This window comes from Jaculus jaculus, chromosome 3 (genome assembly GCF_020740685.1).
Source record: "Jaculus jaculus isolate mJacJac1 chromosome 3, mJacJac1.mat.Y.cur, whole genome shotgun sequence".
NCBI lineage: Eukaryota > Metazoa > Chordata > Mammalia > Rodentia > Dipodidae > Jaculus > Jaculus jaculus.
Window position 1 is genome coordinate 86,425,673 of NC_059104.1, and position 71,589 is coordinate 86,497,261.

General features: G+C 41.7%; 3 protein-coding genes and 1 pseudogene across 4 annotated transcripts; 1 reads left to right on the top strand and 3 right to left on the bottom strand.

The window, feature by feature from the left end:
- Positions 1-17,957: 17,957 nt before the first annotated feature.
- Positions 17,958-36,297, bottom strand: Ddx25 (DEAD-box helicase 25). Its single transcript, XM_004665463.2, has 12 exons — positions 36,191-36,297; positions 35,590-35,656; positions 35,280-35,318; positions 34,687-34,822; positions 32,073-32,165; positions 31,850-31,952; positions 30,215-30,329; positions 28,398-28,575; positions 23,091-23,328; positions 21,854-22,016; positions 19,249-19,437; positions 17,958-18,158 (listed from the first exon to the last, which is right to left on the bottom strand). Exons 1-12 carry the CDS (start codon positions 36,251-36,253, stop codon positions 18,097-18,099), a joined length of 1,446 nt encoding a protein of 481 aa, XP_004665520.1. The 5' UTR covers positions 36,254-36,297; the 3' UTR covers positions 17,958-18,096.
- LOC123459597 lies at positions 30,468-30,664 on the bottom strand (annotated as a pseudogene).
- Positions 36,298-37,487: 1,190 nt separating the features above from the next.
- Positions 37,488-45,138, top strand: Pus3 (pseudouridine synthase 3). Its single transcript, XM_004665461.2, has 4 exons — positions 37,488-37,611; positions 42,504-42,917; positions 43,036-43,601; positions 44,225-45,138. Exons 2-4 carry the CDS (start codon positions 42,543-42,545, stop codon positions 44,712-44,714), a joined length of 1,431 nt encoding a protein of 476 aa, XP_004665518.1. The 5' UTR covers positions 37,488-37,611; positions 42,504-42,542; the 3' UTR covers positions 44,715-45,138.
- Positions 39,349-51,529, bottom strand: Hyls1 (HYLS1 centriolar and ciliogenesis associated). 2 transcript variants are annotated; one of them, XM_045145477.1, is made up of 3 exons: positions 51,434-51,529; positions 47,694-47,751; positions 39,349-40,578 (listed from the first exon to the last, which is right to left on the bottom strand). In XM_045145477.1, the coding sequence occupies exon 3, from the start codon at positions 40,551-40,553 to the stop codon at positions 39,666-39,668; it is 888 nt and encodes a 295-aa protein (XP_045001412.1). In that variant the 5' UTR covers positions 40,554-40,578; positions 47,694-47,751; positions 51,434-51,529; the 3' UTR covers positions 39,349-39,665. The 2 variants fall into 2 exon arrangements, with proteins under 2 accessions (XP_045001412.1, XP_004665519.2); XM_004665462.2 differs by lacking the exon at positions 51,434-51,529 and adding an exon at positions 41,315-41,438.
- Between the last annotated feature and the right edge of the window lie 20,060 nt (positions 51,530-71,589).

Genomic DNA, 71,589 nt, shown 5'->3' on the forward strand with positions numbered 1-71,589 from the left:
GGCTGGGGTTCAGGAAGGAGTAGGGAGTTCCCAGAATGTCTCCATAGAGCTCCAGGGGGAGGCTTGGCAACTGGAAATTGTCAGCCATCTCCTTGGCAACAGCAGCCAAATAATTCTGGGAATGGAGGAGGGAGGGGAGCTCTGTGCAGGGCAGCCAAGAGAAGCAGCAGTCAGCCCCAGAAAGTTTCAATTCCCCATTACCTGTGCCAGTTGGGTCCTTTGGAAGACAGAAACCACGCATTAGCTGCATTAGCTGAAAAAGAGCATTGAAAACAAGGAATTGATAACGAGGCCTAAGTTTAATTAGGCAAGGGGAGAGGAGCATGAAAAGGGTAAGGTTGAGGAAGCAATACCTGCAGGAGCAGCTCCCACTTCCAGTGCAGAGAAACCAAGGAGTTCCCCCAAAAGGAGCCTCTGAAGAGGGGGCTCCACGTACCTGGTAATGGGGTCTTCGGGTGAGAAGGAAAGACGTGTGCAAAGACCTTTGAGTGAAGAGCACCTTCCACCTGGTGTTGGGGTCTCTGAGGCAGGGGTGCAGGAGTGGTGTGGAAGATGGGACTGATGATGAAGTTGAAAAGGTTAGCATACTGGATTCACCTGTTGCTCCAGGATGGGCCTGCTGCTGCTGGGGCCGTGGTGGGGGTGAAGCACCACCACTGGGGTGCCACTTACAGGGAAGAAGCATGCCCAGCCTTCCTCTCCAGCCGCAGCCTCCCTCTAGTGGCTGAGACAAGCAAGGACGAGAGCCCAAGTTCCGCATTGCAAACTGAATGAATATACAGGGTATTAGTCTGGGACTGAGAAACAAGAAACATGAGGCTGGAAGTTCTAGTCTTCCAACCTTGTTGTTAGTAGAAAGATCAATAGGGCTAGAGAGATGGCTCAGAAGTTAAAGATGCTTGTTTACAAAGTCTGATTGGCCTAGGTTCAATCCCCCAGTACCTACATAAGGCCAGGTACACAAAGTGGTGCATGCATCTGGAATTCATTTGCAGTGGCAAGAGGCCCTGGTGAGCTCACTTGAGCCTTCTCTCTCTCTTTGTAAAATATATATATATATATATTAATATAAATATAAATATATAAATATATATATATACATATATGTGTGTTTATATATATATATATATATATATATATTTAAATGAAAGAAACCAGGAAGGTCATGAGCCCTAGGGGAGTAACATGGGCTGTTGTCTGGCTAAGTTCATATATTATGCCCATCAAATTGTCCTGTAAGCATTTTTATGTTTATGCCCATATATTAATGCTGATCTCACTTTTGGTTAGAGAAACTTCTCTTTTCAGATGGTGGTGACCACTAGGGTGACTCAAAAAAAGAAGTAACAGAGGAGTGCTCAGCACTGAGACATCTCTATCATACCCTCCAAGGCTCAGGGTTCATTGCGAAAGAGATGGCAGAAAGAATGTAAGAGCCAAAGGATGGGTAGGACAGCTTACAATGCATCTTCCAGACACAAAATGACCTTGATATTCATGACCTTGCAGTGCCTGACACTACCTACACTGATAGTACCTACACTAGACCTTCTAATAGAAGGAAAAAATGTGATAACAAAAATAGAAGAGAGTTTGAGTAGTGGTGTACACCTTTAATCCCAGCACTCAGGAGGCAGAGGTCGGAAGATTGCTGTGAGTTCAAGGCCAGCCTTGAAAATGGGAGACTACATAGTGAGTTCCAGGTCAGTCTGAGCTAGAGTGAGACCCCAGTTCAAAAAAAGGTGGTGCTGGAGAGATGGCTTAGTGGTTATATCACTTGCCTGCGAAGCCAAAGGACCCAGGTTCAATTCCCCAGGACCTACATAAGCCAGATGCACAAGGGACATTGGGAGTTCATTTGCAGTGGCTAGAGGCCCTGGTGTGCCCATTCTCACTCTGTCTGTCTCTCTTCTTTCTCTGCTTGCAAACAAATAAATAAAATTTTTAAAAAATAGAAGAGAGACTAGTTGAAAGAAGAAGGGATTCAATGGAGGTTGGGTTTAGGAGAGGAAAATGGGAGTGGTAGATGAGAATTATCGTGGTTTATTGTCTATACTTATGGAAGTTGTCAATAAAAAGTTAAAGAAAAATGAAAGAAATAGCAATGTTGAGTGATTCTGAGAGAGACGCACAGGCAGGTATGGGACAGGCCTCCTCTTGATCTTACTGTAGCTTGTTTTGAGGGGTTATTGGCATTAGTAGGCTCTGATGGCTGGACAGAATTTTTATAATGTCAATCATGAAAATGATAGCAGCAAGGAGAAATGATAAAAGCACTTTCCTGAGGCAAGAGTGCCCTTAGGAAAATGTCAAATCACTATGGTTAAGTCATAATCACACATTAAAGGAAAAAAAGGATGGCTGGAGAGATGACTTAGAGGTTAAGGCACTTATCTGCAAAGCCAAAGGACCCAGGTTCAGCTCTCCAGGACCCACATAAGCCAGATGTGCAAGGTGATGAAAGCGTCTAGGAGTTCATCTGCAGTGGCTAGAGGCCCTGGTATGCCCCCTCTCTCTGTCTGCCTTTCTGTCTCTCATTACCTCTCAAATAAATAAATAATAAATCTTTTAAAAAGAACAAAGGAAAATGAAAAGATAGACCCACGGGACAGAAACAGAATTAAGTCCAGAAATATGTTCCAATACACATGGATTATAGGCTATAATAAAGATGGTATTTCAATCAGTGGGACCAAGCTATAATTTACTTAAAAATTATGCAGGCACAAGTGGCTCTGTCTCAATTAAAAATAGGTTAAGTCTTCTACCTCATGTTATTTCAAAGAGGTGGAAGATTTAAACATAACATTTAAAATAGTTTCATGTAAAAATATTAGTAGAATATACAATCTAGAGTTTGAAGAGATTTTTCTTAAAAAATAGAAAATCAGGAATCTATTCAGAAAAAGGAAAATATAAAATGCTTAAATTTTAGACACAGTAAAAGATTCCAAATATAAATGGACTGGAGAAAATATTTCAGTATATGCCATGAATAGAGTTAACATCTGTAGTATACAAAGTGGTCCTTACCCTTGAGTGACATCTATAAGGGAAATGATCATAAGATACAAATAAGTGATTTACAGAAGAGAAGATCCAATGGCCAATATATTTATGAAAAGATGCTCAACCTTATGTTCAGTCAAGAAAATGCAAATTTAAAAAAATGTGATAGCTCTTTTCATTGTTAGAGTAATGAAACAGACGGACCATCCTTACTGTTGGAGAAGTGGATGGAAAAATAGCACTGTTGGGGGATATACTGCAGTCATTTGAGAAATGTACCTAGTAAATGAAATGAAATATATGAACTAAAAATATGCATCAGGGCCAGGCATGGTAGTGCAAGCCTTTTTTCATATTTTAGAGAGAGAGAATAGGTGCACCGGGGCCTCAGCCACTGCAATGGAATGCCAAATGCTTGCACCACCTAGTGGGTATATGTGACTTTGAGCTTTCCTTATCTTTGTGCATCTGTCTTATGTGGAGAATTGAACAGGGGTCTTAGGCTTTGCAGGCAAGTGCTTTCTTTAATGGCTAAGCCGTCTCTCCAGCCCTGTGCATGCCTTTAATCCCAGCTCTTGGGAAGTAGAGGTAGGTGGATCACTGAGTTCGAGGCCACTCTGAGACATAGTGAATTCCAGGTCAGCCTGGGCTAGAGCAAGATCCTACCTTGGAGCGGGGGCTGGGGGGAAGCATCTCCTTGGATAACCTATATATAGGCTTGGAATTACACTAGAGAAAAAAAAGTAAAATCCAGTATTTGAGAATCTGCATAAAATGTATAATGTAGAACATTTTTCAGTGACAGAAAAGCTATTAATGATATTCATATAATGTACTATTGTATAACTACTAAAAACAGTAAGTTACAGACAGACAAATGCTGCATGGTTTCATTGATAAGAGATTCGCTACAGTAGTCACAATTACAGAAGCAGGACACATAAAGGTGGTTTCCGGGGGTGGCAAAAGAGGGCAATGTGGAATTGTTTAACTGATGTAGAATTTGTGCCCCCCCACCCGGGTTTTCAAGGTAGGATCTCCCTCTAGCCCAGGCTGATCCGAAATTCATTCTGTGGTCTCAGGTGGCCTTGAACTCTCAGTGATCCTTCTACCTCTGCTTCCCAAGTGCTGGGATTAAAGGCATGCACCACCATGCCTGGCCTGTTGTAGAATTTCAGTTTTGAAATAGGAAAACATTTTGGAGATGAGTTCTACAACAGTGTGAAGATTCTTAACACTTCTGAGCTATACACTTAATTTTACATTATGTGCATGTGAGCATGATTAAAAAAATAAATTGAAAGAGTTTTCATGACATTTTGTTAAGTAATAAAAAGAAATTGTAAAGAAAGCTACATGGTATTTATAAAATAATTGATAATAGATGTAAATGCCTGTTGTGAGACCTGCTAGGCCTTGACTGGCCTCCTCTGATTCCAGAATGCATTCCACACTTAAGATAGCCTAGGGCTCCAGGCAGGAGTGGGTGCTGACCACTTGCTAGCTCTGTCAGACTTAGATGGCTAAGCACCCTCTAGACTCCTGCCCTGATGTTCCCCCATCTCAAGCCTCTCCCACACCCCACGAGAGGCCCCCACAGATTCCAGCAAGGCCAGCTGAGGCCCACAGCTGTTTTTAATATTCTGCACAAACTTTATTGAAATGAGAAGCCCCGTTTATCATCCCTCAGGCCCAGCGCCTCCTGATTAGGTGCAGATGACCCGGCAGGCAGCGGGCGAGCCAGCAATCAAAGAGAAGATTGTTCTGAGCCAGGAGGAGAGAGGGGCAGAGGTCTGGGGAGCTGAGGAGAGCTCAAAGGGGACTTCAGTCAACCTGAGGTGGATAGGGGGCATTCTCAAGCTGAGGCAAGAAGGAGGGTCAGGACTAAGGAAATTCTTCAAGGCCACTGCTTGGTTCCTCTTTGCTGGCCATATCTTCCCTCTCTGGCCTCCACGCCACTTTCAAAAGGCATTTCCTATGCCAGAGACATTTCCCATCTTTAAATTCAGCTCTGACTTTTTCTGCTTTCAGCTATTTCTCTACCAGAAACCCTCTCTGGGTATAAGAAAGGGCATTTTTCTACCCTTGGCCCCTCTACAATTCCATTCTTCCAAGAGCTACAAAGTTATCCAAGCTCAAACACTGGAAAAAAAAAAAAAAATCTCATCTACCTATGTTGCAGCTTCTGGGTCAGCTGCAAAAGCCCTCATGGTGGTAATCAGTGACCAGAACATCAACTTTTTCTTGCATTGATTCCCCTGCTCCAGATCCCCCAGGACCATGTGAACACAGCAAGTGTTGCCTGTACATGAGGGGCGTTTCCACACAAGAATGGAACGCTGACTTAGGAACAGGTGTTATTTAAAAAATATTTATTTGTTTATTTGGGAGAGAGAAAGAGGCAGATAGTGAAAGAGAGAAATGGGCACTGCAGGGCTCCAGCCACTGCAAACGAACTCCAGACGCATATGCCACCTTGTGCATCTGGCTTTTTGTGGGTCCTGGGGAATCAAACTCAGGTCCTTAGGCTTTGCAGGCAAATGCTCTCTGAGCCATCTTTCTAGCCCAGTACATAGGTCTTTTGCAATGGGCAGTAAAAATTCTGCCCTTTGCTCTGGAGGAAGATGCCATAAAGAGCCTCCTTTGAGTGTTCAAAACACAGTGTTTCTGCTTGAAAAGTGTATAGATGTCTAAGAGGCCCAAGGATAGCTTTCCCAACACAGTGCAGATGTTGAACATTTCACTGTTGTAGAATGTTTTTGATGGTGCTAATGCAGGGAGTGGTGAAATGACTTATTTAGTATGGTCTCCTATCGCTTCTGAATTCTGACTCAAGGAATTATAGAAAAATAAGCCAGCATCTTGCCCCCTGATATGTCCATTCTAAGGCACTTCCCTAGATGAGGGTGCTCATTCATGTCATGCTTTCTTTCCAAACAAAACTAAAAGGAGTTCATCTGTTCTGTCTTCATCATGACTCCGTGATAAGAGGAGAACAGAGTCATCCAGCAAGGGCCAACAGTTTTAGCAAAGCCCAGGAGGAAGTTAAGCAGAGAATCACTTGAGGTGCCAGAGCACACAGACTAAGCAGTTAGGGCACTCTAAAGTGGCTGATACTAACTATGTGGCTCTCGGTTGACATAAGACTTACCTGGAGGATTTGAGAGAAAAGATGGGTGGGCCCATGCTCAGAGTTTCTGGCTTATATGGTCTGTGCTAAGGCTGAAGAACTTTCATTTCTAATGAGTTCCCAGGTGCAGCAGCGGCTGCTCTGGAGACCATACTGTGAGAACTACTGGAGTCTGACATGTGCCCCACGGGCTGCATGATAAATCATTCTCAGAGGAACAATTTTATCGCATATCTGTTTTAGGCATGTTGGAAAGATAGGCAGCACATCAAAGTTGATTTACCTGGGTATGTAGTCTGGAGAGCAACAAGCATGTGAGAGGTGAAGAAGGATTGAGGTTAGGCCCTACTGATGAGGAGAGGGCTGGCAGGCTGGAGGCTGCCTGAGGGCAGCCCATTGCCTCTCACCCTTCTTCTTTGTGAGATGGCACAAAGTGTCACACAGCGTTTCCCGGGATCCACTCATTCCTGTCCTCCCTCTCTCCCTTCTTTTTTCCTTCCTCCCTTCAACAGGAAGTCAACACCATCCCTGCCCTTGGACTTCTCACAGTAGAAGGCATGTGTTCTATTAACCAAATACTAGGAACTTGTTAGGGATGTTATAGCCCCAAGCTCCAAGACTTTTGTCAGAGAGAACTCTAGAAGAGGGGACCAGGCCCAGAATGGGGGAAAGTGGAGGGTCATGCAGCTATGCCCTGTGCTAGGTGGGTACAGACCCTACCTAGCTAGGCCAGCTTACCTGCTTCCCTTTATCCTTGTGGGCTGATGTTCCTTTTCTAGTCCTGCCCATTTAGGATTATAACAAAACTGCATCATATCTTGAGCCTACACCCATGTGGGAAGACTGGGCCTTGAGCTTGCCCAGAAAAACCCAACCAGAGGGAACCTGTGTTCCTTTTTCTGCAGCAACATGCCTTCCCCAGGGCTTGGTGCTATGATGGTAACAGGTTGGCAAAGAGAAAGATGTGATGCTAATTACCAAGAAAGGAAAGTTCAAATATTTTAGGGATCATAAACATGGGGTGACTTTTAGCTGGAGAGACCTTTCTGTAAAGCCCTTCTCAAAGCTCAGACTCAGAGCAAGCAGGCTTGCTCTTGTCCTGGGGACTGCTGACTAGGAGGTAAAAGGTGGTGAGAATCAGCCTTCTAAGTGAACCCCTATATTCATGCTCTTGGAGAGCTCTCTCTACTCCAACTGGCATTTCCATCACACCATTCATTCCACAGGTCTCTTTGCCCCATACCTCCTCTATTTAATGATCTCAGACAGGCATAAAAACGGTTGAGCTCAGCGTAAGTGACTGAGACATGAACATTGCCTCAGGTCCCCACGGACCCCAGCTGGGTACCAAGCCGCCCTAGGTTCCACTTTGACAGGATAAAGTGAACTCATTTATTCAGTTGTTTTAAGTGAGCTAACGTGAGGCAGTGCCAGAGGACCAAGGCATAAATCTTTCCCAGAACTTAGAGTCGCTGCCAAACACCTTGGATAAAACTTTCTGCCTGCTCAAGATTGTTTTCCCTCCCTTCTAAAAATGAGGAGGGGAAAAGTACTAAAAGTCTACAGAGGTGGGGGTGGGTAGCAGATTCTGGGAATGACAAAATTGTCAACACTTTCGCCTCATAAAAATTCTTCCAGTAAGAAAGGAAAGCTTTTCTCTTCTTCTTCTTCTTCTTTTTTTTTTTTTTTTTCTTATGGTGCTGGGAATTGAACCCTGGGTTTTATGCATAGAGTTCAAACACTGAACCCCAGCTCCCAGAGTTTTTTTCTTTTTCTTCTTCTCACTTCTATTTGTTGCAGTTTTTGACAGCAACAAAATGGTAGAAAATCACCCACAACTTTACTCCTAGAATGTGTCAAATGGTTTTGTTGGTAAGTTTCTTGTTTAGACCAATTATGTGTAGGCTTTAAGCAAAATTGTAAGAGTTCTGCAGCCTCTCTCCTGCTTTTTACAGTCAAGAACTCATACCTAGTTCAGCATTCTGAAACTCAAGTGTTGCCTGAAGTCACCATCAGCCACATCCCAGACCTATAGGTTCATATGATCCTCAGAAGAACTGGGTTTACAATGAGGTCCGAGATCCAGTGCTCCCAAATACTGAACCCAAAGCCAGGTGTGGTGGTGCAGCCTTTAGTCCCAGCACTTGGGAGGCAGAGTTTGGACGATTGCCATGAGTTCCAGGCCATCCTGAGACTATATAGTGAATTCCAGGGCAGCCTGGGCTTGAGCGAGACCCTACTTCAAAAACAAAAACAAAAACAAAAACAAAAACAAAAACAAAACCCCACCATATGAAGACTCACACACCCCTCTTCTGCACCTGGAGACTACACCCTTTCTTCTTACCCTTTCTCCTTCCATATCTGGGGAACATGTGTAGTGTACTCAGCATATGTAAGTGGCGCGCGCGTGCGGGGGGGGGGGGGGGAGAGAGAGAGAGAGAGAGAGAGAGAGAGATCCACTAGACATGCTCTCTATTCTCTATTTCTAAGCCAACAATGCCATTAGAGGCTGAAGTCTCGTGGCACTGAGGTTCAGAGAGAAAAAAGATTATAGAACTGCAAAGAATTTGGGGGAAGAGGCCATGGCAATGCATAACCAGAGTGTACACTTGGGACCTCCTGCTGGACACCCCATCGAGACCACCTCAGCCCCTCCACCCCTTTCAGAAGTAATCACAGCTTCTTATCTGGCACATGATTGAGTCAAGACAGGTATTATGACACATCATATGCCTATAATCTCAGCAATTCAGGAGACTGAGGCAGGAGGACTACTGGATTGAGAACTACTTGTGCTACTCTCAAAAAAAAATAGGAGTGATATATCAGTTCTCTGCAAAGTAATATATGGACTGATGTGCTGAATAAATTCCTATAGCCACATGGATACAGTCATAAAAATTCAGAGTGTTTTAAAAAATATTATTTATTTACTTAAGAGAGAGAAGGTAGCAGGTGGAGACAGAGACAGGGAGAGCAAAAGAGAGAGAGAGAGAGAGAGAGAGAGAGAGAGAGAGAGAGAGAGAGAGAGAGAACATGTGCCACTAGCCACTGCAAACGAACTCCAGATGCAGGCTCCACCTTGTGCATCTGGCTTATGTGGGTACTGGGGAATTAAACCTGGGTCTAAGGGCTTCACAGGCAAGTGCCTTAAGTGCTAAGTCATCTCCCCAGCTCCAAAGTGTTTTTTGATAAAATGGTTCTAAAATAAATCGTGAAGAATGAATGTGAGGACATGAATTTTTTTAAAAAATCATGAGACAAAGTAACCCAGGGAAGGAACAAGTATTTAAATTAAAACGCACTGTATAACATTAATGCTTAAAACTGTGAAGTGATTCATGTGTTTAATCCTAGCACTCAGGAGGCTGAGATTGGAGGATTGCTGTGAGTTTGAAGTTCCAGGTTAGCCTAAACTAGAGTGAAATCCTGCCTCAAAAGAACCCAGAACAGCTGGGTGTGTTGGCACACTTGGAAGGCAGAGGTAGGAGGATCACTGTGAGTTCAAGGCCACTACATAGTGAATCCCAGGTTAGCCTGGAGTAGAATGAGACCCTGCCTCAAAAAACCAAAAACAAACAAAAAAACCAATAAACTGTGATACTGGCACAGATCTGCAGAATCCTATCAATTGTATTTAGGGGAGCAGAATTTTAATATGATAATAAAATTAGAAAAAAATAGATTTCTCAATATAAACTGTTATAATTATTAGTTTTTTTTTTTTTTCCTGAAGTGTTAGGGACTGAACCCAGGGACATACTAGGCAAGCACTCAATCCTGAGCTATAGCCATAATCCCATTATTAACATTTTCAAGAAGTGAAAATGTGATCAATTTGGTATATCTCACACTGGAATATACTTTATGTGGATCATAGTCAAATATCTTTTTATAGATGAAAATCACAATAATAACCTATAATAGACCTGAATGTGTTTCCACAGTAATGTTAATATTTTAGAATCAATAGACTAAAAAAAAAATCACAAGATTATCAACAGAATTCACTAAAACATTAAATAATTTGGGCTGGAGAGATGGCTTGGCAGTTAAGCACTTGCTTATGAAGCCTAAGGACCCTGGTTCAAGGCTTGATTCCCCAGGACCCATGTAAGCCAGATGCACAAAGTGGCACATGCATCTGGAGTTCATTTGCAGTGGCTGGAGGCCCTGGTGTGCCCATTCTCTCTCTCTCTCTCTCTCTCTCTCTCTCTCTCTCTCTCTCTTCTCTGTCTGCAGCTCTCAAATAATAAGTAAAAATTTAAAAATGATTAAAAAAATGAAGTAATTTTATGTGAGACTAACAAATTTAAAAAAGCAGATGTACTGGAAGATGTTTTCAGTAAAAGGTTACTATCTTTATTGTATCTGGAAAACCAATTCACAAATATTTTGACACACTGATAAGGGAGACATTAAGATCTTATAAGAAAATTGGGTAAAGGACACTGTAGATGCTTTTAAATAATGAACCACACACGAAGAAACCTCATTTGAATGAAAAGAAATGTGGAGCAAAACAAATGAGCATGCAACCTGAGAATGAAAATACCCCTTGCTGGTCAGATGAAGAGAACCTGGGGAGGAACATCTCTACCTGCACTGCTCAAGTGAGGAGAATTATTTCTGTATACAGCTTCAGCCATTGGAGGCAGCTTGCTATTATTGCTATTTGTTGACCTGATTCCTAAACTTAACATCTTCATTCTTAAGAAATAATTCAAAGCTGGGCGTGGTGGCACACGCCTTTAATCCCAGCACTCAGGAGACAGAGGTAGGAGGATTACCATGAGTTCAAAGCCACCCTGAGACTACATAGTGAATTCCAGGTCAGCCTGGACTAGAGTGGAACCCTACCTTGAAAAAAAAAGCAAAAATAAATAAAATAATTCAATATATCTAGCAAGATATTTTAGGGTTTATGGTTTCTAATATAATACTAGAAAGCTCATGATGGTAAGCAAAGGTAGTTATATGCCTATTCCTAGGCAGGATAATCTAGCCAATTATTGCTATTAAAAAATATTCCTGGGCTGGAGGGGTGGCTTAGCAGTTAAGGCATTTGCCTGTAAAGCCAAAGGACCCAGGTTCGATTCCCCAGGACCCACATTAGTCAGAAGGGGGTGCAAGCATCTGGAGTTTGTTTGCAGTGGCTGGAGGCCCTGGCAGAGCCTCTCTCTCTCTTCCTATTTCTCTGTTAAATAAATAAATAATAAAAGTAAAAATTATATATATATATATAGTTATATATATGTGTGTGTGTGTGTGTGTGTGTGTGTGTGTGTGTGTTATTCCCAAGGGCTAAGGAACAATCATAAAACACACTTGAATATCTTAAGGACTGAGGGGCACTATGAACTACCATCCTATTGAGGGGAAGAGGACTGGATCAAGACAGCAATCTCTGAGGAGAACTTTGATAAATTCTGCTTTAAAATTTTTATTTAGAATTTCTCTTTAAGTATTTTATTATTATTATATATTGAGAGAGAGAGAGAGAGAGAGAGAGAGAGAGAGAGAGAGAGAAAGAGGAGGCAAATGAATTCCAGGTGCATGCATGCACCACCATGTGCATCTGGTTTATGTGGGTTCTGGGGAATAGAACCTGGGTCTTTTAGGCTTTGCAGGCAACCACTTTAACCACTAAGCCATCTCTCCAGTCCAACTACTGCTTTTATTTACTGTGTTTTTGCTTTATTATACAACTATTAAACTAAAAGTAATCTACATTTTGCACATGCTGATGGAGTGTGGTATAAGGACAGAGTCACTTGGGGAAAGGCCAGTGGATCTGGAAGTGAAGACAATGCAATTAGAAGCTAATTACCCCACTTACCTTCGTATCAGATGCAATCTGTGTAAAGCGCCAGTGAATCACATCCTTCTTTGTGGGGTCATGGAAACGGAGCATCTTAAGATGGCAGAGCCTCACTTATCACTTTATGCCAAATTCTTACTAATTTAACAATCAGAAGTACATATCCATTACAAGTAATCATCTTCTGACTGAATAATCCCATGGGTGGGGGCCTGCCACTTCACAAAGCAATATTCAGTCTGATTAGGAAAATTTATGGGCAAAGTTCCCCAAGGTAAGTTTTTATAGGCAGTTGCCACATCTCTCCCTAAAACTATAGATTATTATTAAATAACCTTTTCAGTTCTCCAAATATAATATGGGTAAGATAATAGAGTCTCTCTCCTTATGATACTTGAGCTTCTAGTTGTTTCTAACTTCAGAAGAAGTAGAGGCTGAAGAAACTGGTGAAGAAGGGTAAAGCAGTCCCAGTTATGGCTCCTGGGGCCGTGTGTGTGTGTGTGTGTGTGTTTATGTGTGTGTGTAATCTGAGGGAGAGTGGAAAGTCCATGTTAAAAATAGAGAATGAGGACCAGGCATGCTGGCACATGCCATTAATCCCAGCACGTGGAAAGCCAAGGTAGGAGGATCTCTGTGAGTTCAAGACCACCTTGAGACTACATAATGAATTCCAGGTAAGCCTGGACTAGGGTGGTACCCTACCTCGACCCCCCCCAAAAAAAATATAGAGAATGAGGGGGCTGGAGAGATGGTTTAGCAATTAAGGCACTTGCCTACAAAGCCAAAGGACCCAGGGTTGCTTTCCTAGGACCCACATAAGCCAGATGCACAAGGCAGTGCATGTGTCTGGAGTTTGTTTGCAGTGGCTAGAAACACTGGTGCACCCATTCTCTCTTTCTGCCTCTTTCTCTCTCTCAAATTAAAAAAAATTTTTTTTTAAATGGAGAATGAGCCTGGTGTGGTGACATACTCCATTAGTCTTAGCACTTGGGAGGCAGAGGTAGGAGAATTGCAGTGAGTTCAAGGGTACCCTGAGACTACATAATGAATTCCATGTCAGCCTGGGCTACAGTGAGATCCTACCTCGAAAAACCAAAAAACAACAACAACAAAAAAAATGGGAGAATGGTGCTTCAGTCCCATCTACATTGTAAAACAGCAGTTTGCAAAGCAACAGAGGAAACCAGAATAGTGTCTAAAAATAAGTGCCAGGCTATAAGATGAGGGAAAGAGAGTGACTGTGGTGAAAAAGTTAGAATACCGATGAATACATCAGCTCATTAAGTGGTAGGCCGAAGTGAAGAGGGAGGAAGCTAGCAGATGCGAGTGAGAGGGTGGGATGTTATCTAATTCTTCTCTCAACCATGGGCTTAAAAATGTATAAAAACACTGCAGTATTTCTCAAAGCATGTGGCACGACTGTGGTATCTGTTTGTGGTGTAAAGTACTATGCAGGTCTTAGATGTATGTGAGGGCTGGAGTGGCTGGAAGACAATCTGTTCCTTCTACACTTCCCTTGAGAACACTAGTAGGTGCTCAGTGCTGGCTTGGAAGGCCCCCCATGAGCATCCACATGCATGGATGTCTGTACAGCAGTGGGCAGGGCAAAGGAAGGCACTTGGCCCAAAGGTCAAAGAAGTACAGCCCCAGCCTGAGGCCTTAGGTCTGGACTCATATCTCTGATTCTTTCTAAAGAGCCCGGGCTGTCTCTGCTTGGGTCTTTTTCCATTATAAGTCCCAACAAGAACTGAGAGGCCTAAGTTCAAAACCCAGGCTTGGTACAAGCAGCTTCTCGACCCTGTGTCTGAAAAAGGAACTGCTCATCATCCCACCCCCGTCTCAACAATCTTCTAAGACTTTCCACTGCAGGTTGTACATGCAGACTGCCAGTGGCTTTCATGGTGACTGGGCCTCACTGAAGAGGATCCACATGTTCTCCAAATACAATGATGTCTCTTGAGAAGCTGTCAGACATCTTACCAGACTTATGAGCAACTCACTTGCCTTGCTTATTATGAATAGCTTAGACCTAGCACCTGACATCACAGCAGCAGACCCAGGCTAGGTGATCACTCATAGCTCCCACTGCAAATCACAGCTCTGCCCCATGCAATCACCAAATTCAGTATGCTAACAGTACTGAGCTGGCCAAGATAAATCTTCTGAATTTAGTTTGGTCTTTGATGCCAAGTAATACACAGCTGATTAAGCCAGCTCAAAGACCAGACCCACTGAAATCATATGGTTATACCTTTGCCTCGGCATTTACTTCTTTCTAACCCAGGCAGGCACTGAGAAGGATGACTTTGGCCAGGCCATGTGTAGAAACATGAACATTGCTTACAGTTCTGAGCAAACAGCTTCACCCTACAAAATAGTTTCTGTCTTGTTGACTCACCAAACTGGACAGCTCATGTTAATACAGCTGTGACCCATGCAGAAAACAGCATGGCTATGCTGCCTCCTAGGTGGTGAGACAAAGGGATATGAGGCGAGGGGCAAAGGGGCAGGCAGAAAAATGCCCAGTGTTTACAGACACTGTGGGAACAGTTGCCAAGTGAGATTACTGAAGGCCCTTCTGAGGGTCAGTAGTAAAGGTCTTACTAGAGATCTGCACTGGAAAGGGGATAATTTTAGGATTCACCAAGCTTCAACTGAGTAGGATGGAAGCCCAGTTACATGCTCAAGTAGAAAGATATTGATGTGCCTCTCATACTTGCGCATCCTGTTGTTAGAGTTTGGAATCAAAACCAGAATGTCAAGCATGGGGACATAGTTCAGTGAGTAAAGTGCTTGCCACACAAGCATGAAAACGTGAATTCAGATTCCTGGTACCTATGTAAAATATCAGGCATGACAGCATGCAGCTGTAATCCCAGCAGTAGGGGCAGTAACAGGAGGCTCCTTAAAGCTTGTGAACTACTTTGTCTAGCACAGAGTTCTGAATTCAGTGACAGATTCTTTCTTGAAAAAAGCAAGAAAGAGCTGGGGCGATGGCTTAGTGGTTAAAGGTACTTGCTTGCAAAGCTTGCTGGCCCAGGTTTGATTCCCCAGTATTCACATGAAGCCAGATGCACAGAGTGGTGCATGCAATGGCAGGAGGCTTTGGCACATATTTTTTCCTCCTTCCTTGCAAATATATATATATATATATATATTTCCGAGGTAGGAGCTCAGGCTGACCTGGAATTCACTATGTAGTCTCAGCATGGCCTTGAATTCATGGTGATCTTCCTACCTCTGCCTCCCACTAAATAAAAATATTTTTAAAAAACGTTTTAAAAATTTATTTATTTGAGAAGGAGGGAGAGAGACAGAGAGAGAGGGGAGGGGGGAATGAATTGGTGTGCCAGGGCCTCTAGCCACTGCAAACAAACTCCAGATGCATGTGCTACCTTGTGCATCTGGTTTACATGAGTCCTGCAGTGTTGATCCAGGATTCCTTAGGCTCACAGGCAAATGCCTTAACCAGTAAGCCATCTCTCTAGCCCAATAAAAATATTAAAAAAAAATTTAAAGAGTGAATGAGTCAGAACTTAACATTGGCCTCTGTCCTCCACATGCATACCCACACATGTACATGTGCAGCCACACACATGCACATGAACACACATATGAACATGCATAAGCACACACTTCACACTTCTATGTGCAAAAAAACCAGGACACAGCATCAAGGAAAATGACAATGGATGAAGAAGAGAATCCTCACTGAGAACAAATATTGTTTGGTGCCATGATGGACTGGGTATTGAATGGACAAGACTGACCATGAGCTTCCAGTCAGAGATACAGGAGAGCTGCTTCTGACAAACCCTGCTTTGAGAATTCTCTGCCGCCAGGGTCTCCTTGCTTGACAGTGGTATTCTCTACCCACTGCTCTGATGATGCTCTCCACGTTAAGTATCAACCTTCAGAGAAGCTGGCCTTGTCTGCCTGCAACAAAGAACCAGTTTCTTCCACAGTCTCCAAGTTGATTCCCATAGTGAGCAGGGTCTAGAGCACTGCCTGGAGGATCTAGGTGCTGTAGGAGATGTGTCTTCTCTGCAGCTGCCCTGCTGAGACATGGATGGCATGTATGCCTCTTACTTTTGCACAGCTTTTTTGATGCTGGCTTATTCTGGGTCTCTGCCAATTGACTCTGGCTGCCCAAGTATCTGCTGAATCTCACTCGTCTCTTTTTTCTGGTGCTTAGCACAAGGGTGTGTGGTATCTGGTATTGCATGATTTTCCAGTATTTTTGAGCCCTGTACCTGGGGCTAAACATGGTGAGAGCCAGGTTGAATATCACAATAGATAAGACACCAACCACATCACAGGAGGGTAACAAAGGCATTCACTGGAGCCACTGCTGGCAGCCTGGGCTGTGTCAGAGTTGTTGCCTGGCTTCTAGCTATAGGCTGATGCTCTATTCTAGCTTTGTGGAAGACTAGCAACTCACCCCATTACCCCATTTTCTCAAACTTACAGTTTAATTTTTGAGTGGCAAATAAAAAGCATGTGTGTGCCCATGTTCATGTGTATATGAGTGTGATAGCCAGAGGATGAACTTTTGTGTCATTTGTAAGGAACACCATATGCATTTTTTATTTTTTAAGATAAGGTCTCTCTTGGCCTGGAGCCCAACAATGAGGGTAGATTGGCTAGCCAGTAAGCCCCAGAGATTCACCTGTCTCCATCTCCTTGGCACTGGAACTGCAAGAATGTACTATCATACTTAACTTTTACGTGGGTTCTAGAGATTAAACTCAGGTCTGAGTGTCTGCATAGGAAATGCTTTACCAACTGAGCTATTTCCCCAGTCCCACCATATTTTTGTTTGCAGAAGAATGTTCAGAATTCTCAGACATACTTTGAATTTCTTTAGGCTTTTTTTTTAATTTTTAATTTTTTTAAAAATTTTATTTGAGAGAGACAGACACAGAGAGAAAGACAGATAAAGGGAGAGAGAGAATGGGCGCGCCAGGGCTTCCAGCCTCTGCAAACGAACTCCAGATGCGTGCGCCCCCTTGTGCATCTGGCTAACGTGGGACCTGGGGAACCGAGCCTTGAACCGGGGTCCTTAGGCTTCACAGGCAAGCGCTTAACCGCTAAGCCATCTCTCCAGCCCTAGGCTTTTTTTTTTTAAATAGGGTCTTGCTACCCTAGCCCTACTGACCTGCAACTTAGTACGTAGACCAGGTTGGACTTTCAAATTTGTAATCATCCTGCTCTCTCTTTCAAGTGCTGGGATTGTTGATTATGTGCCACAACACTCAGCCATCATGAAGTCATACAAGCACAGCCTTTCCACTTCTTGACACAGCACTATTTTTTTAAAAAATTGAAAAATATTTTTATACATTTGAGAAAGAAAGACAGGGAAATAGGCAGACACACACTCAAAGAGAATCAATATGGGCGCTTGCTTGCAAAGACTGCCATTTGGGTTCAATTCCCCACTACCCATGTAGAGCCAGACACACAAAGTAGCACACACATCTGGAGTTTGTTTGCTGCAGCAGCAAGAGGCTCTGAAATGCCCACTCAAATTCTGTCTCTCAAATAAATATATAAAATATTTCAAATAAAGAAATATTTGAAAATTTGGATCACTTTAAATGTTAAAAAGGCAAAATGCTACCCCCAAACATGTTTAACTTTTAAAAGCATTTTCTTTGTAATTTCACTTAAGAACATGTACACCCACATGGGAGTAAATTTGTATGTGAACTACAACACATTAATGGCTGTTAAAGTCTGTGAATGAGGCCTGAAAATCTGAGGCTTTTCTGTTTTTCTTGCCAGCTCCCATTCTAAAACCAGCTAAGTTGTACTGCCACCGTGTGGTTCACAAGAGGAATGATCTGCACAGCTTATGTAAGCTAACTATCAGTATCCCACAAAGATTTTTTACCTGTAAAAAGGTTAGAATAAGAAAGAATATTGCTTTCTTATTTAAAAGGATCACATGCTTCACTCAATTTGTTTCTGAAGAGACTTAAGACATTAGAATGGAGAGTACTATGACATTTATTTTGTCAACTGCCAGAGTTTCACGTTGAAAGAGCCTCAACATAGAAAATTATCTTCAAAATCTGCTGGAACATTCTCACATAAACTAGGATATTTCACAAACAATAAAGTTCTTTCTTCAATATTCAATCTTTTCAATCTCATCCATGTCTTCTGGGTCCAGTTGCTTAATATTGCTGTCTAAAAGAACAAAAGAGAAAGTGAATTTTACCCAGGACCAAGCAGTTCACTCCAGCCAGCTCTAAATTTCTGAAGACAGTGATACACCGTTGAAAATCATGTTCCTGTGACTCATTGTATAGAAGGTCAAGATCGGAACACAAGGGAGGCTGTTAACTAAAGAGCAGATCAACACAAACTAAAACAGTAGCAAGAGTACCAGACCCAGACCATACGCATCCAACCTTGGGGTACCTTGGATAGAAACAAGGTACAATGGCAGAGAGACATGCCTGGGAAAGACTGCGCCTCCTCCACTGCGGTCACTTTCCAAGACCAGTTCTCATGAGCTCACCACCGCAATAATGGTCTTCATGGGCTCCTCTCCCTCAGCCTTCTCAAATAACCCAGGGGCCATTAAGCAATTCTTTAGAGGTAACTGGGTGCACAATGTTCATCCCGTACTCTTTAAAAACTACATTCTAAATGCTCCATATGTGCATTACTAAGGAGAGTGCCCACTGCTTCCAATCAAGCTCCCTCCTGCAAAGTGGCACTAGTGTTCCGCTTGCCCTGCTTCTCACTTATATCTCTGCTCTCTGCTGTGTGGGCTAATACTAGGAGTGGCCATCAGGTGATGTGACCCTTGGGAGTCCCATCAATGAACTCTGCCAGTTCAGACAACCAGCAGACTAGCCAAGGTTGGACTGTTTAGTTGGCAGGAGGTAGGGCTGGAAGAAAGTTGCAGAACTCAGAATTCAGGACTAACCTGGGAGAAGAAGGCAAGAGAAGGGGCTGCTATAAATGAAAGAGGAAGCTCAGGACAAAATGTAAGTCCTAAAAGACTTTCTTACTTGCTTAGGGTACATTTCTTGAGGACATAAAATTTTTCTCCAGACTTCAGAATAAGCTCATAAAAATTCTAGTTGATGTCTAAATTTTTCTTGAACTATGCAGAAATGATTTAATCAACTATCTGCATTAAGACTCTGGTCCTACAAATTAGGAGCCTTCCACCTAGGGTGACTGCCTCTGCACTAGCCAGCACTGCCCTTGTGGCCCATCAGTATGAACAGGTCTATGGCTCTTACTATGAAAGTGAGTTACTTACTGAAGTGGTTCTGGATTTTCATAAGTAAGGGCAGCTTATCTACTTCAATCATGTTGAAAGCAAGGCCTTTTTTCCCAAAACGTCCTGTCCGTCCAATGCGGTGGAGATAGGTCTCGTAATCTGGCTCTTTTGATTGATTTATAGGAAGATCGAAGTTCACAACAATTGTGACCTGCTTCACATCAATCCCTACAAGAGGAAAGGCTTTGTGTGATCTTGCAATATTTTCCTCAGGACATACCTACTTAGGAACCACATTTTCCAAAGGAATTCTCATTAAGAGAGACAATATGGAAATTAAAAACTGGCTTCCCATATTGAAATAGGTATTAAAATAGGTCAGGAAGTTTGTTTGCATAGTATGGTACCTGTGATGCTGGGTAACAGTGTTATAAAGGCTAATTCTGCAGAAGTTAAATATGTACAAAACATGTGTCCACACATGTGAGTGGGGGAGGGGAGGAGCCTCTGCAAACCCACAGAGCTGTATTCCTCTCCACTCTTGTGGCACTAAGTCTCCTGTAAGCCCCTCAGTCCAGGAGGCCCTTACCCATCATGGGACTGTAGCTCTGCTCCATTTTATGACCATTGTTCTCAGCAAGTCTTCTTATCCCTTATCTCAAGTCTTGTTATTTCCAGCCTGGTTCCCTCTATCTCTTCTCCTACTCCTCTAACTCTTCTATGACAGCCATCACAGCAAGGTCCAAGATGTCTGTATTCAGAACCTACTGCCTCAATCAGATAGGATAGCATGCAAGCCACTCAATACCTTAAACTACCTACAGGCTCACCTCTTTCTGTCTACCCCAGTCACAAAGTCTTGCCATGTCCAAACCCACTATAAATCACCATCCAACTGAGCTACTACTCTTCCTACAACACTTTTCAATCCTAGCACCACCTGCAAGACTTCTGTGTTACCTCTGTTTCTATAATAACCAGCTGCAGGGGCACACCCTTGTCCTCTCTACCCTGGGTCTTCACCTTGGAGCTGTCTATGCAATCCTCTTGTGCTCTCCAAAGGAGGGAAATTGTTAACCCATGCAGCTGTTTACATTGAAATTGGTCAAATTTAAAAATCCCGTTCCTCAGTCATACCAGCCTATTTAAGTGCTCAGAAGCTGAATATAGATAATGGCTATGAACTGGACTGCAAAGAATAGAACATTTCCACCTCCACAGGAAGTTCTGTTTGATAGAACCAGTCTAGTGAGGCAAAAGCAGTTCCCAAGGAACAGGAACTTCACCCCTTTCTAGGTTATGCTGACAAAAGACAAAGCCCATACCTACTCTGAACACAGCAGGCCCTCTGTTCTATTTGCTACACTTTCAGGAAATGAACCAGGAAACAAGATTTCAGCACAGGGTCCAAGCAAGGATATAGAGGGATGAAGAAAATAGGAAGGCTTGTTTCTTGAAAGCCAGTTCCATCATCCTACTCTGCCCAAGTAGTCAGCTTTAAAATTAGAAATAGCTCAGCAATGCTCAACATTATTAGTTAGTAGGGAAATGCAAATTAAAACCATAAAACAATATTACTGTGTATCTACTAGAATGTTTAAAATTAGAAACAGTGAGCTTGAGAGATGGCTTAGTGGTTAAGCGCTTGCCTATGAAGCCTAAGGACCCTGGTTCTAGCCTCGATTCCCCAGGACCCAAGTTAGCCAGATGCACAAAGGGGTGCACGTGACTGGAGTTCATTTGCAGTGGCCGGATGCCCTGGTGTGCCCATTCTCTCTATCTATCTGCCTCTTTCTCTCTCTGTCACTCTCAAATCAATAAATAAAAATAAAAAAAAATTAGAAACAGTGACAATACTAGTCACTGGCAAGGATGCAAAGTACCTGCAACTGTGCTGGTAGGAGTGAAAAATGGTCTAGTTACCATAGAAAAGCTGTGAGGCATCTTATAAAGCTAAACACATACCTATCATCTGACCTAGCAATTCTACCCCTAGTTGTTTATCCAAGAGAAACAAAAACATATGTCTACACAAAGACCTACATATGAATTTTTATTATAGTTGTCTTAAGAATAACCCCTAACTGGAAACCATCAAAATATGTAACCAGTAAATGAAGGAATTATCAAGGGAATATTCCTAACAATATAAAGGTGTGGACTACTACTTTATGTAACAACATTGATGAATCCAGAAGCATTATGTTAGGTGGAAGATGTGAGACACAAAGGCTAGGTAGTATGACTTCCCTGAGTGGTATTCTGGAAGACACAAATACAGACAGAAACCTGATCATCAGTTGCTGTGGGCCATGTGGTAGGAGAAGACTGACTACACAAGCGTTATGAGGAAACATGAGGAGGTGGCAGTCTTCTGACTTTTAATTATTTTGTGTGTGCATGTGTGCGTGTGTGTGCACCAGAACCTTTTGCTGCTGAAAACAAACACCAGATGCTTGTGCCATATTTTACACCCAGCTTATATGAGTGGCTTGGAAACTGAACCTGGGCCAACAGTTTTTGCAAGCAAGTGTTTTTAACCACTGGACAATCTTTGCAGTCTTCTGATCTTGATTATAGTGATGATTATATATTTGTCAGAATTCTGAATTGCATTGTGCAGAAATTAAACCTCAACACACACCTCTAGCACAAACATTGGTCGTTATAAGAACCTTCTCTTTACCATCCCGAAACCTCTGAATGATGGAAGCTCTCTGTTCCACTGTGAGTTCCCCGCTTAACAAGGACACCTGGTGGCCATCCTGCATCATCTCCACTGTCAACCATTTGGCATTTCGACGTGTCTATGTGAGGAACAAAAGCAGTGGAGAGGGACTAAGTCCTTCATGTTCCCACAGTGAATACCATAACCTCACTGAGGAGGGCCCCAGGGAAATAGGAGCAGGGGAGAGGGGACAAGAGTATAACCTGTTATATATAAAATTAAATTATAAAAGAACAGTGAGGGTGAAAGTGGTCTGGCTGTGCTGGTGGACACAGCACTGGGGTGGGGAGGCTGCAGTCCTTCAGGAGCCTTGGAACATGGCATGATAACACTTTTGGCTGCCTGTAATTCAAAGAATCGCTTCTCATCAACCTGGCCAAGCTTTGGCTTTCTTACCTATGAAATGGAGATAAACACACTGTACTTACCTTACAGAGTGTGAACATGACAAAATTAAACCAACATACACTTGTAAGTGCCAAGAATTTGGCCAAAATATTTATTGCATTTGGGTATGATGAACTAGCTACCTACTTTTATTATTTTTTTAAAATGAGCCAAAAGAAAAAAGAAACAAAGCTTAACAATGTTAAGGAACTTGCCTACTTTACATGACTTGCTGTGGCAGAGATGAACTTTCTTTTGTTCTACAAATGCTTTCACAGCTGTCCACATGCCAGCAGAAAGAAGCCTGTCTAGTCAGTGTAGTGCAATGGGTATGTCACAAGAGCCTGCTCATGATGCTTAGCACGTTCATATCGCAGGGAGAAAATAAAAACCTGAGCATGAAAAATATCAGATAGCAAAGATAAACCTGAAAATAAACATAGGGTAATGGTAGTAGTAAGCAACATCATCAATGTGAAAAAGGATATCCTAAAACCTAAGGTAAGTATCAGTGTAACTGGGGATGTGTTCAAAGCAGTCCCTCCAAGATAAGGCCCTGTAATTAATGCCATATTTAAGATCCTATTCTATCACCAAAGCTTTGTAAGTTTTACCTATAAGATGCAGATTTCTATTCAGAGCTGCTCTGAAGGTTAAAATGTGTAAGTGGTGAATATGACATCTGGCTATATGGCATTTAATGTTACTGTCTCCCTCCCTCCCCCTGTAGGGAAATCTGGGCACAGTGACATGGGCACAAGCTTACCTGGCAGAAGATGATGGCCTGGCCAATGGTGATGCCACCATAAATGTTGCATAGAGCCTGGTACTTGTCCTTCCTGTTCTCACACAGCACATAATATTGCCGGATGTTGTTAAGGGTCAGCTCCTCTTTGCGTAACTTGATAACATTAGGGTCAGGGATAATTCGCTCAGCAAACTGCCACACAGAGTCTTCAAAGGTTGCTGAGAAGAGGAGCATCTGGCATTCAGAGGGCAAAGCTCTGAGAGAGAGAAGGGAAGATGGCCATCACCCAGTTGCCAGGCTGTCCTTCTCCCTGAAGCACTGCTATCAGCTGCTCCATGCACATGTGTAGTCCATGAGGTGCCGTCTGTAATGACCAGGTCCACCTCCATCCACCTGTGCACAAAGAGCCAAGTGCCATGCCCCTCCTTGTCACTAGGAATTGGACAAACATCAATGGAATGTGGAGCTCAGGGCAAAGTTTAAGTGCATATTCTGGAGGATCTGAGGCTGTTCATGCACTCTCCTTCAGTCAGGCAGGCTTGCAGAGCCAGGAAAGGATATAGTAGAGGCTCTGTGTGGCTATGCCCTTACATACAGGTGATGGGAGGAAGGAAATACAAGCTGCTCATCCTACAACAGGTCTTATAGATCCTGAGAAGAAAAGAATAGCATACATATACATTCCATATTTGGAATGAGAACCTATAGCTAAAAAAGAGGACACAGGGAGAAGTGTAGTAACTAAGGTATTTCTAGAGATCATGATGAATGAAAGTTCAAAACTATGTGGAATGAATCCATAGAGTTAATTGTCAGGATGGAGGTGGATCCTAAGGAATTTTACATTTTCTATATCTAGTTTACCACCACATTAAATATGCTAAAAGCAGTTCAAAGGGGTATTACTGAAAAAGGAAAGAGAATGAGTAAAAACATCCTACCCATCCTACTATGAGATAGAAGATGTTATTTAAAAAATTAAAATTGGGCCTTGAGAGATGGCTTCGAGGTGAAGGCACTTGCTTAAGAAGCCTAGGGACTCATGTTCAACTCGTCAGATGCACAAGATGACACAAACATGCAAAGTCGCACATGAGCACAAGATGGCACACGTCTGGAGTTCAATGGCAGTGGCTGGAGGCCCTGGCACACCAATTCTCTCTCTCATAAAAAAATTTCTAAAAAGAGTTAAAAAATTTTAAATTGGTAATATCTGTTTAATCAGTTATAATGTCTTTAAGTTTTTTCTGTAAGTTTACATTTATGTATCTTAAAAGAGTTGATTTGCTATATCTGAGAAAAAAAGCATTATAAAATATGGTTAATTTCCATAAGTACTTATGTTATTGCTACTGCTATTTCTACTGCCATACTGTTTAAACTCTAACATTTAGATTATATAAAGTACAAAATATATACTTTGAGTAAGTATGTTTTTAGAGTATTTTATTCACCTACATATAATTATTTCCATGGTGCATACTTTTTGTTTGTCACTGGCCCCTAGATTTGCTCTCTAAAAAGCTGAGCACTCTAGGAATGGAAATTTCCTACAACTGTCACATGCACATTTTGAAAATTCAAGGATATACTAGTAGTCTTGGACAAGGAACTAACCAAAGCATGTCAAAATACTGGGGAGACAGGTGGCGCCAAAACTTCTACAGAGAAAAACCAAGTTAAATACAGAATCCTGGAGACCAGGGTAACAGGAATCTCTCCAGCAGCAGCACAGGAGCTCAGGATATTAATTACATACTGAAGTCATTTTTTAAAACTTCTCTGTTTTCAACATTGCATCTGAAATTAGAGGGAGAGTGATTTTTTTTTTTCTGCTTGTTACTTTTCTTTTTTTAAAAAAATATTGAAGCAGGGTCTCACTCTAGCCCAAGCTGACCTGGAACCTACTGTGTAGTCCAGGTTGGCCTTGAACTCATGGTGATTCTCCTACTTCAGCCTCTCTAGAGCTAAAAGTAAATGTATGTCAAATGCACAAGGTGGCACATGCATCTGAAGTTCATCTGCAGTGGCTACGGGCCCTAGCGTGCTCATTCTCTCCCTGTCCCTCTCTCTCTCTCTCTCCCCCCTGCCTTTCTCTCTTAAATAAATAAAAAAAATATTTTTAAAAATTAAAGGCATGTGTAACCATGCCTCACTTGAGAATAATTTTTCAACATAGGATGTTGTTTTTGTTACCTTCTCATTGCTGGCATAAAACACCCAGCCAAAAGCAGCTGATGGGAGGAAAGTTGTTTATTTGGCTTATAGACTCAAGAGGATGTTCCATGATAGCAAGAGAAAATGTGGCATGAGCAGAGGATAGATATCATCTCTGCCATGGCAAGTGGAAAACCACAGCATGAGAGTGAGCTGAACACTGGCAAGGGGGAGCTGGCTGTAACACCCATAAGCTTGTCCCCAACAATACATCTCTTCCAGCCAGACTTCATTTCCTAAACTGCCACCACCTGGGAACCAAGCATCCAGAACACATGAATTTATGGGGGAATATCTAATTCACACCACCCTAGATGCCTATCTGGGTAAAGTATCAAGCCAAAGATCAATTGGGCTGGATAGATGGCTTAGCAGTTAACATGCTTGCCTGTGAGGCCTAAGGTCCCAGGCTTGATTCTACAATACCCACATAAACCAGATGCACAGAAGGTGGCACATGTGTCTGCAGTGGCTAGTGCCCTGGCAAGTGCTCATACTCCCTCCCCTCTCCTCTTTCTCTCAAATAAATAAAATATTTTAAAAAAGACTAAGTAACAGGGACAATAAAAACATTTCAGAAATATATGACCTCAAAGCTGAACCTCCCTTAAGGAAGACATCAGAAATTACACTCCACATGTCTAGGAAGACAGACACCCAGGTGTGTGTGTGCACACGTGCATGTACACACACACACACACACACACACACACACACAGAACTTAGGCCATGGGAAGTTTAAAACTATAAACCAGCAAAAGGAAGATCCATGGTTATGACCACACAACAAGGTTAACGAGCTATCAGTCCAGACTGAAGCCAAAGAGAGACAGAGCTGGACAGAGCTCCAGGAATAAACCAAAAATCCATGATTTAAAAATGTATTTAATGATGTGGAAATACCACAAATATTAGATGCATATGATGGAACAGCTAGAAAAAAGCTAAAAATCCCACATAGTGATAACAAATGAAGATAAAAGGGCAATCATCAATTTTAAGGGACAGCTTGTGTCAGAAAAACATCATAGAGTCTTGAAGAGACAAAGTTCAGCGGATAAAGCACTTGCTGTGCAAAACTGAGGACTCACATACATGCTGGATGGGTGCGGTGGTCCGCAATCCTAGTGCATACAGGTGGAGACAGGAACTAATGGGGCAGGCTGGCTTGATAGACTAGCTGAATTGGTGAGCTCTGTGCTCAAGAGAGAGACCCTGCCTCAGTAAAATAAAGAGAAGAACAATTGAAGAAACCACCCAACATTAACCTCAGGCCTTCACATGCACACACAAGTGCATGTGCACCCATATACACACACACTCTCATATACAAAACAATAATAAAACATAATAATATGCTGCTTGGATTAGCAGTAAAAAGTATTTATATTGTCAAATGATATGCTGTGTTATTATAAGTAAATTCTTATAATATAATCACAGAGAGGTGGTAAAGGGGTTGAGAAAAGGAGAGAGGGCAGTAGTTTTACAAGAATCCAGGTCTACATCCTATTCTGGGAAGTCAGGAGACAATAACTTTACATCAGGAAATAACAGTGTGAGAGTATGAAATATAAAGGTATGAAGATTAGTATCAGAAAAGAGGGACAGAGGACATAATTCAGCTGGTAGAGTGCTTGCCTAACATGTACAAAGCCCCAGCTTTGATCTCCAGTACTGTATAAAAATCAACACGGTGGTGTATGTCTATATTTCCAGCATTGTGGAGGAGTTCAAGGTCATCCTCCACTATATAGTGAGTTCAAGGCCAGCCTGAGTTACAGGAGACTGTTTTAACCCTCCCCCCAACTTTTTAAAAATGGGGAAAAAAAAGAGATATCTTCTTGGAGTTTGGAAAATGGATTACTGTTTTTCATTACAAGATTCTGATTACTGTTGGAATTTAACACTGAGTATGTTCTACTTTATTTAGAAATAAGTGATTCTGTTTTTTAACTCCCCCCTCCTAGAACCTCTGAAATAAGGTTTGAAATGTGCAATTTGAAATCTTTCAGTGATCTTGACAGAGGAGTTTGGGAAAATGATATAATTTGCTTGCAAATTACAAGCAAAGTCAGAACTAGATATGGTTCTAAGATCTGTGTTTTCTACTTTATCCCAACAATCCCATTATAACCTCAACAAAGTTTTTAACACATCCTCTTCACAATTTTGCTCAGTGGGCTGGGGTGAAGGTTAGTTGTTAAAGGTGCTTGCTCTGCAAGCCCACTGACTGGATTGGATTTTCAGCACTCATGTAAGTAAGCTAGAAGCAAACGCACCTGTAATCCTAATATACTTTTGGCAATGGGAGACTCTCAGGACCACCCACTCTGGCCCTTCCAGCAAACAAGAGACTCTGCTTCAAACAAGGTGGAAAAAGAGGTCCAACACCCTGAGGTTATCTTCTGACCTCCACATGTGCACTGTATGTGCGCGCACACACACACACACACACACACACACACACACACACACTTACATATATAAACACACACAAACACATGACAAATCTGGTGCAGACTGAGCATACAGATTTCAGCTGTAGCTTTGAGTTATAAAACAGAGAGACAAGGTTATAAATTGAGATTGGGTAATTAATTATTACAGTTAGGAAGCTCCCTTAGTTGGTAAGAATAATGAAAACCTAAATTTAATTTACACATGAAGATGGGGAAGAAATAAGCATAAACATAATTAGGGAGTGCTGAGGAGAAGTTTCGGCAAGTAAAAGCACTTGCTCTGCAATCATGAGGGCCTTAGTTCAATCTCAGCATCCACATAAAAAGCTGGCATGGCCACACATGCCTGTAACTCAGCACTGAGGGGAGAGTAGAAGGTGGATCCCATGGGACTGCTGGTCAGCCAGTCTAATCTAAAAACAGCAAGATTCAAGCTCAGAGACTCTGTCTAAAGGAAATAGGCCAAAGAGTGATACAGAATGACTCCTTGCATCCTCTAGCCTCCTCACATGTGTACACAGAGCATACACACCACACACACTACACATACAAATAAATAAATAAAATACAGTAATTAGGAATAGTAGATAAATGGAATTTGTCACCTAGAAAAAATATGGGAAGAAAGAATATATTTGAACATTACCTTTGGATCCGTATGCTCTGATCTGAGAAACCTTGGGTGTCAATCATCACATCTGCTTCATCCAGGACAAACACACGAATCTTAGTCAAATCAATCAACTTTCTCTTGAAACACCAATCTAGGACAGTCCCGGGAGTACCAATTATAATCTGTTTGGTGACCTCGGTGCCCCTAGGAACTGCGGGGGAAAGACTTGGTTACTTCAGAAGCAGATAGCCTCATTGCACAGAACGTAAAGAAGAGCAACGTGATGCAGAGCTTAAAGGAAAACACAGTTCGCAATCATTTCTAAATGCAAGCTGGAGTTTCTAGGGTTTGGTAGTGATAGTTCCACATGTTTAATTCCATTCCATGGTCATTTAAAAAAACTATGCTTTGCAGTGGCATGCCTATAGTCTCAGCTGCTTGGAAGGCTGAGGTGGGATAATCCCTTGATCATGCAAAATTCAAGACCAGCATGCTTAACATGATGATAGTGAAATATTCTCAAGAAAAAGGAGGAGTAAGAGAGGAGGAGGAGGAAGAATAGACGGAGGAGGAAGAAGAACTGTCCTACAATTTACTACCCTAGCTGTGAAAAAAAAAATGACAAACCCAGCTGGGCATGGTGACAAAGGTCTATAATCTTAGCTACTGAGTAGACTGAGGCAAGAGGACTGCAAAGCCAGCCTGGGCTACAGAATGAGTTGCAGGCCACTGGGAAGCTTAGAGATCTTGTCTCAAAATAAAAAAGAAAAAGGGGGCATGGCATGGTGGCACACGCCTTTAATCCCAGCATTTGGGAGGCAGAGGTAGGAGGATTGGCATGAGACTCGTAGTAAATTCCAGGTCAGCCTGAGCTAGAGTGAGACCATACTTCAAAAAAACAAAAAGGGGGGGGGCACTGGGATATAGCTCAGTGATAGAATACTTGCTTAGCACATGTGAGACACTAGGTTCAATGCTCTATACCACAAAAGTAAAACAAGAGCCAACCCCGAAACTCCAAGCCTTTCACAAATGGGAAGCTACCAATATGTGCACTAATTGTTTGGTTATATGTTTAAAAAATTATTGGGTACTGTGAAGCTAGTCAAAAGAATGGTGTGAAAAGAATGCTCAGATTTTTAAAAAAACACTCAATGAAACAAACACATGTAATCATGTAATGTGCATTTTATACACACTTGTATGAGCTCAAAAATAGCAAAAAGCGGATTAAATTATTAATATTACTATGGCTATTTTTAGGATTTTTGGAGAGTAAGTCTTCTAAACTGCCATTTAACTTTTTCCATAATAAGCATATACTACTTCAATAAAAATTCAAAAATAAAATTTGTTCTGTACCAAATAACCATGTTTCAAAATTATACAAAATCCAACTCCTTACAGGATGGGGAAATGACACAGTTAATATATGCTATGTACTTATAATGTTTCAGGCTATGCCCAACATTTTAATCTATATTACCCATTCAATGCTTTCTCTCCTTTTTTAGAGATGAAAAAGCAGAGAGATTATAACAACCTTGTTAGTGATGGAACCAGCATTTAAAAAAAAAAGTCTACCGGGCTGGAGAGATGGCTTAGCGGTTAAGTGCTTCCTATGAAGCTTAAGGACCCTGGTTCGAGGCTCGGTTCCCCAGGTCCCACGTTAGCCAGATGCACAAGGGGGCGCACGCGTCTGGAGTTCGTTTGCAGAGGCTGGAAGCCCTGGCGCGCCCATTCTCTCTCTCTCCCTCTATCTGTCTTTCTCTCTATGTCTGTTGCTCTCAAATAAATAAATTAAAAATTAAAAAAAAAAAGTCTACCAAGACTGGCTAATTAATACATACTTCGATTTCCTCGAATGGCATACATAACTTCAACATCCACACAGAATTTCCCCATTTTCTCAACTACACGGCCAGTCTGCAGGGCCAGTTCATAGGTAGGAGCCAGACAGAGGCACTGTGAGATGAAGAGAGGAGAAAGATTCATATAAACCATTATTCAAATTTGAACTACATCTGAAAGTTATTTAAAGTTATTAATATAAATCTTGACAAAATAATATTGACCCAAACTCTTATCTGTTATTCTATCTTTTCTTCCTTGTTTTCTTTTCCTTTGTCTTTTGTTTTTTCCATCATCAATGGCAATAAGCAGTTGCACAAAACACCACCCAGGGCCGGCTTCATGTTCAGGAGAGAACACTGCACCTCCTCCTTGTGGTCTCTGGTACGCTCCACTGAGAAACTTCTCTAGTAAGGAACTATAGAAATGATTCCTAAAAGTATAGTTTTTATTATTCTATCTCTCCTAAAAATGGTGGTTACTGAGTGAAGACATTGATGGAAGTGTGATAGCTAATGAATTTATATGCTTCCATTAGGGATCTGTGATAAAGAGGGAGCATGTTCAAAGACATAAAAAGTAGTTTCCACATACTTTTTACCACATGAGTTCAGGCACAGCTTCTCCTGAATAATTTTCATTAGTAATATCATACTTCAAATATAAATCTCACTAACCTTGTCTGAAAAGCACAAGAGTTTTAGTGCCTGGCATCAGTCATACACAACTACAGTTTATCTTGTGGATCAAAAGAGAAGCTTGCTGAGAAAACCCCTATGTTTCCCACAACATTTAGTACATATTGGGGTTCAGCTTGAAAAAGTAGTTGGTGAATGCCATTGGGAGAATAAGGGAAAGAGTAATGGATACTTTCTATGAGAAGAAACTGGGCTAGGAGAATGGTGAGTTGGATTCTTTGATGACCTCAAGAAGACATGTCTATCTTCAAATGTCAGTTTTCTTCTCTACTAAATCAGTGTGGTGAACTTGATATTCTCGTCCCAAGCTAAACAGCCATCATCACTATATGCATTATGCTAAAAAATGTGTGTGGCTTCACTGAACCTGCATGGTGACCTTATGAGAAAAGCATTCATTCATTCATTCATCCACCCATCCATTCATTCAACGGTTTCTATAAACCAGGCACTATGCTAAGTGTTAATATTAAAAGATGATCCAATCAACTATGGCTCATATCTTTACAATGCTACCTTTACAAATAAGGAAACAGACTTATGGATTTGCTAACCTGCCCAAGACATTCAGCTAGCTAGTAGTGGTGCAAAGGTTGAGACTAGAACAAGATGGACTCTGAAGTAATTGGGCTGCATGTTTCCCAGGACAGCTATGAGTGTGGCTCAATACATTTGAAGACAACATTGTACTGCAATGTCAAAAAAAACCCTGCTCTAAAGTCCGTGTTGTTTATTGCTGTCCCATACTGATGCCCATTCATCTAAGACTTTATGAAAGAATGCCTATTCTGTATAGCATTATATTGCTGAAGTAATCACATACTTGCAAAGTAATCATATCTCATATACATAGTAATAAGTCATATCACTTATTACTAAAACATTATTGGCATTACAATTACAAAGATTCTCAACTCCACAATAGCCCTTCCTTACCTGCGGGAACAATTCCAAGGCATTCACTCTGCTTAGCATGGCCAACACAAAGGCAGCTGTTTTTCCTGTTCCAGACTGACTCTGTGCTATGAGGTTTTGGGGTCTGTGGAAAAGAAGAGACCACTGGGCATAAACTGAACACAAAGCCTAGGTATAAACTGAAAAAAAAGAAAGAGACAAAAAAAAAATAACCAAGTAGAATACCACTACCCTGGAAACTCACGGATGTGCCAACATCATAGGGAGGGCCATTTCTTGGATTTTAGATGGCCTGTTAAATCCCATTGCATAGATGCCTTTTAGTAACTCTTCCTTTCTGTAAAATAAATGAATAAAATTATCAAATACCTAAAATAGGTCAGCAGCCTCATTAAGATGCATATCAGTAGCCTTCAGAAATGAACACTTGGAAGATACATGTTACCAACATGCAATAGATTAATTATATAAAGTTCACAATTAATAAAAAATATATATCTAAATTAAGCCATTCTGTACTGAGCACTGTATTAGCTACTTTTCTCTTGCTATAACAAAATACTGAACCAAAGCAAATTAAGAGTCGAGGATTTATTTCAGTTCAGAGTTGAAGATGGGACAAAGTCCATCAAGGCTGAGGAAGGCATGTGGTGGGACTGAGAGAGTCATATTCTGTCTGCAGTCAGGAAACAGAGACAGATGCTGGTGCTTTGCTCTATTCTTTTCATTCATGGGGAGCTAGCTGCAGTCTGCAGGACAGTATCACCCACATTCAGAGTGAGTCTCTGGAAATGCTATCAAGGTAACACCCAGAGACCTGTTTCCTAGGGAATTCCAAGTCCAGTGAAGGTAAGAATGAACATGAACTATCACAAGCCTTAAAAGTAATACCTGTCATTCATATCCCAAACTCTTAAATGTAGACAATTATGTTTCTACAAATGAACTACTAAAATAATAAAGTAGGCTATAGGCCTAAACTAAGGGAAGTAATAAGGGCCTAGTGATGAACTTTCTGTTACAGAAGGTTGAAAGAAAAAGAAGGTAAAGTTCATTTGCTAAAAACAGTATGCCTGTTTTTACTAGGCATGTTACATTTTCTAGCATTTACTTAGGAGAGTTAGATTTTGTACATAAACAGAAAACTGAGTGACATTTCTGGTTTATTTATTTTCCTTGAATGACACTGAACTTCATGAATGTTAAGAATGTTCAGAACTGACAAAACTTTATTGATATGATCCTTTTTGAATTTTTCTCAAATCATAATATCTTTCTGATTTTTAAATGCATCTTTTCTGGAGTCTTACACAAAATTTTAGCTCTAGCAGAAAGCTAGCAGGGTGGAACATTTATACCATTCATGACTCATTTAAACATTTGGATGTTCTTAACTTGGTAAGTTAATTGGCAATGACTGGCAGCAAAACATTTAATCACAGGTAGGCCTGTCTACCATTTAGACAGTGTCTGGGCATCAGGATTCTGGATTTTTGCCCTTAATGTAAGTCCGTATGTTACCAAATGGTTGGAAACAAAATACTGGTCATCTGCCAAACTACGACTTTTGCAATGAAGGCCACACCAGAAGGAAGGTGAAAAAGGAATCTAACTACTAGTACTGAAGTAACTGAACAAAGATATCTTCCTGACCCAGAAACCATTTCTCTTTTACAAAAGTAAAATTAGGTGTCAAGGTTTGGCAGTGCCAAGCCATGGAATGTTCTGAAATGAGCATCCTGGTAGCTGTTCAGGCTAATCCACAGGCTCTCAATTTGAGCAGTAGGCAATATTCTGTCTCGATTTGCTTCCTGGCTGGCTGGCTGACCAAATTTTCTACCTAACCAGGTACACTTTTGCCTACTGTGTATGGCAAGCATACTTAGCCTGGTTTGGCCATAGATACCTATATTTTTCTCTTTTGGTTAAAATATATTTTCTTAGGTTTTTAAAAATTTATTTTATTTACTTGAGTGAGAGGGAGGGAGGGAGGGAGAGAGGGGGAAGAGAAAATGGGACGCCAGGGCTTTCAGCTGCTGCAAATGAACTCCAGATGTATGTGCCACCTGTGCATCTGGCCTATATGGGTACTGGGGAGCTGAACCTGGGTCATTTAGCTTTGCAGGCAAGTGCCTTAAGTGCTAAGCCATCCCTATAGCCCAGAATATATTTTCTTTATACCATTTAATATGCAAATCCATCTGGGAAAGTTGTCTCATTTTAATGTCATCTGAAACAAACTATGGTTAGCAAAGTAAAAACTTGTAATTTATTTAAAGGGAATAAAGGGCCTGGAAAGATGGCTCAGCAGTTAGAGGCACTTACTTACAAAGTCTGCTGGTCCAGGGTTCAGTTCCCCAGTACCCACATAAAGCCAGATGCACAAAGTGGTGCATGCATCTGGAGTTCATTTGTAGCAGCAAGAGGCTCTGGGGTGCCCATAGTAAGTGTCAGTCAGTCTCTTTCTCCACTCTCTTTCTCTCTCTCTTAAATAAATATAAAATGTTAAAATAATAAAACATATTAAAAAATAAACAATGTATATGGTGAGGGAGGATGCTTGGGTCATCAATGCCCCATATCCAATTCTGATACAGAGAGTGTGCTTGACTCAACTACACCTGCTTTTGACTGAAAGATTATAATATTTTACTGTCAAGATTGTTCTCAGTTTGTTAGGCAATTAGGAAATCCTAATGTTCTTTGATCTATCTTTAAATTGCATAAAAGACATATAATCCCATTTCAATACTGCATATTAGGAAACAAAGGAGATTTGATGTCTTTTATAATCAGCAAATGTTTATTTTAAGCTGTGCTTTCGCATTCTCCCACACTAACAGACTTAAGATACTCACAACCGCAGCTCTTCAAATGTTTTTACTGAGTAGAGCGGAGAGCGTGGATCTTTTTGTAAGACTTCTACTCGGTGACTGGATTCTACTAAGGATTGACGGATTAACTTGTTTAAGAGTGAATTGGCTGCCAAATCCACTAGAAAAACAATAAAAAAAGGGACATCAAGCCTCTTGAATGGCATCGGAGTTGCTGCCTTCCACTCAGTAGTTGTATATAAAGCAACTGTCCTACTATCATCTTTCTTCTAAAAGGAGGAAGGACAGCACTGAGAATTCCTTCCTTCATGCAGATCCACCTGTTTTTTATTTGGTTGGTTTTGGTATTCTGTTGCACCACCCTCTAACCTCAAGCCAGCCAACTGCTGTTACTATCAGACCAAATTCTTCCTTGCCAGCTGGAAATTCTTAACCCACTCCTATTTCCCATTTCAAGTTCCTCTAAAGAATTTCCCCCTTCCCAAGTTAGTATTTCTCATACTATTCATTCATAAAGAAAGCAGAGATAGTCCTTTTCCTATTGAAATATTATCCATTCACACTAATAAAGTGGTGATAAACTGAACAATGCTAGTAGATAAAAATATGCCTCTTACCTATGTCGTCTTCATCATCTTCCGTGTTAAGAGAATTATCTACAAGGATAGAATGGAAACAGTAATTGTAAGATAAATGTTTAGCAGAAATATATAGCTCAATTTCAATTTTTCTCCCAGATCCTACAGAGTACACACACAGAGTGGTTCCTTCTACCCGCCCCCCCACCCCCCACACAGTTGATGAAGTGACTGGGAAGTTAAGTGTATGGTCCTGAGTTAAATACAGGTACTTTAAGGTGGCAGGTACAGGGTAAGAAATGCTTTTCAATTAATTGAAGGTAGCCTGCTTCACCCTAACAACACTCACCTATGTTAGGGACTGTGTTACTCCTAATACCCCGAAGGTTCTTCCGGGGGTGGACAAGATTCGAAAACTATTGAAAGACACAAATTTCAACGGTTATTAGGAAGCATGCCATGGAACAAGCAGCCCAGAGCTCTCTTACAAGGCCAGGGAAGCCCTCCACCGGACGGTTTCATGCAATGTTAGGTTTTTAGGGTTTCGTTTCGGGAATGGGTCTCCTGTATGAATTCTCCTAGACCCGGGGGCGGGGTTCCGTGGTCCTGCACATGAACTCCTCTTTCTGAGGTCTCATGCCCACGTGCGGGGCGGGGGGCGGCGGCTAAGAGCGAACGTTGACAAATGAAGCCATCCCGCAACACACACGGTCGAAAGAGGAGCGCGGACACCTGAGCAGGGCTTCCCTCCCTGGAGAGCAGGTGCTGTCCTTTCCCCTCTCAAACCCGGGGTGTCTCTGGGGTCTCCTCTGGGGCCTTTTCCAAGCCCGCCCCCACTGCCCCGGCCGTTTGACGCCCATTCCACACGCTAATCCAGTGGGCTTCTTCCCTCCCGGTGGGTGTCCCTGTGCCTCCCCGGCCCGCCCTCAGCCCTCCTCGGTGACGGTTACGTGGCTGTTCAGCCGCTCGCTCTCGGCCGCCCCCGCGTCGCCTCCCCAAAGTAACGACGCCATAGCTGCGGTCGCTGCTCCCGCCCCGGCACGTGCTTCCACCCCCGCGCGAGGCGCGCCCCTCAGTGGCCAATGGTGTTGGCCCGGCCTGCGGAACCTCGCGACCACCCGCGGCGCGCAGGCGCGGACCCTGGCGCGGGCGCGCGGACCCTGGCGCGGGCGCGCGGACCCTGGCGCGGGCGCGCGGACCCTGGCGCGGGCGCGCGGACCCTGGCGCGGGCGCGCGGACCCTGGCGCGGGCGCGCGGACCCTGGCGCGGGCGCGCGGACCCTGGCGCGGGCGCGCGGACCCTGGCGCGGGCGCGCGGACCCTGGCGCGGGCGCGCGGACCCTGGCGCGGGCGCGCGGACCCTGGCGCGGGCGCGCGGACCCTGGCGCGGGCGCGCGGACCCTGGCGCGGGCGCGCGGGCTGGGGGACTCGCAGGAGCGGCCTAGTGCCAGGAGCGCCGGTAGGCTTCCTTTTGGCAGTTCCCCCATCAGGGCCCATTCCCCACATGTCTCTTTCTGCCTGAGCATCACAAGATGAGAGAGAAGCTGCGAAGTGCTAGGAGTGTGGAGGACGATTGGGTTTGATCTGACGAGTGAACTCGAATGCGAAGGTTGTGGAAAGAAGACCGAGTTCAAGTGCAGCTCTGGTCTACGTTCTTGTGATGGTCCCACATACCGCTTTAATTGTCATCCTGAGGCGTGTTCCCTTCAAGGCAACTCCCGCCAACCTCTGTTTGCTGCATGTATTTGCATAATTCAGGGCTGAGCCCTTGTGCTTATGGTAAATTTGAACCAAAGAACCAGACTTCTCAGTTTTCTGTAACTGGAATTTTAAAGAGGTGGGTCAGCACCTCTGGAATCAGCAAAAGTACAAAATCCAATAAACAAAACCGGCATAACGATCTCTCCATGGTGCTGAAGCAACACTCAGCTCTGTTCTGTCGCTTTTAGGATTCTTCAGTCGTTTGTTTTGAGATTATAGTATTCCCTTCTAGCCCTTACATTTTTATCCTATAGTAAATGTTTTGTTTCTCAAAGACAACTTTCTACTAATTTAACTAGGCATAGACTTGGGTCAGGATCTTCAGGCTTAGTTTTCACATAGGACAAAAGGCATTTGCAAACTATATCTTTTCTTCTATTGTTTTAGGGTAGAACTAGAGTTTCGGTTGTTCTTGTATTGATTGTGCGTTGCAGGTGTGGATAAGAGAAGGCTTCACTAGAAATTGGACGGTGGATTTGGCATCCAGCCGACACCGAGTCTCAGAACTACATTTCCCACAAGCCTGTGGCTCCCGTGAGGCTGCGCGCGCCAGCCAGGCCCAAGCTATCGCTTCCTTTCTTGCGGAAGGCCACGCGGCTGGCGACCGGAAGGTAAGCTTCGGTTCTGGAGTTGTCTACTTTCTGGGTTTTGCAGAAATAGCAAGTAGACATGGAACTAAACACTGGCCCCCCGCACCCCACACTTTGGTGTTCAGGAAACTGTTGGTGTAGGATGTGGGACTAAGACCGTGCATTGTCTGTGACCACCAAGGCTCCCGAGGACGGCCTACAGCGGGGCTAACTCCATTCTGGAATCGGAGTTAAATCTCCGCTGCACAGTTTGCTGCCAAAGATAAACAGTTGGGATGGGATAGGAGGGATGCGTGGCGGCCAATTTTCATATTATTTAGAGGCTTGCTTTTCATTGTTGATCATAGTGTCTTAATCAATCAGACAGTTCTTTAATCATGAGTAATGCTACTCCCCCCCCCCCCAAGATAGGGTCTCACTCAAACCCAGGCTGACCTGAAATTCACTATGTAGTCTCAGGGTGGCCTTGAACTTACAGTAGTCCTCTCACCTCTGCCTTCCTGAGATTAAAGGAGTGTACCACCATGCCTGGTGAGGAATGCTATTTTTGCCACTTCTCAGGACTTTTTTTTTTCTATTAAAGAACCCTCCGCCCACTTTCTGAGCATGTTTAAGGTCCACAGGAGTTTCTTTTGTGGTAACTTGGTGGTCGCTACCATCTGGTTAGCAGCATTTCATGAACATAATGAACACCTTGCCCCCGGTCTTACTGAGTCTATAAAATAATCTTTTTGATACCTTTTAAAATTTGATTTTGACTTTAAGATACAAGTAAGGTAAATCACTTGGTGTAAAAACTTAATTTTGAGAAACCAATGTTCCCTTTAATCTAGTGCCAAGTTGGCTCTTAATTTTCCCTGTACTGCACGTGTATGTGGTATGTGACAGATTTTATGAATTACAACTCATTTGTTTCACTTGTCTTTCCCCCAAGTTTCTGTGGCAGTCTACAAGCTCATCACATTGTTTGCATTTTCACTTACCTGTAATGAATGTATATCACTTACACAGTTACAAATTTCTCTTCCTGATGCATGCCTAGCAATGGTACTACAGAAAAGCAGCCTCGAATATTATGCAGAAATGTTTTACAGAAGCCGGGCATGGTGGTGCATGCCTTTAATCCCAGCACTTGGGAGGCAGAGGTAGGAGGAGTTCAAGGCCACCCTGGGGCTACATAGTGAATTCCAGGTCAGCCTCAGCTAGAGTGTGACCCTACCTCGAAAAACCAAAAAAAAAAAAAAAAAAAAAAAAAAAGTTTTATAGATAGCCCTGGTCAGGGCCATTCATGTTTATGATCACTTTCTTCTTGGAGTACTGTTATCCTTCAAAATTAAATTTACTGCTCAAAACTGACTTCAATTTTTGATATTCTTCACTGAATTGAAAATATCAAGAATGTAAATTCTGGTATAAAAGAACTAGTATTTTAGCCACAAGTGGTGGCACAGGTAGGAGGATCGCTGTGAGTTCGGGGCCACCCTGAGATTGCATTGTGAATGAATTCCAGGTCAGCCTGGGCTAGAGTGAGACCTACCTCAAAAACAAACAAAGTGGTATTTTTTATCTGTACCCAAACAATCCACTCCCCCTCCCCCCCTTTGCATTTGCTTTTGAAGCAGTCTTTTGAGTTCTCCTTGGCTCTTCTCATTTACATGATCAGAGAGGAGCAGGAAGTATGATCAGAGGCAGAATCATGGTCTAGGTTTGAGATAATTGTACTTGGGAAATATTTAATAAAAACAAGATTCAAACTAATGAATTTGTATCATTCTTTAATAAAGGAGCTTAATGTCCATTAATATTAAAATCCTAGTAGTTCACAGTCAAATCTTCAAATTGGTGCTTACTAATTTGAGAAAACACAAACCAAGTAGGTTTTTTTCTTCCTATGGCTGCATTTGAGAATGGGTATTTGGTATGATTCCTGTGATAACATAAATAGGGAAGACCAACAGTGGATGAGTGGTGGGTGAAGAACATACTTTATAGAATGTTACATGGACTTTTGCCAGTTTAGTTTTAAGAACCCGGCTACCTTAAACCTGTGAAAGAGAGACAGGTTAAAAAGCAGTTTAAGATGGAGAAAGAGGGAAGGGAAGCTTCCTAGGCATGACACCATTTGCAAGGTCACAACGAATACCCCAACGGAGGGCAGATCTTTTCTTCTCAGTTGGTACTAGGTAATTGTTTGGAACATACACATGTTGAGGCTTGGGTTGGGGTTCTGTTTGTGAAAGCATCTGTCCTCGGACATTCCAGCGTAATTCCTTCCTATGATCTTCACCAGGTAACCGCATTGAATCCCAGTCCCTTTTGTACTCAAAATAGCGGGCAACTCGGTCTATCTTGCCACGGTTTCGGTTTAACTGGTCTAGTCTGGGGAGAATAAAGGACTTTGGTCTGCTGGCAACAATCAGGTCTTGTTCATAAGTTGGACGGACCATTCCTTCTCTTCCTAGGTAGCAAATGAGCTGATCATCTTGTGAAATTCCTTGATATTCATGTTGTGAAGTATCAACTAAGGAATCCTTGTCTTCGTGGAAATGGAGATTCATCAGCTTGTGCCTTAAGTCCCAGAGATCCTGATCACTTTCTGTGCCAGATTCGGACTCACTGTTAATTGACTCATCTGTTACTTGTACCTCCCCACCTGGCTTTCTACGCAGCACCTTTCTCTTTACTGGCCTTCGAAGTTTTTGGGAGGACTCTGAAACTGCTTCTGAAGTGACACTACTTCTCAAGTGTGGGTACTGCAGATTTACAGAAAGAGCAGGCCGCTTCCCTGAGGTCACTGAAGCTTTACTGTAGGGATCATACTGGCTAGCTTTGGCTTCTCTCCTGACATCGCCCTCACCCTGCCCAGCACAGATACGGGTAAAAGCTGTAGCAGCTGCTAACATTCGCTCTTCTGGATCCATATTGGCCCATTTATGTCCATCAGGTCCTATCAGTTGCTCCATTGCTTCCTTTACGCTGCAAGGTTGTCTGTAAGATACAACATTTGGTCACTTTTTTGACAAATTCCTAGGCCATTCTCAACTGTATAGTAAAAGACTAAGGCGATTATAAATTCAGTACTTACTAGTGTCAGAACAGTTTACATGGGCATTAATTCACTTCTAGGCAATCCATTGCCTACTTTCATTTCTACTCTTGCATCCTTTCTGACTTGTCACATTTAGTAGCCTTTATGCTAATAGCTCATGGGTTCTAGCATATCTTGAGATTACATGCTGTGGGACATAATTATTATACAAATTATTTTTTACCAGCAGTTTCTGTTTTTAGATAGTTGCATTATTTGGTTTTCTGTACTTTCTGGGTTCTTGTAGTATTTTATTTAGAAACTGCCTTTCCTTATACAGTATTATAAGAAAAAGTTATTTCAGGTTTCTTTTAGTAATTTCATATTTTTTACACTTAAATGTTTAAGCTATTAATTATTATTATTAATCTATTAATATAGAATCAAAAGGTAAAACACTAAAGGAACTGCTTAGGTTTGGCTGTTAAGTCAGCCTTAGATAATAATCAAGTTAATTAGGACTGTTTCAATCTTAAGACTATAATCTAGTTGCCCTTAGATTGTTAAAATACACCAGGAATTTTAACATCCATATCTAAATTGTATTACTGGACGGATTCTTGTGTTACAGGCATAGAAATCCTTAATCAAAACACATTTAATTTGTCTGGGAAAAGGTCAGTGATGCTTAATTACCTTCTTTCTGCCATTATAACTGCTTAAAGTAAGAAAAGCTTGTTTCCAGGCTGTACTTCCAATGTGAAATATAATCATTGATAATAGTTTTTTAATTAGGTTATTAGCTTCTATTGTACCACCTCTAAAACAAAACAGAATATTAGATGATAGAATATATAAGCCACTTATCTGAAATACTGGAGAGCAATGGAAATTCAGGAACAATCATATGTAGCTCATACAAGTAGATCTTACCATTAAAATAACCATTAAAATATGAGATAGTAAGAGGAATTATAAGGAAAAAAACATTAAGATGAAGTCCTCAATCATCTTGGTTAATGAAAAATAGAAAAATGAGGGCTGGAGAGATGGCTTAGTGGTTTAAGTGTGTGCCTGTGAAGCCAAAGGACCCTGGTTCGAGGCTCAATTCCCCAGGACCCACATTAGCCAGATGCATAAGGGGGTGCACGCATCTGGAGTTTGATTGCAGGGGTTGGAGGCCCTGGTGTGCCCATTCTGTCTATCTGCCTCTTTCTCTCTGTCTGTCGCTCTCAAGTAAATAAATAAATGAACAAAAATAATAAAAAAGAATAGAAAAATGAGCTGGGCGTGGTGGTGCACACCTTTAATCCCAGCACTCGGGAGACAAAGGTAGGTAGATCGCTGTGAGTTCAAGGCCTGAGACTACATAGTGAGTTCCAGTTCAGCCTGGACTAGTGTGAGACCCTACCTCAAAAAACAAACAAACAAAAAAAAGAAAATGTAATCTAGACATTTCCCTCCATTTTCTAAAGCAATAAAAACAGGTGAATATTTTCCCCTTTTCCTTATGCACTGGCCAATAGATATAATACAATGTAAAAGAATAGTATCTATGAGCAACCCATAGCGATAGCAATAGTTAAACTAATACTTAAGCAATGTGTTAGGACACTGTGGGCAAGCAAAGGCTACATTCTTTGGCATCACATCTTAGATACTTTTTTAGTTTTTATTTTGAGATAGTGCCTTGTTCTCTAGCACTGAACTGGAACTTATGTAGCCCAGGGTAGCCTGGCAATTTGAGCAGTCCTCTTGCCTCTGCCTCCCTAGTGGTGGGATTACAGGCTTGTGAAACGTGCCTGGTTTAGATGCTATTTAATCATGTTGACATCACAAAAGGAACTAATACTAGAATTATTATATTGTTTTTTTCTCTTTCCAGGAAGGAGTTCCTACATGATTTATTCCTGTGGCTGTCATCATGGCTGAAACTGAAACAGACAGAAACCAGATTGAGGAACTCCAAAAAAGAGTACAAGAACTGGAGGAAGAGGTAGAAAAACTTAAGAAAGGAAACAACAGTAACAAAGATTCAAACACCAGAGAAAATTCTTTAGGATCTGGAAAAGCTAAGCGTGCATTTGATTTCAGCGCTCATGGCCGAAGACATGTAGCACTAAAAATAGCCTATCTTGGCTGGGGATACCAGGGTTTTGCGAGTCAGGAAAACACAAACAATACCATTGAAGAGAAACTGTTTGAGGCTTTAACCAAGACTCGATTAGTAGAAAACAGACAGACATCCAACTATCACCGGTGTGGCCGAACTGACAAAGGAGTCAGTGCCTTTGGACAGGTAAGGCCTGGTAAATATACTAATTTGCAACATGAATACCACCAGGAGATTTAGGTGTATTTTGAGTAATGAGATTATTTTCACCTCTGAAACAGTATCTCTGTCTCTAATTCCATAGGTGATTTCTCTGGACCTACGTTCCCAGTTTCCAAAGGGCAAAGATTCAGGGGCTCTTAGTGTACAAGGTGAAGCCAGTGATACTGCTGAAGAGATCCGTTACACCCACATTCTCAATCGGGTGCTTCCTCCAGACATCCGTGTATTGGCCTGGGCCCCTGTAGAACCTAGCTTCAGTGCTAGGTTCAGCTGCCTTGAGCGGACTTACCACTATTTTTTCCCTCGTGCTGATTTAGATGTTGTCACCATGAATTATGCAGCTCAGAAATACATCGGCACTCATGATTTCCGGAACTTATGTAAAATGGATGTGGCTAATGGAGTTACTAATTTTCAGAGGACTATTCTGTCTGCTCAAGTACAGCTAGTGAGACAAAGCCTGGGTGAGGAGGGAGGACAAGAACCTTTCCAGTTATGTCAGTTTCAAGTAACTGGCCTGGCATTCCTGTATCATCAAGTCCGCTGTATGATGGCTGTCCTCTTTCTGATTGGCCAAGGAATGGAAAAGCCAGAGATTATTGATGAATTGCTGAACATAGAGAAAAATCCTCAGAAACCTCAGTATAGGTAAGTTAGGTTTTTCTCTGTGTTCTATCCCATTATGAAAGAAAGAGGTATTTGGACCATGCTCCTTAAATAAAAGCATACTCATTCCAACCTTTTTTATGTTTCTGAATTTATGTTAATAGGTATTATTGTTATGTTCTGGTAAAATTAAAATGTGTTTAAACTATTCATGTTAAATCTTGTTTAAATTACTCAGTGGTCATACTATATTACTTTTTCCTAATTCCCAGCTTCTGAAATAGTAGAAAAGGGAGAAAATAGATTTTCCTATTGAGAACAGGCTGAGGTTCAGATCCCAGTACTTAAATTATGAGAATGTCATTAACAAGTATGAATAAATACATCAATTTTTTTCCATTTTAAAGTGTCGTAGGGAGCATGTCAACTCATCTCTTAATGACTTGTTACAACTGACATTTACCTAAATCCTTTCTTTTAAAAAGAAATTGTAATCAGATTGTTCCAGGTGAAAGGTTAAGAAATTATGGTATTTTCTTAGCTATTACTCAATATTGGCATTAGTGGATTCTTCCCTTCTTTTAGCCTTGTTAAACCTTTGTCGTTAAAGAGAACTATTGGACAGCTGCTTATACGTCCTCATACTTGGTTTCTTTTCTTTTCAGTATGGCTGTAGAATTTCCTCTAGTGTTGTATGACTGCAAATTTGAAAATATCAAATGGATCTATGACCAGGAAGTTCAAGAGTTCAATGTTACCCACTTACAACAACTTTGGGCTAATCATGCTGTTAAAACTCACATGTTGTACAGCATGCTACAAGGACTAGACTCTGTTGTGATATCCTGTGGGCCAGGTTCAAAAATGGATGGAGCCACAGAATGGAGAAACATTAAGCCCCCTGTTATAAAGCAGACCAGTGCTTTTGTAGAAGGAGTGAAAATGCGTACATATAAGCCCCTTATGGATCGCCCTAAATGTCAAGGACTGGAATCCCGGATCCAGCATTTTGTACGCAGAGGACGCATCGAGCACCCACTTAAGGAAGAAACAAAAGCCAAAAGGGATTGTAATGACACACTAGAAGCAAATGCAGTTTTGGAAAAACCAACAAAGAGGGTTTGTGTAGATGCACAAATTAAAAGCATTATGTAATCCCAGGAAGCTATAATCTAATATTAGATCAGGGAAGCAACTATAAGCTGGTGTTACTGAAATGAAATAATAAAGTCTTACTCTAAGAGGTCCTAGAATCTTGATTATCAGCTCTTTATAAAAGCACTAATGCCTGAATGATAAGCTCTTAAACAACAAGGGGTGTTAAATATTCTCTCATCCATGTCCAAAGGATTAAGAAACCCTAATAATTATAAGCCACATGTGGTGGCACACACCTTTGCCTTTAATCCCAGGATCACAGTGAGACTACATAGTGAATTCCAGGTTAGCCTGGGCTACTGCAAGACCTTACCTCGAAGAAAACAAAACAAAAACAAACAAACAATGAAACTGTGTATTATGTATACCGGGAAATTTGTGCCTTGTGTTTAAAATTTATTAAAGCCAGATCTCACAAGTACCTTATTTGTTCTGCTATTCTTTTAAGGCAAATGAGATATTTGCTAATCTGAATCCTCAAAAAATTTGCTTAAGTGTCTTGACATTTTTTTTTTTTTTTTTGACAGAGAGAATGGGCATGCCAGGGCTTCCAGCTGCTGCAAGGGAACTTGACACATACCACCTAGTGCATGTGGCTTATATGGGTCCTGGAGAATGGAACCTGGGTCCTTTGGCTTTGCAGCAAGTAAATTAATCACTATCTCTCCAGCCCCCAGGTGCCTTTAAATTAGAATTTAGAAATATTAAATTCTATCTGTTAAGGACCAAATAAATTAGTGCCAGACATGAGGCTACCTGGAATGTTCTTCATTGAATGTGGCATAGCACCTTTAAGAGTGCAGAGGCTGGCAAACTTTTTTTTAAGGACTATAGTAAACATTTTAGATTCTGAAACAAATGTTATATTGTACATTGTTTTTGACAACTCTTTAGATATGTGAATGACAGTTTTAGTCATGAGCCACAGTATTTGCCAGTATTAAGGAAAGTTAAATTTTGCAGAACAAGTGGAAGCTAAAGTGAGGCTAAACAATAGGGCTTTGAGCAGGGAGTGGTGCTGGCATATGCCTGTAATCCCAGCACTTGGGAGGTGGAGGCAGAAGGATCAGGAGTTCAAGATCATCCTAGGCTACATGAGACTTGTGTGTTTCAACAAACAGAAGAACTTTATATATGTCTAAGGCAGAAGATGCAGTTTGTACAAAGAGTAAGCAATTATAGCATATGCTTAGCACAGCTTGAGTAATAAAAGCCTAATTTAGAAGGGTAGGAAAGTGTCATATTCACAAAGCCTTAGAGACCCTTAAAAACACTTAAATTTTACCTTGAGCCATTGAAAAGTTTTAAAAGCTATAGGAAACTGTCTGTAGCAGAAGTACTGCTCTCAATATCCTATGGATTAGGAAAGGTGAGACACAGAGCAGGATCAATGGAGAGGCTGTTGGCATAATCAAAGCAACAGACTGGCCTGGAGTAGCTTTGCAGTGAGGGGAATGGGGAGAAGTAAGTGAATCATGTTAATGAAGTAGAAGCCTGCAGAACTCAATGGTAGAGTGAATATGGAGTTCAAAAGCAGGGAGGTTTTCAGGATAACTCTTGGGTGTTAGATCTGAACATATGAGTAAGTGGGTGGCACTGCATAATGAGGAAAAAATGAAGTTGGGTTTCATTTGCTTTTTAAGTAAAATTGATAATTTGACCCTGAAGAGATGACTTAGTGGTTAAGGTGCTTGCTTGCAAAGCCAAAGGGCCCAGGTTCGACTCCCCAGGACCCGTGTAAGCCAGAGCACAAAGGTGAGGCAAGTGCAAGGCCGCACATGCCTACTAGGTGGTGCATGCATCTGGAGTTCATTTGCAGGGGCTGGAGGCCCCAGCTGGGCCATACTCTCTCTACCTGCCTATTTTTGTATCTCTCTCTCAAATTAATAAATAAAAATATTTTTTAAATTGGTGATTTACTCTCAAAATGTTTATGTAAATGCCCCTATTTATTCAAGTTCAAAATTCTTTTTTTTTTTTTGAGAGATTGTGAGAGATGAGAGAGAAAGAATTGGTGTGCCAGGGCCTCAGCTACTGAAATTGAACTCCAGATGCTTGTGCCACCTAGTGGGTATGTGTGACCTTGCACTTGACTCACCTTTGTGTCCCTGGCTAAGGTGGGATCTGGAGAACAGAACACTTGTCCTTAGGCTTCACAGGCAAGCGCCTTACCTGATCAGCCATCTCTCCAGCTTGACTCAAAAATTCTTAAATAACACTTGTCCTTTGTAACAATAATAATAAACATCAAAGCAAATGAACTCATACTTCTATATAAAGTAACTGTCATTGCAATAGTGCTGTCCACATCTATGATTATACCATATTTACAACATCCAAAAATTTACTTACTAATCAACAAATAGTCTGCTCTTATATTCAAAACTCAATACAGCTGGACATGGTGGTGCACACCTTTAATTCCAGCACTTGGGACGCAGAGGTAGGAAGACTGCTGTGAGTTCCAGGCCACCCTGAGACTACATAGTGAATTCTAGGTTAGCTTGGGCTAGAGTGAGACCCTACCTCAAAAAAAAAAAGACAATATAAATATGGATTCTATTCTCATGCTGCTAGTTACAATATCATGAGAACACAAGGGACAATTAGAAACAAGACTTAGAGAAAATGATGCTAAGTGCTATAGAAGCTTAGTAGGGCTCCAACTAAAACAAAGATGGCACTAACAAATTCCACCCTTAGGACATAAAGCAGCCTAAGAGTGAGTACAACATAAAAAGCTTTAACACACACAAAGGGAGCAAGAAAGTATTATTTTAGAGATGGAAAAACAGTAATACAAATGTAAGACTTCTTGTTAATTTTGTTTAATTCTGATTTATAAGTAGTTTTTAAATGTTTTTAAAATATGATTGTCCTTTAACTTTAAACATTCTGTTTTTTATTGTAATCACTGAGCATGTTTGACAATCCTTATTTAAACATGGGAAGAAAAGTTATTTTTCATTTTCTTACCTTATTTCTATATGCCTTGATTGGCAGTATTTGAGTTAAGAAAAAAAATACAGGACACCTAGAAAAGAAAAATTTAAGAAAACCTCATTAAATTCTAGACACTGGCCAAAAAGCACTAATCAAAAACTAACTATATGCTAGGAGCTTCTGAAGAATCCAAGAATCAAGGTCTTAGAACTAGATAAATTCTTTCATGAGATTGACTAGCTATCATATCCAGAAGAATAAGGATTTAAAACAGATGGAGCAAATGAGAAATTTCCAAATACATTATTGCAAAAACTATCTGAGATAGTGTTTTTACAAATTTAAAAGTCAAATCCATAGCAGGAATTAAGTTAAGTATTAGTAAAACAGTCTCAGAATTTACTTTCATTTTAAAAATGGAATATTTCAATAGGTTAAAAAAGGTTCTCTCACACATTATACACACACACACACACACACACACACACACGAATGATATAGTGATTTTGCAGGATTCTGGGCTATGGGAATTTTGGACACTACAAGAAGTTTTTTTTTTGTGTGTGTGTGTGTGTTTTTTCAAGGTAGGGTCTGGCTATAGCCCAGGCTGACCTGGAATTCACTATGTAGTCTCAGGGTGGCCTCAAACTCACAGTGATGCTCCTATCTATGTCTCCTAAGTGTGGGGTTTAAAGATGTGTGCCACCATGCATGGCTTTTGTTTTTTCTTCTTAAGCTGGGTATGGTGGCACATGCCTTTAATCCAGGAAATAAAGAGGCAGGTAGGAGGCTTGCTGTGAGTTTGAGGCCACCCTGAGATTACATAGTGAATTTCAGGTCAGCCTAGGCTAGAATGAAACCTTACGTCAAAAAAATAAAAATAAAAAAATTCAAAGAACAGAATTTTCTATTATTTTGTTAATTAATTAACTTATTTTGAGAGACACAAAGAGAGAGGCAGAGAGTGGGCATGCTAGGGCCTCCAGCCACTGCAACCAAACTCCAGACATATATACCACCTTGTGCAATTGAACATAGGTCCTTAGGCTTTGCAGAGAAGCACCTTAACTGCTAAGCCATCTCTCCAGCCCAAGAGATTTAATTTTTTTAAAAAATTTATTTGTAAACACAGAGATATACGCTCCAAATGCACGCACCACTTTGTGCATCTGGCTGTATGTGGGTACTGGGGAATTGAACCCAGGTCACTAGGCTTTGCAGGTAAGCACTTTAACTAAGCTGAGCCATCTCTCCAGCCCAAGAAATATTTTAATGGCATGTTTCCTTCATAATGGTTAAAGTGTTATCTCCTTTATGTTCAAATTACATCACAGATTATTTCCCCTCAAACATGAAGATGCTTACTAATAGTGAAATGCAGATTGATTAAGGTCCACAGGACATATTCAGTTCTTTTGTTTTCTAATAAAACACACACATTCTTTGTTCTTACTGCCTAGAGGGCAACTTCGACATGAAGAGAGCTTTGCAAAGGGTTTACAAGGCTTAAAATCACTAGTTATTAAAAGGTGCACACATCAGTGAAATAGAGAAAAGAAATGAATGCAAAAAAGTTTAATAATGTAAATGACACTTAGATTGGTAAGAGTTTTCAAACCCAGTATGAGTATATGAGTATGCGCCTTTCAAACTCCGTGTTGGGGATATTCAATTATTTTTAGACAACTGTTTTGTTATTTTGGGTTAGAATTTAAATTGTACTATAATTTCTATGATGTATATCTACTTTCAGGAATTTAGTGGAGACATGTATGTAGCACATTCTGGCCTCAAAATGGCAGTCTTTCTCCTGGGATTACAGGCCAGGCTAGGAAGTTATTCTAAGGGGTTAACATGAAACAAGAATGCAAGTATGTATATATGATCACTTAAGCTATCTTATGACCATGAAGAAATGGGAAATAACCCATGTCCATCATTAGATGACTAGTTAACTGATACATGATAAATATGAATACGATGCATCCATCCATTAAAAAGGTAATACAGGAAAAACCGGGTGTGGTGGTACACGCCTTTAATCCCAGCACTTGAGAGGCAAAGGTAGGAGGATCACCATGAGTTCAAGGCCAACCTGAGACTACATAGTGAATTCCAGGTTAGCCTAGGCTAGAGTGATACGCTACCTTGAAAAACCACACACACACAAAAAAAAAAACAACAAAACAAAATCAAACACAAACAAAAAAACCAAAAATGCAGGGCTGTTGCGATGGTGTAGCAATTAAGGTACTTACCTAGGAAACCCAGGACCTAGGTTCAATTCCCCAGTACCCTTGTAAGCCAGATGCACATGGTGGCACATGTGTCTGGAGTTTGTTTGCAATAGCTAAAGGCCCTAGTGTGCCCATTCTCTCTCTCAAATAAATAAATAAATAAAAATAAAAATAGTTTTACAAAAAGATGATGCAGATACAGGGGCTGAGAATGTAGCTCAGATGATAGAAAGCTTGCTTAGCAAGCACAAATCCTCAGGTTTGTTCCCCAGAAGTACATTATTTAGGCTTGGTGGCACATGCCTGAATTCCAGTTTTGGGAGGTGGAAGCAAGAAAATCAAGGTAATATTTGGCTACAGAGTGAAAAGGTTAGCCTAGGCTAGAGACCTTGTTTGGTTCTGGGCTGGAGAGATGGCTTAGCGGTTAGGCGTCTGCCTGTGAAGCCTAAGGACCCATGTAAGCCAGATGCACAAGGTGGTGCATGCAATCTGGAGTTCGTTTGCAGTGGCTGGAGACCCTGGCGCACCCATACTCTCTCTCTCTCTGCCTCTTTCTCTCTCAAATAAATAAATAAAAATAAACAAAATAAATAAAAAAAGCAAGGTTCTGCACAACTGCATGCAAGAAAGAACAAACATGTTCTTCATGTATTACTGACAGAATAAGACACTCCTTTGTGAACATACTTTATTATATTAATAATACAGTACAAATGTACTTTGTAAAGATAACTACATATACATATTTTCATGAGTATATGTGAAATCCAAATGTGACAAATGTTATTGATGGATGTATCTGGCTGGTGGACTTGCAAATATTCTGAATGGATTTTAAAATGCATGTATACACACGTTTGCATTCACATCCAATATTAACTCTTTAAATTCCTGGAAGTGAATGACTCAGTATAATTTACATTCTCAAACGACAAACTGCTCTGTAGATAAACATCTCCAACACACGGGGATGTAAGAGTGATGTAATTTCTTCACAGCATACTAGGTACTGAAAAATCTTACAATGCCAAGAGGATGTGGTATGTTTTTACGTACATTTAAAATTAATAAAGTCGTTTGCTTTCACTCTGGTGTAGGAACATGGTTCCTTCTATTTTCCTGCTGTCTTAAGTTTCCAGGCAAATACCTTGGCTAGGTACCATCCCTATATCCCCTAGTGTAACCGCAAGGGGCAAGGTGAGATTTCCTCCACTTTGGAACAAAGACAATAGCCACCCCATCTGGCGGCGGGCGAGTTCGGCTCCTTCCCCGGGGGCCAATCCCAAGGGCTCGGCCCCTCCAGCGCGGCGGCCGCCCGGCGTCGCAGGGCGGGCAGAGGCTCTCCATGGGATCTCCAGGAGGGTCGGCCACCCCGACGGCGGCGCGTCCCACGCCCGTTCGGGACGTACAGTGGGTGCTACCTCAAGGTCCGGGTTCCCGCCAGTGCGCCGGGCAAGCAGGCCCGCCCTGGAAGGAGCCCGGTACGCGGGCAGCCCCGGCCCCGGCGCCCCCGCTGCCGCCCTCCGCCCGGCTCACCCGCCGCACCGCCGTCCGCTCGCCGCCGGAGCCCCGTCGCCCAGCTCGCCGAGCACTGCAGTTTCCGTTAGCGTCCCGGGCCGCGCACGCGCACACGGAGCACGGCCACGCCGAGAGCCGGCCGTTAACTGCCAGAATGCCAAGGTTTAAACCCCAGCCGCCGCCGCCGCGAAGCCCCGCCCCTGCGCCGCCCGCCCACCCGCCGGCCGCGCTCTTATTGGTTCCGGGGGCAAACGTCCTTCATGCCTACATTGTGATTGGAGCACATTTCCTTTTGGCCCTCCCCGCCAGTGAGAGTCGCGTAGCCTGCGACGGTTTTGGGAGAGAAGTCTGAGGGTGACGATAGGTCGGGGCGGAGGGGGAGACGAGGACGCCGTCCTCCGCTGTGGACAGCCAGGGTGGCTTCCGGGTCCATAGTCCGCTGGGGTGAGGTGGGCGGCAGCAGCCTGGAAGTTCCACCTGGGACCGAAGCACCTAGCTTCTGGGCCGTTCTCTGACCCACCCTGGCCGCCATCGTGGGTCCTCCGCCGCACACGTTGTCTCCTGCCCCCTTGAAAACTCACGCCCTTTCTTTTCAATTTTTTGAAAAATATTTTATTTATGGGGGGGGGTGGTAGAAGCAGAGTGGGCGCGCCAGGGCCTCCAGCAGTGCAAACGAACTCCAGACGCATCGTCTTATATGGGTATTGGGGAATAGAACCTGGGTCTTCGCAGGCAACCACCTTAACCGCTGAGCTATCGCTCTAGCCCCTCTCACGCTGTTTTTTATACCTAGAATGTTCAGTTCTTCCGAACACTCATTAACATTTTAATTCTTTTTCTCAGGGTCTTTGCACTTTTCTAAGGTTTTTGGGAGGCGAAAAATAAGAAGGCAGAAGGAGGTTGCAGAGATGTGTAATGTAGTACACACATTCTTCCTTAGGAATAAGTGTCCCGTTCTGAAAGTACATTTGCATAATTTTTCATTGACATAGAATGGTCTTAGGACAGTAAACAATTCCTTTTCTTCTTTTGCACATTCAACATAATCCTTACACTGCAAACTAACTAGTTCTTTTGTATGGCTTGCTGGACTGGAATCTGCAGTGTAGCCCAGATGAACCTAGAACTCAAGATCCTGCTGCCTCTGTCTCCAACTAGTCTGGGGAGTGCAGACATGTACAACCAATCTCACCAAGAGCATTTAAAAAGCATAACTATAGTACTACAATTAATTTATATCATTAAATACTACTGTTCAATTATCTACTTGAGTTTCATTCTCTCCTTCCCTCTTTTCTTTCTTCAAGACCCAATCAAATCCATACACTGTGATTGGTTTGTTATCTTACATGTCTTTTATTCTATAATTCCCCCATTCTCCTCCCCCCTTAAAGTTTATTTCGGAAGGAACCAGACTATTGGTTTTTGCTGACTCCATTAAGTGGTGTAACTTAGCCTGGCCGCCTTACCTTTGTGTTGCACCACTCTCTCTTCTGTATGAGTTCTCTTCATACAGTTGGTTTCAAGTCAGCAGGATCTTTATTGGTAGGTTCAAATGATACTTTCAACTACTTAAATGGTCATACTTGTTAATCACTCCTTTATGATGTCTTTGCTTACCTCATTCCTTTCATGGTATTTTCAAATCCCTCCAACTATAGTTTTCTCTTTGAGTATATCAGCGTCATTTTCATATTTTCCCTCTTTGTTTTCAGTAGGAGGGAATTCATTAAGGACAGAGTAGCCAAATGAAAAAGGGCAACTATCCTTGACACTGGTGCTCCGTGCTGTCAGCCTCGTGCTTCTCATCTCTTACCCTTGCTTGAGTGCTGCATTCTGGATTCTACCTTACGGGAGAAACTCATTCCATGGGTCACTGCTGGTTTCAACAGTCAACGTCAACTGTCTTCCCCATCCTAGACTTTTAAAGAAAGCATTTGCAGGCTGGTGAAATGGCCTAGGGGTCGAGGCATTTGTCGGTGAAGCCCTGGTTCAATTCTCCAGGACCCAAGTAAGCCAGATGCACAAGGGGGTGCATGTGTATGGAGTTCGTTTGCAGTGGCTAAAGGTCCTGGCACACCCATTCTCTCTATCCTCCTTTCTCTCTCTCTGTCAAATAAATAAAAAAATATTTTAAAAGTATTTGGTAATTGAATTATTTACTCTGGCATGTTTTGGTGACTTGATAATGAATAAAACTCCTGGCGCTTGGGAAATAGCATCTTGAATTTAAGGCAAGGTTGGGATATACATACCATATCTGGAAAATCAAAGCAAGGGACTGGGTAATATATAGCTCAGTGGTGGAATACTTACCTAGCATGCACTAGGCCCTGGGTTTAATTCCCAGTACCATAAAAACAAAAAAGTCTCTGCCCTTATGAAGCTTTTAAAGAATATTTAAAAGGCAGAGAGAGAGAGAGAGAGAGAGAGATAGGAGAATGAATGTGCAAAGTCACCTTGCCACTGCAAACGGACTCCAGACACATAGCCCATTTTGTGCATCTGGCTTTACTAGGGCACTGGGGACTCAAATCCCTCTGTCAGGCTTTGCAAATAAGCACCTTTAATCCCTGAATCATCTCTTCAACCCCTTATGAAGCTTTTTGACATATAGGAGAAATTGGCATGTAGTGTCAGTGCCACCTTCCAAAGACTTGGGTGTTTGAATGCTTAATCCCCACTTGGTTGTGTTATTCAGAAAGATTATAGAACCTTTAGGCGGTGGAGCCTTGCTAGAGGAAGTGTGTCACTGGGGGGTGGGCCTTGAGGAGTTATAACTGGCTTCATGTCCTGTTTTTTTTTTTTTTTCACTTTCTGCTTCCTCCTTGGAGATGCGAAAATGCTACTCCAGCTTCCTTCTCCTGCCATGATGAAGTTCCCCTCAAAACTGTAAACTGAAAACAAACCCCTTTCCTTCCTTAAGCTACATCTGGTTGGGTATTTTGTCCCAACAAGGAGAAAGTAACTGAAACAGCACCTATGTGGATTGTCTCGACATAGGTATCAGCAAGGTGTCAAGTGTTAGTCCTTCCTGGACATTGTAAATTAAGTGGCCATTCAGCTGCTAGAAGACTCTAATCAGGTGAGCAAGACAGCTGTAGGTGCAGCTGTTCCTTTCAACAAAGGTACCAAAGTATGCCTGCATGCTTTGGAGTTTGTTTCACACCAGCCAACCAGTCCATGTACATGCATGCAGGCTTTTACTAACATGCATGTGTCACAGCAGTTCACTGGCAGTTTATCTAGTTTCTCATTATATACAGGAGGAAATATGCTGGACATTTACCTACTTCCTGTGTTCTTTTCCTGTGTGGCTATGTCTGAAGACAGACAAATTTCACTTGCACATATAGGATGTCCTCAGGGATAGATGTGACATGGTTGAAGTAGTGAAACAGATGTAGACAAAGTGCTTGACAATGAAGGGGACAGCTGCTCTCCTTTTAGTAGGTGTTGAAACATTCCATGAGTCTTCATAGTTCTTGAAGCCATAGCCCTGCTCCATGGAAGTCACCACAGCCCATACCAGTGGCTAGCCTTAGCCAGGACCCAGGGTTATGTCAGGTGCTAGAGGACACATTAAGTATTCACATGGACTGGAGTGAGCTCAGAATAGCTAAAGGGGCAGTCCCTATTGGGGGCCTATTAGATGCTTAGGAGGAACCCAAGGGATAACACAGTTATAAGAGCCTGGAAACATCTTTGCTATCTGACCTGCGATGGCATTCTTTTTCTTTCACTCATTGTTTGACAGTTTTATACATATAGAATGTAAAACATATTCAATCTCCATTACATTCTCTTGTCCCCTCTCCCACTGACCCCTTTCTTCTTCCCACCTAGCATTCATACACTTTTGATGTCTTTTTACTTTTGGTGACCCCCTGAGATTAATTAAGGTTGCTGATAAGTTGCCCATGGTACAGTTGATAACCCCTCACCCATGCTCATGTGGTGGCGCACGCCTTTAATCCCAGCACTTGGGAGGCAGAGGTAGGAGGATCGCCGAGAGTTCGAGGCCACCCTGAGACTACATAGTGAATTCCAGGTCAGCCTGAGCCAGAGTGAGACCCTACCTCGAAAAACCAAAAAAAAAAAAAATAAAAAAAAAATAAATAAATAAAATAAAACCAAGTAACAGAAGAATGGAGAAAGTTTTATTTTTTATAGCAGATAAGGAAAGCATAAGACTTCTTTCCAAAGCAATGCCTGCCACTAAGCAAATGAACTATGTTTTTTTTTTTTTTTTTATTCAGTGAACCTGCACATGCTCCTCTATGTAGATTGCACTTCTATATATGATCCTTCTGTATGTACTTGTATATATGTAGTTGAGAGATGAGTTTCTGAGTTGAATGAAGAGAATGAGAAACACTCCCAGAAGTCAAAAGTAAGGAATAGAAAAAAAAAGGAAAGCACTTTAGGTTCAGGCATATTCTTGAGCATGCTCAGTTAAAGAGTAAATTCCTGAGTATGCTCATATTAAGGTCAGGTCCTATATCAGTTAGGATTCTTTACAGAAACAGAACAAACAGAATTAATATGTGTTATAAAGAGGATTTATTAGATCATCTTATAGGAAGAATACATACTGGGCTGTCCAACATAGCTGTCTACAGGCTGGAGAGTTGGAGAACCAGTAGCTTCTCAGTCCATGAGGCTAGATGCCTCAGCAGTCCCAATCTGGCACTGAAGGCGTGAACTGTTCCTAGAAAGCGACTGGTCTTTGTTCTAAGTGGAAGGCTGATGAAGCTGGGTTCTGATGTCAGTGAAGGACAGCAGCAACAGGGTAGATGAAGGAATCAGCAAGGAGCAGGGCAATCAGGGAAAGGATCTGGGCTCTTTGGAGCCTTCTTTATATATTGTCCACCACCAGAACGGTCATCCACTCTGTAGGAAGGTCTTCCTCCCCCCATTAATCCTTCCTGGAAACACTCTCATAAATCCACCTAGTAGGATTTAACTGTTGAAAGGAAGATGGATGGTAGACACATTTTTGTCCTTCTTTCCTCAAGGTCATGGAGCATGTATTTGGAAGGAAACATTACCGACAAAGGTTAGTTTGTGACTTAAAGATGAGGAACAATTCCTCTGGGCACCCTGTTTTCTCCAAAAAATTTTTAGGCAAAAAAAGAAAAGGAGGTTAGCCTGAGCTAGAGTAAGGCCCTACCTTGAAAAAAAAGGAAAAGGAAGGTGAATTAATATAGAAGCTTTGTCCCTAAAAGCTTCAGGCTCACATTTTTGCAGGTAATGAGATACATTTTATAGAATTAAAGAAAGCAGAATAACTGAAATTGGAAGGGTTCATAGTACTACAGAGAGAAGACACCAGGCAGAATATACATTTGGTTGAGATTAGAAAATGTCTAAAAGGAAAGTTTTCAATTGTTTCTGGAGAGGAGGAATTGACATTGACAAAAGAAGATAAATGATAAATGTTCTGGATACCAGAAGACTACAATGGAGTTTTTCATATATTCAAGGACAGTAATTTTAAGAAAAAACATTTATTTATTTATTTATTTATTTATTTATTTATTTATTTATTTATTTATTTGACAGGGAAAGAGAGAGAGGGAGAGAGAGAGGAAAAAAAAAAAAGAGAGAGAGAGAATGGGTGTGCCAGAGACCTCCAGCCACTGCAAATGAACTCCAGACGCATGTGCCCCCTTAAACATCTGGCTAACGTGGGTCCTGGGGAATCAAACCTGGGTCCTTTGGCTTTGCAGGCAAATAGCTTAACCGCTAGGCCATTCCTCCAGCCTGATTTTTTTTTTTTAAGGTTAGAGAGACTTTATTAGATTAAGAGAAGGGAAGAGGAAGAAGTACGGAGAGTTCATGATGATGAGGAAGGCAAGAGGGGGGAGTAGGGATGGGAAGGCTTGACAGAATCTGGGAGTTCAGGAATCAGCAAGAGAGTGGCTGCTCACCTGGTAAACATCTACCTTACTTTGGTGGGCTTTACCTTCCCTGCTCAGGTGAGCTGAAGGGAGACTGATTGGTCCGGGCTAGCGGCTGGCTCAAGAAGGGGCCCCTGAAGTGATTTTTTAAAATCATTCATATATAGTATTTATTTTTAGAATTATATTATTTATATTATAATAGGTTTTACTCTTTTATCACTTCACCCCAACTCCCATTACCCTGGAGGCCCTCCTCAGTGGGGTTATGGTATTCACTGTGGGGTCATGAAGGCCTCAGTCAATCCCTATAGGGTAGGGGAGTGGGGATCATACCTCAGGGGTATTCCTACCCACTCTGTGGCTCTTACAATCTTTCTACCCCTCTTCTGCAATGAAAGGGAATTAATTTTGAAGATAAAACAAAACCCAATAGAAAGATGGCCCTGTTCAATGTTTCTAAGAAAAGAAAATTTCTGATTTTATTTCTGATTATATTTTTTGAAGATTTATGATATCTATTTGGAAAGATAAGGAGATTCAATACAGAAAAATTATTGGCTATAAAAATCAACCTATCTACCTAAAAAGTAAGACCCTATTGCTGAAGACACCACAGGCTACTGTCACAGGACACTGACAGACCACGTTTGAACTGATAGGAAAGCCAGTTCTCTACTGGAAGATCCTACTGGCACAAGAAAGTGCTATGGGAGCTACCGAGGGATAATGATCATCAACAGCATGAATAAGCAGGGAATCCTGGATGGTATGTAATCAACTAGCTGAGCAAGACATACACATCTGTGTAAGAGCAGCACACAGCCTATGTGGGTAACCAATTACCCTCTGATTGGATATGAGACCTCCTCAGTAGAAGAGCACTCACACCTGGCACTGGGAACCAAGTCAGAACTCCATGGCCAGGAAACTCATAGATCCCTGAGAGAAGCCCTCATCGCTCTCTGGATAAGTAGAATTGGCATACACATTAAGAAGACTCTCAAATCACTATGCATATCTCCCCTAATCAAAGCTGTTATCACTTGTAGTCAGAGAGTCTGTTTTATTTTATAGAGAGCAGAGAATAATGGGGTGATCCAAGATCCATCAATATGAAAAGTAAAGATATCTGGCTGCCTACCATGAGACATACAACCTATACCATAACTACTAGGGCCCAGGAGAAATTTCCAGAAGAAGGAGCAACAAGAGTTATTGCTCACACTACTAGGTTGATAACCAGCTCCAGGGGAACCACAACAGACACTGTGTTTAATCAAAACACATCGAAGCAGAAACTCAGAGGTTACAGAGGACTCAGCACTAAACAAGACTGCTAACAGACCTGCCAAAGTTCAGGGAACATTGCAGAAAATACAACCGGAAGATGTTAAGAGCCACAGAAGGGGATAGAAATATCCTGAAGCACAGTCCTCCCATACACAGAGATTAACTGAGACCTTAATTACCTCATACTGAACACCAACAACCCCACTAAGGATAACCCTCAGAGAAAATGGGTCAGGGGGAGAGGGGATATAAGACTATAAGCTTTGTATAATTCACAAAAATAACAATTAAAAATAAAATAAAGTAAACCTATAGAAGTAATTTCTCTGTAGAAAACAATAAAAATCTGATACTATCCACAGCAACAGAAATTGAAAACTATCTAGATATTAATTTATCTAAAAATATGCAAAACTCTATGGAGAACTAATGAAATATATAGGTTATAATCTGAGTAAATGGAGTTTGTTTCATGTTTTTGATGAAATGAAACAAACAACATAAATATATTGCTGTCAGTTCTGTAGGCTAGTTTAATCCATGATCAAGGCTCTATAGAGGTGGATACCTTGTGAGTGCTCACCCTCTGCTATGTCGATGGTGCCTAGTGGGGTAAACAAGTTCCCTCTGGGTTATTTTATAGGGCTCAAATCCTGTTCAAAGAAACCCCATGCTAAGGGCATAGCTGTCTCCTAAAGGTCTACCTGTTATTTGCATTACATTTCAATTAAATTTTAATACAGGGATTTAAAAATATTTTATTTGTTTACTTGCAAACAGTGAGAGACACAGAGGAGATAGACCGAGTGAATGGTCTGCCAGGGCCTCTAACTGCTGCCAACAAACTCCAGATATATGTGCTACTTTGTGCATCTGGCTCTATGTGGGTACTGGGGAATCCAACTCTGGTCATTAGGCTTTGTAGATAAGTGCTTTAACCACTGAGCAATCTCTCTCCAGCCCCAATATATGAATTTTGACACTGGTCGTTTAAAAGTAAATATATGCTTCCCCCATAGCCTCAAGTATTTAGGTTTAAGCTTCCTACTTAGTCTTCAGCAGGCACAGCCCTCTGGAGGAGGTGTGTCACTGGGGGCGGATCTTGAATCTAACCATAATAGGTGTGTTCAGAGCCAGCCTGAGCCCCTTGCTGTTCGTGCTGGCTGGTGCTGGCTCTTCTCTCTTTTTGCTATGGATTGAGCCAACTTCTTCCACCCTGATGATGTTTCCCCTGGGATCTGTAAGTCTAAAATAAACCCTTTCCTTCCATAAGCTGCTTCTGGTTGGGTGTTTGTCCCAGCAATGCAATGGTAACTGCAATAGACATATTCAGACTCTAGCACAATAGACAATGGAGTACAATAGTGTGTAAGGTGATATAGCAGGAAACATACACAGATGGTCCTCAACTTTCCATGGTTCAACTTCATGTTTTTTTATTTTTTTGAGGTAGAGTATCACTGTAGCCCAGGCTGAACTGGAATTCACTAAGGAGTCTCAGGGTGGCCTCGAACTCATGGCGATTCTCCTACCTCTGCCTCCTGAGTGCTGGGATTAAAGGCATGCGCCACCACGCTCAGCTTAAACTTCATGTTTTTTAAAAATACTTGATAATAATTCCAAAGGCATACCATTCAGTAAAACCCATATGTTAAACTTTTACTTTGTATATTTTTTCTGAGCTAATGACATGAAGTCTGATACTGTCTTGTGATGCTGAACAGTAGCAGGAAACCATAGCTCCCATCAATCTGAAAGTCACAGAGGTAAATGTTGGATGTTGTTTAGTGCATTATGTTGTTGGGCTATGATGGTCATTAGGCTACGTGTATCAAATTCATATTTTTACTTGTTTATTTTATTTATTTGTGAGAGAGAAAGATGCAGAGAAAAAATGGGCATGCCAGGGGCTTCAGCCACTGTAATCAAACTCCATACGCATGTGCCATTTGTGCATCTGGCTTAGTTGGGTCCTGGGGAATTGAATCTGGGTCTTTTGGCTTCACGGGCAAATGCCTTAACCACTAAGACATCTCTTCAGTCTGCAAATTCATTTTTAATTTAATATTTTCAGTTTGCAGTGCTTTTATTGGGATGTTACCCTATGATAATTTGAGATGCAGCTATCTTTTGGTCTTTTCTTTTTGTCTTTTTGTTTTTCGAGGTAGGGTCTCACTCTAGCCCAGGATGACCTGGAATTCACTATGGAGTCACAGGGTGGCCTCAAACTCACGATGATCCTCCCACCCCTGCCTCCCAAGTGCTGGGATTAAAGGCATGCACCATGACGCCCGGCTCTTTTGGTCTTTTCTTGTGGCTGCTGGCATGGAGCTTCTGAAATCCTTGAAATTTCCCATGTTATAAAAATTATTTTTAGGGCTAGAGAGATGGCTTAGCTGTCAAGGCACTTGCCTGCAAATGCTAAGGACCCTGGTTTGATTCCCCAGGACCCATATAACAAGATGCACAAGGTGGCACATGCATCTGGAGTTCATTTGCAGTGGCTGGAGGCTCTGGTGTGCCCATTTACATGTTCTCTGTCTCTCTCTTTGTCATAAATAAATGAAATATTAAAAAATAAAAGTTTTTGCAAATCACTCTGCTTGTAACTTAGAGATATGTCATAAAGCAAAAGGCCAATAAGCACATATTTGCAGGTCCACATTTTTTAAAAAAACTATTTTTACATAGGAACTTCTTTTGTTGTAATATTTGGTTTTTGCCCTCAGTTGTTGGAATAGCTCTGTGTCATTTGATGATCACATAACCTTCAACCACACCTGAGACTATATCAGTGTAATTTTTTGGGGGGAATCACTTAGATAATCACAGAATGGGACTGGTTGTCAGAGGAACTAGCCATGTGTTAGAGGGTTACAACTTTCTGCCTCATACACTCAACCCCCAATCTCTGGAGAAATGGAAGGAACTGGAGGCTGAATCAATTGCCAATGGTCAATATTTATTTTATTGTTACTATTTTTAAATATTTTATTATTTTATTTGCAAGCAAAGAAGAGACAAACAGAATGGGCATGCCAGGGCCTCCAGCTGCTGCAAACAAACTCCAGATACATGTGTGGCTTTGTGCTTCTGGCTTTATGTGGGTACTGGGGAACTGAACCAAGGATTGTTAGGCTTTTCTGGCAAGTGTTTTAAGCTCTGAGCCATCTATACTTTTAGATATTTCTGAGAGAGAGAGAGAGAATGGACACGCTAGGGCTTCCAGCCACTGCAAACAAACTCCAAATGTGTGCACCCCCTTGTGCATCTGGTTAATGTGGGTTCTGGGGAATCAAGCCTCGAACCAGAGTCCTTAGGCTTCACAGGCAAGCGCTTAACCGCTAAGCTATCTCTCCAGCCCGGGGGCAGTTTTGTTAGTCTCTAGGCATTTTGTCAGAATTGAGTTAGACTTTAGGACACCTTGCCAATGTCCAATGGAGAGCTGGTGACTTCATTGATGTCAAAAAGCACATCTGTGGTGTCAAAATTTTTGTGTGACAATGTAATAGGGAAAAGAGTTTTGATTTTCTTTTTCACTATGTTATAAAACAGTATCACAAATCAATGGAGGATAAATTTTATAGCAGAAGATATTAGCAAATATTATTCTGGGGAAAATAATGTGGATTCTTTACTTAAGGCTATATGATGGATGGAATTCACATAAACTAGGGGCCTGAATGAATATACAAAGAATAATAACAACAAAACCAGTCTGAAATAATGTCCAGAGAACACCTCACTCAGGAACTTCAGAGGTGGGAGGAGAACTAGAAAGGCACAGTCACATAAGCTACGTGAACAGAATTTTAAGAGGGGGATATAAACTGCAGCAACAATTTCAGTCAGCATGTAAACTAGTGAGAAACTGAATTCGCCTGTTACAACATATTGGATTGCTTTAGAAGGTGATGAAGTACCATTTGATTCAGTCACTTCTAAAGTCACTTCTAATGTGCCTGTAGCAGGCCCTGAAATTTAAATTCCAAGGACTTCCCACCACCCCCAACTCCCTCCTCTGTCATGCATGGCCCTTGCTCAGTAGTCTCCTCTTGCCGGTCACTGGAACTCCCAAGCAAACAATTCTGGACTTGGGTAGGCAAGGTTACCTACAATTTCAATTCCTATATGCATATTGGGATTATATTAGCTTCTCATTGTAACTGTAACAAAGACTACAAGCATGGGTTTGAAGTAACACAAGTTTATTAAACTTACACAGATCTGTAGTCAAGAGATAAATCTTATGGAGCTAAAATCAGTGTCAGCAGGGCTGGTTTTTGGAGGCTGGGGTGGCGATACATTTCCTTGGCATTTTTTTGGGGGGGGCTTTTAGTGGCATCTTGTATTTCTTGGATTCTGGCCCCTTGGTCCATCTTCCATCACTGCTTCCACTGTCACAACCTCTTTTCCCCTTGTGTGGTCAAACATTCTTTTACCTCCCTCTCTCAGGCATATTTGTAGGGCCCACCCAGATAATCCAAGAATAACTTCTCTCTCTCACCATCTTTGATTACATTTTCAATGTTTCTTTTGCCAAGCTAATGTTCACAGGCTCCAAAGATTAGGACACAAAAATTTGGAAGATTACTAAGGGGCTAGAAATCACAAATCAAAAGAATAATAGATAACAGAGCTTTTTCAACACACACACACACACACACACAGAGAGAGAGAAAGAGAGAGAGAGAGAGACAGGCGTGGTGTCTCATGCCTTTAATTCCAGCATTTGGGAGGCCAAGGTAGGAGGATCACCATGAGTTCAAGGCCACCGTGAGACTGCATAGTGAATTCCAGGTCAGCCTGGGCTAGAGTGAGACCCTACCTTGAAAAACCAAAAAACAAACAAACAAAAACAACAACAACCCCCCCAAACAAAACAAAACAAAACCCAAACCTTTGTGCAATGCTCATGAATTCGAGGGTCTGATGGTACGTTTGGGAATAGCTTCACTGAAATGAGGGTATGGTCGCTGTTGCTATCTCAGGAGTACTAGGCCAATATGTGAAAATGGGTGTAGGAAAGAAAGCTCCTGTCCTGGGTTGGCTCTCTGCCAAAGCTTACTCCCCCAACCTAGAAGATATTACATAAGTTTTTGCTACAACACATTGTCAGACGCAGCATATCTTGATAGGTGGACTGATTTTCCCGGCACCGAGACTGACACATGTGCTTTGAGTACATATGTTTTTCTCCTGAAAACAAAGACACCTGTTATAAATCCTGAATGAGGTTATCTTAGTATGACTTCCTGAGATTCACTGCCACAAAGAAAAACACTGTATGCTGAGTCCCTTTCTCTGGCTCTTTGGGGGCCTGATCCCACACTACACTTTGAGTCTGGACGCCACACCCCACAGTGGGAATTGAAAAGAACTTATTTTGCCCTGCTCCCCTCCCCCCCGCCCCATAATTTATTCCTTGCCTCACCATGTAGGAAAGCTGAATAGGGTTAAGTTCTTTATCCCGGGCACTAGCAGAGGAGATAATTCTTCGAGGGTATTTTTGGAGTCTGCCTCAGCCCCACTTACCCTTGTAGTAGGATATGGTGGCACATGATTCACCTTTTCTTGCAAGGCAAGTGCGTGGACTCTGTATACACTTCGATGCTCGTGCCTGTGGGCAAATATTACAGTGGAGACCTAGAACTGTGGAACAGGTAGAACAGAGGGTATTTAGTGTGGACTGTGGACCTATGGGAGCAAGAAATGACAACATCCAAGAGAGGCTTAGTGTTGCATACCAACTATACTGCCTATCCACTCTATCAGCTGGTATTTGTAAAATTGCTGCTTAATTTAACTTTGTGAGTAGAGATAGGTGGTAGGTTAAAAAATGATAGTCTCAATTATCTTCATAGGGTCTACTGATATCTGAAGACAAAGTAAAATAATTAGGGGAAATCAAAGATAATATGTAGCCAATCAGATAAATTTTATAATGCAGCTTGAGTATAACAACTGACAGATTACTATGGCCTGAGGGTAGGAAACCTTGGGCCAAGAACTTGAATTGGTTTTTGTGAGGCAGGAATATAGGTTGGATTTGATAATTATGTGTGGGAGGATCTTATGAAGGAAGGCCTAAAGGTCAGAATGAAAGCAATATGTTCAGAACAGACCAAAATTATATCCTGTGCTGATAATCCCTATCTGGTTCAGCCTGGCTATATGTGTTTTCAGGGAATAAATGCTTCTAAGTAGATAGAGAGGTGATCTAGGAGTCCCTGTGACTAAGTTAGTAAGAGGACAAGAGATGCTGGATGACATTGACGCTAATGAATCATTTAGATTAAAGTCTATGAGAGGGTCATGGAGGGGAAGAGGGTACATTACTTCACCCTTCATTCAGACATCCCATTAAATTAGAATTTATATGGATGGAGCCCAGGAGGCCTTGAGTTTTATTACATCCAGCTTTGAGGATGGCTGGTGATATCTCTTTCTTCTTAATTCTCATGGTTCCACTTAAACTATCTTCACAAATGTAGTGATCTCTTAATGATAAATATAATTGTCTTTGTATAATGCAAGAGTTTATCCACTGTACTAGTTTAAATGTAAAATGTCCCCAGTAGCCTCATGTGTTTGTGACTGAGCCTCATACTCAATCCCTTGCTGGCAGACAGAGCCCTTCAGATGTAGAACCTTTGTGGAGAAAATGTGTCACTGGGTGCAGACTTTGAGGTTTATCAGCTAAGCTCTAGTATAGTACTTAAGACCACTTCTACCATGTTATGTGATAAGATGTGAGATAGCTTTCTGCTTGTGCCATGTTTTCCTTGCCATGTTGCTGCTTCTCCGTGAGATTGTAAATTGCAATAAACGTTTTCCTCCCATAAGCTGCTTTTGGCAGGATGTTTTGTCCCAGAAACAAGAAGGCCACTGCAACATCCACTTATTTAATAATTTGGCAATTTTGAATTGAAGTTCAAATTGTGGATATTATTGTCTTTTCCTCTTATTTAGGGGCAAAGATAGTGATGGTAGTAGTTGGTTTTGACTAGATTTTACATTCTAGGCATTGTTCTGGGTTTAAGGACTACAAAGATAAGCGAGGTAAGTTTTTTCATGTATCTTGGGGGAACAGACATTAGACAAACTACAAACCAAATGGTTAAGAACAAATACATTAAGGGATATCAAGGAATAATTAGGCATGGGATGAGAATATTTAAGAGGGAAAAAGACTGTACTTTATAGAATAAAAGAAAGCTTCTTTGGAAGTGGGATGTAAGCTGAGGCCCGGCAATGAATAAACCAACCTGGCAAATAGGCAGTATGGTGTTGGTAGATTGAAGAGCATTTCAAGTTGAAGAAATAGCATTTTCAGAAGCCTGGGGAGGAACAAAATATGCAACTGGGGCACAGAATAGAGTGGGTGCTGCTATGAGACATGACTTGGTGGGTTTGGGGGATAGGCAGATGTTCCATCTACTAAATGTTCATAGGCTATAATGATATAGAATAATAATAATACTAAAGAATAGGGCTGGAGAGATGGCTTAGCGGTTAAGCGCTTGCCTGTGAAGCCTAAGGACCCCGGTTCGAGGCTCGGTTCCTCAGGTCCCACGTTAGCCAGATGCACAAGAGGGCGCACGCGTCTGGAGTTCGTTTGCAGAGGCTGGAAGCCCTGGCGCGCCCATTCTCTCCCTCTCCCTTTATCTGTCTTTCTCTCTGTGTCTGTCACTCTCAAATAAATAAATAAAAATTTAAAAAAATACTAAAGAATAATAAGACTGAGGCTGGAGAGATGGCTGAGCAGTTAAGTGCTTGCCTGTGAAGCCTAAGAACCCCGTTTGAGGCTTGATTCCCCAGGACCCACATTAGCCAGATGCACAAGGGGGCACACGCATCTGGAGTTCGTTTGCAGTGGCTGGAGGCCCTGGCCGGCCCATTCTCTCTCTATCTGCCTCTTTCTCTCTCTGTCTGTTGCTCTCCTTTCTAAAGCTAGTTTGGGGACTGGAGAGATGCCTCAGTGGTAGATGGCTCAGTGGTTAAGGTGCTTGCCTAAAGCTAGTTTTCTTACTCCTGAAGGTAATTTTACATGACTTGTTATATATTTTTAGACAAATGAAAAAAAGATAGTCAACATTTCATCTACAAGCATAATCTTAGAATTTAATATGTTGATTCCTGAGGACTAAATCTAAGGCTTCACCCTTCATGTACACCTAAGCACACTGACACATACACACTCATTCACAAACATAATTCCATCTTCCTTTCAATAGGTGGTGCTTTTCAGATTAATTTTAGATATACCCAAGAAAATATACATACATTTGTATATCTTTAAATTTTTTTTGTTTATTAATTAATTAATTTATTTATTTGAGAGCGACAGACAGAGAGAGAAAGAGGCGAGAGAGAATGGGTGTGCCAGGGCCTCCAGCCATTGCAAATGAACTCCAGATGCATGCCCTACCTTGTGCATCTGGCTTACGTGGGTCCTGGGGAATTGAGCCTCGAACTGGGGTCCTGAGGCTTCACAGGCAAATGCTTAACCACTAAGCCATCTTTCCAGCTCCCCACTTGTATATCTTTTTGACCCACACTTTCTATAATTGGCAGCTTAGTTGGCCCTATGCATCTGAGTTCCAAATCTGCATTCAATCTACTATGTATCAACAATATTTGGAAATAATTGTACATATGTTTTTCTTTTCATTATCCTGTCAACAGTGCAGTATAACAACCCTTTACATAGTTTTAGGTATTACAAGTAATCTAATTTTTTTTAAACCATATAGGAGAAAGCAAAAGTTATATGCCAACACAGTGTCATTTATATCAAACTTAAGCATTCACAGATTTTGGTATCAGGAGGGGTCATAGAACCAGTACCCACTGTAGAATGCATGGGATGGCTGTATACTATACATATTTTGCACTTTGAATTCCTTTGAAAAATGCACACAAGTTCTATAGTATTCCACTGTAGAGGTATAGCATTTTTTTTCTCCTTCAAGATAGGGTCTTACTGTAGCCAGGCTGACCTAGAATGCACTATGTAGTTGGGGTAGCCTTGAACTCACAGTGGTCCTCCTACCTAGGCCTCCCAAGTGCTGGGGTTAAAGGCATGCACCACCATGCCTAGCTAACGCATTTGTTTTTATAGTATGTTTTAATCAATCCCTTGTGCTCATATCCATAGAAGCAGAATTGCATGATAAAAAAAAACACATTAGTAATTTTGATATATTTTTATATTTGTTATCAATGTTTGAAAAATTCTTGTCTCAATATAACTAGAAAATTGTTGTTGTGGGCTGGAGAGATGGCTTAGTGGTTAAGCGCTTGCCTGTGAAGCCTAAGGACCCCGGTTCGAGGCTCGGTTCCCCAGGTCCCACGTTAGCCAGATGCACAAGGGGGCGCACGTGTCTGGAGTTCATTTGCAGAGGCTGGAAGCCTTGGTGCGCCCATTCTCTCTCTCTCCCTCTATCTGTCTTTCTCTCTCTGTCTGTCGCTCTCAAATAAATAAATAAATAATTAAAAAATATATTAAAAAAAAAAAGAAAATTGTTGCATGTTATCAAGTTTCTAGATGTTGGCAATGTGATAAGAGAAAGTGATATTCTAGTGTTTGTGCTTTTTTGTTTTTTTTTTTTTTTTTTCAAAGTGAGGTCTCACACTAGCCCAAGCTGACCTGGAATTCACTATGTAGTCTCAGGGTGGCTTTGAACTCATGGTGATCCTCCTACCTCTGCCTCCTGAATGCTAGGATTAAAGGCATGTGACACCATGCCTAACCTCTTGGTTTTTTTTTCAGCATGTGTGTGTATGTGTGCATACATGTAGATATGCATGTGTGTGTGTGTGTGTGTGTGTGTGTGTGTGTCTCCTTTTATTGAGAAAGGCTTTCTCATTGTCCTGGAACTGGACTAATTGGCTGGCCATTTAGCCTCACATATCCTCCTGTTTCTTCCTCTCTCGAATAGGGATTGAAGACCCCTCACTGGATGTTACAAAGCCTCTTTCTCTTTGCTCCAGATGCTGCCATTTTCTCCCCTGGCATAAAATAAAATCTTGGGTTCAAGAAACACTTTGTCTTGATTGGCTGTTTCTTGAACCCTAACCTTACACTTGCTTTTCAAGCTTTTGTTTTCTTACTTGCTAAAATGAACATTGCTTGCTTGCTTGACCTATGCCCCATTGTAAATTCTTCTCCCTTTGGAGCACAAGAACCAAGACTATTGCTGGGGTTGGGCTCAAAGGGAATGTGAGAAGAATCATATCTTCCATCTACAACAAAGGCATGTAGATGAACTGACAGAGTTTGAAGGGATAGCATCAAGCTTTGAGGAACCTATGTTTAATTGTCATCTGTATTATATTGAGAGGAAACCAAAAAAGAGAAAGGAATATTAGGAGAGTGCTATGGAAATTACAAAAGTTTTATTTTATTTTTTAAAGAAAATGAGGCAAAGTACCTAAGAATTAAGGGAATAAAGGAGGTCTGAAAATTGCTGTTCAGTTTTCCTGTAATGACAACATATTTTTTGTCCTTTAAAAAAAAAAAATTCAAGGTGGGGTTTCACTCTAGCACAGCCTGACCTGGAATTCACTATGTAGTCTCAGGGTGGCCTCAAAGTCATGGCAATCTTGTTACCTCTGCCTCCCAAAGGCTGGGATTAAAGGTGTGCACCACCATGCCTGGCTATATATTTCTTTTAAAAATATTTTCATTTATTTATTTGAGAGAGAGAGAGAGAGAGAGAGAGAGAGAGAGAGAGAGAGAGGGAGTGAATGGGTGCGCCAAGGCCTCCAGCTACTGCAAACAAACTCTAGATGCGAGCACTCCCATGTGCATCTGGCTTATGTGGGTCATGGGGAACTGAACCTGGGTCCTTTGGCTTTGCAAGCAAGTGCCTTAACTGCTAATCCATCTCTCCAGCCCCATACTTTTCTTGATTAGTGTATCATATGTGATCTCTCCAATGTCCAGAAACTCAGGTTTGAGTGCATGCCTGGGTATGACTTGCAGAGGAGGGTTTAGAGAGCAGCACCCCTAAGATAGATCTTTCATACCCCATTGCTGGCACCTACCCTCATGGAGGCAGAGAAGAGATAAACTCAGGAAGAGCAGCACATTCATTTTCTTCACTAGATGCATGCTGGATGACAGGGTGATCTGAAGGGGGATCACCACTAGCTTCCTTTATAAAGCTAGTGGAAGAGGAGGGAGGAGTGTCTGATCCAGGCATGAGGAGGAAATGTCTTTTCTCTACTTCTAAGCGATCAAATGTGTGATAATGTGGAAAGTATAGGCTGGTATGCTTTCAGGTAATGCCTCTGGCTAGAGTTGAAATAGATCTCCTGATCCTTTTTCTTCTCTTTTAAGCGTGGGTGTGCCAGGGCTCCTTGCCACTGAAAATAAACTCTAGACTCATGAGCCACTTTGGTTTTACATAGGTACTAGGAAATTAAACCTGGGCCCAGCAGGCTTTGCAAACAAACACCTTTAACAACCAAGCCATCTCCCCTGATTCCTTTTCTTTTCTCTGTGTGTGTGCATTTCAGTGTGTGCTATCACTATTTTCTGGTTCTCTCACAGCTTTTGTCTGTGTAAGTGGGAAATACCTGCTAATCCTTGGAGTGACTTAGGCCATGGGTTGACAAGCTCACATAGGAGTCTCAGAATTCAAAGGCTTCCAGAGAGAGTTTTATGTAGCTTGTAGGTTTATTGGTACAGCTTGTTCTGTACTAAAAAACTCCTGAATTTGAGGCACAGGAAAGGAAAGGTTTTGCTCCTAAGAATCTCCACCACAACTCCCCCAGGATCTTGACTTCCAGAGTCTCTATAACTCCTTCTTTGGGAGTTCAAAACTGTTCTATACCTGGATGTTTTCAGATCTCCTTGGAGATGAGAAGTTCAGGGATGAAGGAAGAAATGTCAGAGCTTCTCCAGAGCTATTCAGGCAAACTCTTTCTTGGCATCTGAGCACAATTTGTGGATACTTCCTCAGTCTTGGCACTTGAAAGCTAGGACCATGCCTTCATCATACTCACTTATTTTGTCTCAAATAATAGCCTTGTTATTTGAGAAAACTAGAGTCTAATCCCAACATCACTCCATGCTCATTTTCTAGAGTAAGCTTTTAGATGATTTCTTGATCTTTTAACCCTCATGGCCACCTCAGTTTCTCAGGGAGATTTAACTCTTTCAATGCTACAATCTTCTCAGTGTGCACCCTACCATGGTAGCTGGCGTGTTCTTGTTTTTTTTTCCCAGGTGACTCTATCTGTATGTGGGTGTTGCCTTTGACATAGACCTTGTTTAAAAGGTATGAATTTCATTTAAAATTACAACAATTAAGATTTTTCTTGTTTCTGTGCTATCCATGTTCTCCATAAAGATAGGTGCTTTTGATACTTCCCAGGAACTTAGTAGATATGGGTTCTTTTTCCTCTCTTCCTTGCATGCCCATTAGTATATTGAGTCCACATAACAGCTCTGTGAGGTATGCATAATAATTCTCATTTCTTCAGATAATATGATCAGGTCAAAAAATTTCAGTAACATCCCAACATCACACAGCTAGCAAGTAGCAGAGGTTTTGAGGATTGGTCTGTAACAGTTATATTTGGGATAAAAGGAGCTGTTCATTTTACATATAATAATTTGTTCAATGTATTGGCTTTTTACTGTATTTCTCAACCCTTGGGAAAAAGATCATTATTTATTAAATTCCTGGACCGTAACCATAGTGAATACGAAATTCAATTCTATGGAATTTCAAATGGGAAAGTGTGGGGGTGGGGAGGGAGGGAATTACCATGGGATATATTTTATAATCATGGAAAATGTTAATAAAAATTAAAAAAAAAAGAAATTCAATTCTATACCCTTAGGGTTACATTGTATTCATTTGCTATTGCTATGGTAAAATTAAGTCACATACTTAGTGGTGTATAATGACACAGATTCAGTTTCTTAATGTTCTGAAGTCCAGAAGTCTTCTGGGGCTAACA

What these genes read in the sequence shown, in the direction of transcription:
- Ddx25 (XM_004665463.2), bottom strand. Translation starts at nt 36,253, where the DNA reads ATGGCGTCGTTACTTTGGGGAGGCGACGCGGGGGCGGCCGAGAGCGAG. An exon ending in TAACACAGTCCCTAACATAG is followed by an intron (nt 35,319 to 35,589) that starts GTGAGTGTTGTT and finishes CTATCCTTGTAG; the next exon opens with ATAATTCTCTTAACACGGAA. An exon ending in CAGAGCATACGGATCCAAAG is followed by an intron (nt 23,329 to 28,397) that starts GTAATGTTCAAA and finishes TCTCTCTCTCAG; the next exon opens with AGCTTTGCCCTCTGAATGCC.
- Pus3 (XM_004665461.2), top strand. Translation starts at nt 42,543, where the DNA reads ATGGCTGAAACTGAAACAGACAGAAACCAGATTGAGGAACTCCAAAAA. An exon ending in GAGTCAGTGCCTTTGGACAG is followed by an intron (nt 42,918 to 43,035) that starts GTAAGGCCTGGT and finishes CTAATTCCATAG; the next exon opens with GTGATTTCTCTGGACCTACG. An exon ending in CCTCAGAAACCTCAGTATAG is followed by an intron (nt 43,602 to 44,224) that starts GTAAGTTAGGTT and finishes TTTTCTTTTCAG; the next exon opens with TATGGCTGTAGAATTTCCTC.